General features: G+C 49.4%; 2 protein-coding genes and 1 non-coding gene across 9 annotated transcripts in view; all 3 read left to right on the forward strand.

Annotated features, from left to right (window-relative positions):
- The first annotated feature begins 42,004 nt into the window (after window positions 1-42,004).
- Window positions 42,005-54,261, forward strand: LOC147113817 (uncharacterized). Of its 7 annotated transcripts, none has more exons than XR_015079277.1 (6): window positions 42,005-42,052; window positions 50,799-50,859; window positions 51,710-51,771; window positions 52,224-53,341; window positions 53,556-53,676; window positions 54,021-54,261. XR_015079277.1 is itself a non-coding variant. In XM_085995158.1 (6 exons), the coding sequence occupies exons 2-5, from the start codon at window positions 50,847-50,849 to the stop codon at window positions 53,617-53,619; spliced, it is 345 nt and encodes a 114-aa protein (XP_085851284.1). In that variant the 5' UTR covers window positions 42,007-42,052; window positions 50,799-50,846; the 3' UTR covers window positions 53,620-53,676; window positions 54,021-54,261. The 7 variants fall into 7 exon arrangements, 2 of the variants coding, with proteins under 2 accessions (XP_085851284.1, XP_085851285.1); XR_015079281.1 differs by having other exon boundaries at window positions 52,224-52,950; XM_085995158.1 differs by having other exon boundaries at window positions 42,007-42,052; window positions 52,224-52,429.
- On the forward strand, window positions 43,161-43,366 carry LOC147113818 (small nucleolar RNA SNORA74). Its single transcript, XR_015079426.1, has one exon. It is a non-coding gene; the product is annotated as a small nucleolar RNA SNORA74 (small nucleolar RNA).
- Window positions 54,262-71,126: 16,865 nt separating the features above from the next.
- Window positions 71,127-71,337, forward strand: part of LOC147113819 (fibroblast growth factor receptor-like 1) — a 237,756-nt gene continuing 237,545 nt past the window's right edge. The window contains exon 1 of the mRNA XM_085995161.1: window positions 71,127-71,337. This exon is cut by the window's right edge and continues 275 nt beyond it. The gene's annotated coding sequence lies outside the window, so the exon portion shown is untranslated.

Consider the following 71,337-nt stretch of genomic DNA (forward strand, 5'->3'; position numbering starts at 1 on the left):
TTTAACAATATATTGCACGGGACTGCTCTGTGCAACACCCTCCAGGCCAAGTCCCCAATAGAACAAGGGAGGACTCCCGCATAGAGAGCCCTCCATTGGGGACCTCCGCCGGAAGGAAAAACGGCACGCCACGGTGTGTCCGGACGGCAGGCGAAGATGACAAAGTGGAAAGTGTGCAGGAGCAGCCCATACAGGAAACCCCTCCATGCGGAATGAAAAGGCATGGGGGGCATCTCCTCGAGACGGCTCAAGTTGTGAGGCGCCGGTTCCCGAGGGGGGTTTCGGGGCAGGGCGCCGATAAGGAATTCCGTCCGAACGGGGGAAAGCTCAGACAGGATCGCCCCACGCACTTGAGCCGCCTCGATACACCTCGTGGCGCCGGGGTGCAGCGTCGCTTTCACCGACTCGATGGCATCGACCGCGAGCCGGACGTTGTCCCAAGACATGCGCCGCGCCAACTCCTCCGGCGCCATCCAGCCCGCTCCTCCGCCATCGAGTAGGTCCTCGACTCTAGTCACCTTGCCAGGCACAGCCCTGCGTTCCGCCAGCCACCCGAACTCACGGACGTGGAGGTGCGGATTCCTGAACAGCGGCTCCCGAAGGACAGCCGCCATTCCTGACGAGGGAGAGCTCCGCCTGGAGGCGACGTAGTTCCAAACCCATAGCAGTTCCTGGTAGAAGACAGGCAGCTCCCGCAGGCTGATACGCCTGCCGCCCACTTCCAAAAACAGGAGCTGCACGTCGTAATTGAGGCCGTGCAGCTGGCGGAAAAAGTACGTCGCCAGCGCACACCATCTCGGAGGATTCTCGACGTACAGGTATCTCTGCAGCGTCCGAAGATGGAAAGTCGCAGCCTGGGTGCGGAGGCACACCAACGCCTGACCGCCCTCCCTAAGCGGGAGACTCAGAACCGCGGCAGAGACCCAGTGCATCCTTTTGTCCCAGAAGAAGTTGACGAGCTTCTTCTGTATCTTGGCGACAAACGCAGGGGGAGGGATCAAAGTGACGAACCGGTACCACAACATGGCGGCCACCAGTTGGTTTATGACCATCGCTCGACCCCTGTAGGACAACACTCGGAGCAATCCTGTCCAGCGTCCTAAGCGAGTGGTGACTTTGGCATCCAACTCTTGCCAGTTCGCCGGTCAGGCGTCCTCGGCAGGGCTGAGGTAGACTCCCAAGTAGAGGAGGTGCGTGGTGCTCCAGGCGAAGGGCCTGAACTCCTCCGGCAGGGAGTCCACCTGCCACTGACCCACCAGGAGTCCAGAACATTTCTCCCAGTTGATCTTGGCGGAGGATGCGTCTGAGTAAATCTGCTGGCATTCCCGCATCCTCCGCAAGTCAGCGGGATCCGTGACCGTGAGGAGCACATCATTGGCGTAAGCCGAGAGGACGACCTCCACGCCCGGCCCTTGCAGAGCCAGTCCCGTCAACCTCTTCCGCAAGAGGCGCAGGAAAGGCTCTACGCAAACGGCGTATAACTGGCCGGACATGGGGCATCCCTGACGCACGCCCCTCCCGAAGCAAAGGGGCGCCGTCAAGGACCCGTTAACTTTAATCAGACACTCTGCGGCAGCGTACAGAAGTCGGATCCGGACGACAAAATGCGTCCCGAACCCGAATGCGCGCAGAGTCCCGAAGAGATACTCGTGATCCACCCTGTCGAACGCCTTCTCCTGATCCAGGGAAAGGAAGGCGACCGACAGACCAGCCCTCTGGGAATGGTGGACCAGGTCCCGGACCAGATGGTTGTTATCGAGGATGGTCCGGCCCGGGACCGTGTAGGACTGGTCGGGGTGGATCATGTGGGCCAGCACGGTGCCAAGGCGAGCAGACATGGCCCTGGCAAAAATTTTATAGTCCGTGCTGAGGAGGGAGACCGGGCGCCAGTTCTTAAGGAGGCAGAGATCACCCTTCTTAGGCAGCAGGACAATAACCGCCCTGCGCCAAGAGAGGGGCATCTCCCCGGTCGCCAAACTTTCCCCCAGGACCCGCGCGTAGTCGCCCCCCAAGACGTCCCAGAACGCCCTGTGGAACTCCACGGTCAGCCCGTCCAGCCCCGGGGACTTTCCCCTGGAGAGCTGGCAGAGGGCGCAGGTCAGCTCCTCCAGACTCAGAGGAGCGTCCAATTTTTCGGCGCCCTCCAGGCCGACCTTCGGCAGGTCCTCCCACAAAACTCTGCGCGCAGCCTCGCTGGACGGATCCGGAGAGAACAGAGCCCCGTAATAGGCGCGGGCCTCCGCACTGATTCCCTCCGGATCCGAGACCAGAGATCCGTCGTCGGCCAGCAGCCCCAAGAGCTGCTTAGGGACCCCCTGTCTTTTTTCCAGCGAGTAGAAGAAGGGGGAGCCGCGGTCCAGGTCCCGCAGGAACTGGATCCGCGACCTCACGTACGCGCCTTGGGACCCGACAAGCTGCAGGTCCTTCAGCGCGCCCTTCTTCTCTTCATACACCATCCGCAGGGCCGGGTACTTTAAGACGTGACCGAGACGGGACTCCAGGTCAAGCACCTCCTTCTCCAACCGCCCGACCCGGGCCTCCCGCCTCTTGGTCGACCCCTTCGCGTACTCCTGACAGAAGAGATGGACGTGAGCCTTGCCCACGTCCCACTATAGCCTCAAGGAGGGGAAGCCCCCCCGCTTCCTTCTCCAGTCGGCCCAGAACCGGCGAAACGAATCCCGGAACCGCGCATTCTCCAGCAGCCGGTTATTAAAATGCCAGTACGCGGACCCCCCCCCCGCGCGCGCAGCGGAGCGAGCTCCGCCCACACCAGGTGGTGGTCCGTGCACGGCACAGGCTGCATGGAAGCTGCCGGAACGCAGGAGACATACGCCCGGGAAATATAAAGGCAGTCGATTCTGAACCATCCTCCTCCAGACCTCACGCTAGTGAAGGCGCTGGAGTCGGGGTGGAGATGTCGCCAGACGTCCACCAAGTCGAAGGACCCAACCTGGTCCCTCAACTTCTACATCGCCGCCGGGCATCACTGGGGGGCCGAACGGTCCCTCGCCTCGAGGGTGCAGTTAAAATCCCCCCGAGGATGACGCACTCGCCCGCGTCGATGGAGCCCAGAAGAGCGGACACTTCTTCAAAGAAGCGCACTTGCTGCGCACCAGCCCGAGGGGCATACACGTTCACTAAATGGAGCGGCACGCCCCCCAGGCGAACGGTGACCTGGAGCAAGCGGCCCGGCACCAGCTCCCTGACCCCCAAGATCTCCGGCTGAAAATGCGGGGCCAGCAAGATAGCCACGCCACTGGAAACACTGGAGAGGTGACTCATGCTGACCCCTCCTTGCCACTCCAGGAGCCATGTGGCCTCGTCTCCCGGAACGGTGTGGGTTTCTTGCAGGAAGCACACCGCATACTTCCCGTCCCGAAGGACCGAAAAGTTATTAAATCTGCGGCTAGCTTCCCTGCTGCCGTTGACGTTGAGGCTGGCTATGGTTATCTTCATTTCAGAAGCACAACCAACCGCTACTTAAACCTAACGGGGGAAGGGAGGGCGGCCGCTAGTCAACCGCCACTCCCTTAGCAGCCCGGTGAAGAATGTCCGGAACCGACGCAGCTCGGACGGGCTCACGCCCGCGTCCGCACCCATGGTCTTATAGGCGACGCGGGCCAACCCGATGAGCAGCGCCAGCCCCGACCATCTGTCGAGGGCCTGCCGGGTACTGCGGCGACCCTGGCTCATGGCCACAAATTCCCGGAGCTCCCTGATGGGAATAAGAATGAGGGGGGTCCCGGCGAGGGGTGCGAGGTCATCCATCGCCTCATCGGCGATGGATTCTAAGTCTTCATCCGCCCCCACCACCGAGTCCCCGTCCTCCTCCGGGGGGTCACCACCGGCGGCCGAACCATCCGCCATGCAGTGCGCATCGGGCGGCTCGGCCGCGACAGCCGGCCCCGCCCCCGCCCGGATCCCACCCCCAGGATCGCGAGCGGAGGATTCCCCCCCGGGCTCCTCTAGGGGGGCCAGGCCAGAAGGCGGCGGCGGTTCGGAGACCCCCTCCGCCCCAGGCGCCGGAACGACCGGAGAGACCGGAGAGACGGGAGAATATGTGCAACCGATCTCCTCCAAGTCGCCCGGCGCCGGAGACACAGACAGAGGGCCCTCCTCTGCTACGCCACCGGCCTCCGACCCAGCAGATGGGGTGATTTTCCCGCAGACCTCGACGAAGTCGAGCAGCACCTGGGAAAGGTCCGGGCCGCTCTGGGCGAGCTCATCATCGGATGACTCGCCCGGCCCGGTCCCCTGGCCGCCCGACCCGTCGATGGGTAATGCCACCATTAGAGGGTCAATCCCTGCCGCGGGTTGTTCCGCGACCCCCCCCACGGGCAGGGTCTCGTCCCCGTCCCCGGGAGGCACGAGCTGGGCAGACGCTTCTGCCTCAGCCTCACCGGGGACAGGCGACCCCCGCCATTCGCTTGCGATGGTGATAGCGGTGGGGTGGGGCACAGCGCCCGCGGCGGGCGACGACTCCCCCTGACCGGAGGGACCTTCCACCTCCCGGTCCCCCCCCTCGTCCCGGGAGTCGCGCCTTCGCTTGAGTGCGGAGGGGTAGAGGGAGGCCTCCATGTCTTCAGGGGCCTCCCCTGCTCCCTCCAGAGGAGCGAGTTCTTTGGGTCCCCCGGACCCAAGCCCGGCCGCAGGTTCCGGTGGTCCCGCCTCAGCGGTCGCGGCCACGGGCTCAGGCACGGGGTCCCCCCCAGCTCCGCACTCCACGAACAATGCCGCGATGCTCTCGGGCGTCAGGGGGTCCATATCAAAGGGTTCGCCCTCCACGGGGGGACCAACCCTACGGTGTTTGTTCTTGCCCAGCGCCTTCCTTCCAACCGGACCTCCCTCCTCCCCCCTGCCGGAGACCTGGATGACGTTGGCCTCCGACGACGACCGCGCCCCGTTAGCTTTTGTTCGGGAGGGGGCGCGGCTAGACCCGGAGGGAGGAGCGGCGGCGGCGCCAGCCTTGGTCACGCCAGTCACCCTGGCGGCTTTGGAGGTGGGGCAGTTTTTCCGAACGTGCCCCACCTCCCTACAGGCGTGGCACTGCACGCCGTCCGTGGTCCAAAAGACGTGGTATGGGGTCCCCCCGTGGAGGACCGTGAAAGCCCCGTCCGTCTCCCCCTCCCGCGCCAGCTGGACAAAGGCCTGGCGCCGGAAGGAGAAGACATGGCGAAGGCTGCTTTCCCGGAGCCCGAGCGGGATCGGGGAAATCCCCGACCTCACCTCCCCAAGTTGACGAAGGTGGGGGAGGAGGAGCTCACCGGCGATATAGGGCGGGACATTCGACAGGACAACCCTCTGCGCGGTGGCCTCCAGCGGGTCCACCGGCAGGAAAGTCCCGCCCACGGTGAGCCACTGGGCGATGGCCAAGGCCACCGCCCGCTCGGACTCCAGGAAGAAGACAGCCTTCCCGTACATTTTTGAGGCGGCGACTATGGCCGGAGGGCCGACAACCCCGGCCATAGCCTTCACGCATGCCTCAATAGTCATGTCGGGGTGGGTGTAGCTCTTCACCCCGAGCTTCATGGTCATTAGTCGGAACGGCGACGGGGCCGCAGCAGCAGCGGGAGCAGCCCCGGCCTTGGCCGCCACCGCCGCATAGGTCATTGCTGACCCCGTCACCGCCGAAGAAGTGCTCGCCATAATGGGGCGGTTTTTAAGGAAGAGCTACACACACCCCAAAAGTCACAGGCCCTAAGATGTTAATGGCCTCAGTAAGTGTGTCTTTCCCAGAGCAGAGGGAGTGTAAATTAACTGGCCCGCCTCTCCCCCTGATGGTATTAATTGGGAGGGGGGCCCTTCCTTCCCTCTGCTCAATGGGTAATTAGAAAAAATAAAAGAGGTGCCTTTTGGAGAGGCAGAGAGAGGACAAGGAGAGAGAAAGAGGGGGATGGGAAGGAGGGGGGGGCCGCAAAGGCAGGGTCCCCACTTAAGGTGTTGGTCGGTGGGTGGGCGTCGGCTGGGTGCACTCCCCCGATGGAATAAAAAAGTATTTCCCGATGGTCTTCGGGCAGGGGGAGAAGATGTCTTCACCTGGGTAGGCTGGAAAAAAACCCAGGCTCAGCCCACACCAGGTCTTCTTGGTATGGAGGAAAACAAAACTTCACCTGGGCAGGCTCCAGCCAACCCAGGCCAGGCTTTCGGCCCGTCTTCTTTCCTCCCCCCGCCTAGGATGTAAAGTCTTCAGGGGGGAATGCACATAGACACCCACCTGCAGATGTTTCGAGTTGCAGCTCCTCCCCTCCTTCCACGTGGAGCTGTTTGGTCTCCTCTCTCCCTCTCCTGGGCTGGAGGCCGACTTGGGAGGCAGTGATGAAAAAAAAGCCCCTCCTGTTGGAATGCTGGCCTCCTCCTCTGTCCTCTCCTCTGTCCTCTCCAGGCACCTCTGTAAATGATGTAGGCTGCTAGTAGTAGTGGTGCTCCCCACAGCAGCAGGAGCTCAGGAACAGCACAGCCTTCTCCTCTCACTGCTGCAACAGGATGATGTAGGCTGCTAGTAGTGGTGCTCCCCCCAGCAGCAGGAGCTCAGGAACAGCACAGCCTTCTCCTCTCACTGCTGCAACACAATGAGCTCCTCTGAGGGTGCCAGTCAGTTGCTTCACTAACCCCTAGATGGCACCTTCACTGGTGGGTTTCCCTTTGTTAATTATTACTTGTTTCTCCTCTTTTTTATAAACCAAAAAAAACATTAAACAAATAAACTATAACTAAAGGTCTAACAGCCCTTTAAATAACCCGATTTATCAAATTAAAATTTGGCCCCTTAAATCAATTACGCACTCCAGTCCCCGCGGCGCCCACCGGTCACGAAAGAGCTCGAGCTCGCCGGCGGACACCGCGTGCTCCATCTCCAGGGCCACCCGGCCGCGAACATGGCCGCGGAAGAGAGGGAGGCAATCCGGCCGGACGACCCCCTCGACCGCCCGCTGCCTGGACCAATTAATGGCTTTCTTGGCCAGGCCCAGGAGCAGGCCCACGAGGAGGTCCTCCGACCTGCCCGCTCCCCTCCGCACCGGGTGACCGTAGATCAAGAGCGTGGGACTGAAGTGCAACCAAAACTTGAGGAGCAGCCCCTTCAAATAGTGGAAGAGGGGCTGCAACCTCCCACACCCAACATAAACATGGAACACGGACTCCTCCAGACCGCAGAACAAACAGGCGGCCTGGGAGTCCGTGAACCTACTTAAAAACCTATTGCACGGGACTGCTCTGTGCAACACCCTCCAGGCCAAGTCCCCAATAGAACAAGGGAAGACTCCCGCATAGAGAGCCCCCCATTGGGGACCTCCGCCTCCGCCGGAAGGTAAAACGGCACGCCACGGCGTGTCCGGCCGGCAGGCGAAGATGGCAAAGTGGAAGGTGTGCAAGAGCAGCCCGTACAGGAAACCCCTCCGTGCAGAATGAAAAGGCACGGAGGGCATCTCCTCGAGACGGCTCAAGTTGTGAGGCGCCAAACCCCGAGGGGAGCTTTGGGGCAGGGCGCCGATAAGGAATTCCGTCCGAACAGGAGTAAGCTCGGGCGGGATCGCCCCACGCACTTGAGCCGCCTCGATACACCTCGTGGCGCCGGGGCGCAACCTCGCCTTCACCGCATCGATGGCATCGACCGCGAGCCGGACGTTGTCCCACGACATACGCCGCGCCAACTCCTCCGGCGCCATCCAGCCCGCTCCTCCGCCATCGAGTAGGTCCCCGACTCTAGTCACCCTGCCAGGCACAGCCCTCCGCTCCGCCAGCCACCCAAACTCACGGACGCGGAGGTGCGGATTCCTGAACAGCGGCTCTCGAAGGACAGCCGCCATTCCTGACAGGGGAGAGCTCCGCCTGGAGGCGACGGAGTTCCAAACCCATAGCAGTTCCTGGTAAAAGACAAGCAGCTCCTGCAGGCTGGCACGCCTACTGCCCACTTCCAGAAACAGGAGCTGCATGTCGTAATTGAGGCCGTGCAGCTGGCGGAAGAAATACGTCGCCAGCGCACACCATCTAGGAGGATCCTCAACGTACAGGTATCTCTGCAGCGTCTGAAGACGGAAAGTCACAGCCTGGGTGCGGAGGCACACCAACGCCTGACCGCCCTCCCTAAGCGGGAGACTCAGAACCGCGGCAGCAACCCAGTGTATCCTGTTGTTCCAGAAGAAGTCGACGAGCTTCTTCTGTATCTTGGCGACAAACGCAGGGGGGGGGGATCAGAGTAACCAACCGGTACCACAACATGGCGGCCACCAGTTGGTTTATGACCAACGCCCGACCCCTGTAGGACAACACTCGGAGCAATCCTGTCCAGCGTCCTAAGCGAGCGGTGACTTTGGCCTCCAGCTCGTGCCAGTTCGCCGGCCAGGCGTCCTCGGCCGGGCTGAGGTAGACTCCCAAGTAGAGGAGGTGCGTTGTACTCCAGGCGAAGGGCCTGAACTCCTTCGGCAGAGAGTCCACCTGCCACTGACCCACCAGGAGTCCAGAACATTTCCCCCAGTTGATCCTGGCGGAGGATGCGTCCGAGTAAATCTGCTGGCATTCCCGCATCCTCCGCAAGTCAACGGGATCCGTGACCATGAGGAGCACGTCATCGGCGTAAGCCGAGAGGACCACCTCCACGCCCGGCCCTTGCAGAGCCAATCCCGCCAACCTCTTCCGCAAGAGGCGCAGGAAAGGCTCCACGCAAATGGCATATAACTGGCCGGACATGGGGCATCCCTGACGCAACCCCCTCCCGAAGCGAAGGGGCGCCGCCAAGGACCCGTTAACTTTAATCAGACACTCCGCGGCAGCATACAGAAGTCGGATCCGGGTGACAAAATGCGTCCCGAACCCGAATGCGCGCAGAGTCCCAAAAAGATACTCGTGATCCACCCTGTCGAACGCCTTCTCCTGATCCAGGGAAAGGAAGGCGACCGACAGACCAGCCCTCTGGGAATGGTGGACCAGGTCCCGGACCAGGTGGATGTTATCATGAATGGTCCGGCCCGGGACCGTGTAGGACTGGTCGGGATGGATCATGTGGGCCAGCACGGTGCCGAGGCAAACAGACATGGCCCTGGCAAAGATTTTGTAATCCGTGCTGAGGAGGGAGACCGGGCGCCAGTTCTTAAGGAGGCGGAGATCACCCCTCTTAGGCAGCAGGATGATCACCGCCCTGCGCCACGAGAGGGGCATCTCCCCGGTCGCCAAACATTCCCCCATGACCCGCACGTAGTCGCCCCCCAGGACGCCCCAGAACGCCCTGTGGAACTCCACGGTCAGCCCGTCCAGCCCCGGGGACTTCCCCCTAGAGAGCTGGCGGAGGGCGCCGGACAGCTCCTCCAAACTCAGAGGAGCGTCCAATTTTTCGGCGCCCTCCAGGCCGACCTTCGGCAGGTCCTCCCACAAAACTCTGCGCGCGTCCTCGCTGGACGGATCCGGAGAGAACAGAGCCGCGTAATAGGCGCGGGTCTCCGCGCGGATTCCCTCCGGTTCCGAGACCGGAGATCCGTCGTCGGCCAGCAGCTCCAAAAGCTGCTTACGGACCCCCCGTCTTTTTTCCAGCGAGTAGAAGAAGGGGGAGCCGCGGTCCAGGTCCCGCAGGAACTGGATCCGCGACCTCACGTACGCGCCTCGGGACCCGACGAGCTGCAGGTCCTTCAGCGCGCCCTTCTTCTCTTCGTACACCAGCCGCAGGGCCGGGTCCTCGGCGACTTGACCGAGACGGGACTCCAGGTCGAGCACCTCCTTCTCCAACTGCCCGACCCGGGCCTCCCGCCTCTTGGTCGACCCCTTCGCGTACTCCTGACAGAAGAGATGGATGTGAGCCTTGCCCACATCCCACCATAGCCTCAAGGAGGGGAAGCCCCCCTGCTTCCTTCTCCAGCCGGCCCAGAACCGACCGAACGAATCCCGGAACCGCGCGTCCTCCAGCAGCAGGTTGTTAAAGTGCCAGTACGCGGAACCCCCCCCGGCGCGCAGCAGCACGAGCTCCGCCCACACCAGGTGGTGGTCCGTGCACGGCACCGGCCGCATGGAAGCCGTCGGAACGCAGGAGATGTATGCCCGGGAAATGTAGAGGCGGTCGATCCTGGACGCTCCTCCCCCAGACCTCACAAACGTGAAGGCGCTGGAGTCGGGATGGAGATTACGCCAGACGTCCACCAAGTCGAGGGACCCGACCAGGTCCCTCAACTTCCCCATCGACGCCGGGCTCGGCTGGGTACCCGTGCGGTCCCTCGCCTCGAGGGTACAATTAAAATCCCCCCCGAGGATGACGCACTCGCCCGCGTCGATGGAGCCCAAAAGAGTGGACACTTCTTCAAAGAAGCGCGCTTGCTGCGCACCAGCCTGAGGGGCGTACACACTCACTAAATGGAGTGGCACGCCCCCCAGGCGAACAGTGACCTGGAGCAAGCGGCCCGGCACCAGCTCCTTGACCCCCAAGATCTCCGGCTGAAAATGCGGGGCCAACAAGATAGCCACCCCGCTGGAAACACTGGAGAGGTGACTCATGTTGACCCCTCCTTGCCACTCCAGGAGCCACGTGGCCTCATCTCCCGGAACGGTGTGGGTTTCTTGCAGGAAGCACACCGCATACTTCCCGTCCCGAAGGACCGAAAAGTTATTAAATCTGCGGCTAGCTTCCCTGCTGCCGTTGACGTTGAGGCTGGCTATGGTTATCTTCATTTCAGAAGCACAACCAACCCCTACTTAAACCTAACGGGGGAAGGGAGGGCAGCCGCTAGTCAACCGCCACTCCCTTAGCAGCCCGGTGAAGAATGTCCGGAACCGACGCAGCTCGGACGGGCTCACGCCCGCGTCCGCACCCATGGTCTTATAGGCGACGCGGGCCGACCCGATGAGCAGCGCCAGCCCCGACCATCTGTCGAGGGCCTGCTGGGTCCTGCAGCGACCCTGGCTCGTGGCCACAAATTCCCGGAGCTCCCTGATGGGAATAAGAACGAGGGGGGTCCCGGCGAGGGGCGCGAGGTCATCCATCGCCTCATCGGCGATGGATTCTAAGTCTTCCTCCGCCCCCACCACCGAGTCCCCGTCCTCCTCCGGGGGGTCGCCACTGGCGGCCGAACCGTCCGCCACGCAGTGCGCATCAGGCGGCTCGGCCGCGACAGCCGGCCCCGCCTCCGCCCGGATCCCACCCCCAGGATCGGTAGCGGAGGATTCCCCCCCGGGCTCCTCTAGGGGGGCCGGGCCAGAAGGCGGCGGCGGTTCGGAGACCCCCTCCGCCCCAGGCGCCGGAACGCCCGGAGAGACCGGAGAATACAAAAACCCGGCCCCCTCCAAGTCGCCCGGCGCCGGAGACACAGACCGAGGGCCCTCCTCTGCGACGCCATCGGCCTCCGACCCAGCAGACGGGGTGAAATTTTTACACACCTCGACGAGGTCGAGCAGCACCTGGGAAAAATCCGGGTCGTTCTGGGCGAGCTCGTCCTCAGACGACTCGCCCGACCCGGTCCCCTGGCCGCCCGACCCATCGAGGGGGAGAGCCACCGTTAAGGGATCTATATCCGCCGCGGGTTGTTCCGCGACTCCCCCCATGGGCAGGGTCTCGTCCCCATCCCCGGGAGGCACGAGCTGGGCAGACGCTTCTGCCTCAGCCTCCCCAGGGACAGGCGACCCCTGCCGTTCGCCGATGGTGTTAGCGGTGGGGTGGGGCGCAGTGCCCGCGGCGGGCGACGACTCCCCCCGACCGGAGGGACCTTCCACCTCCCGGTCCTCCTCCTCGTCCAGGGAGTCGCGCCTTCTCTTGAGCGTGGAGGGGTAAAGGGAGGCCTCCATTTCTTCAGGGGCCTCCCCTGCTCCCTCTGGCGGAGCGAGTTCTTTGGGTCCCCCGGGCCCAAGCCCGGCCGCAGGTTCTGGCGTTACCGCCTCGGCGGTCGCGGCCACAGGCTCGGGCACGAGGTCCCCCCCACCTCCGCACTCCGCGATTATTTGAATGACGCGCTCGGGCGTCAGGGCCTCCAAATTCAGGGGTACGCCCTCCGCGGGGGGACCCACCCTACGGTTTCTGGTCTTGTCCCGCGCCCTCTTTTTGACCGGACCTCCCTCCTCCCCCGCGCCGGAGGCCTGGATGTCGTTGGCCTCCGACGACGACCGCGCCCCGGTAGCGTTTGATTGAGAGGGGGCACGGCTAGACCCGGAGGGAGGAGCGGCGGCGGCGCCAGCCTTGGCCACTCCAGATGACTTGGCGGCCTTGGAGGCGGGGCAGTTTTTCCGAACGTGCCCCACCTCCCTACAGGCGTGGCACCGCACGCCGTCTGTCGTCCAGAAGACGCGGTACGGGGTCCCCCCGTGGAGGACCGTGAAAGCCCCGTCCGTCTCCCCCTCCCGCGCCAGCTGGAGAAAGGCCTGGCGCCGGAAGGAGAAGACATGGCGAAGGCTGCTCTCCCGGAGTCCGAGCGGGATCGGGGAAATCCCCGACCTCACCTCCCCAAGTTGGTGTAGGTGGGGGAGGAGGAGCTCACTGGTGATAAAGGGCGGGACGTTCGATAAAACAACCCTCTGCGCGGTGGCCTCCAGCGGGTCCACCGGCAGGAAAGTCCCGCCCACGGTGAGCCCCTGGGCGATGGCCAGGGCCACCGCCCGCTCGGACTCCAGGAAGAAGACAGCCTTCCCGTACATTTTTGAGGCGGCGACTATGGCCGGAGGGCCGACAACCCCGGCCATAGCCTTCACGCACGCCTCAATAGTCATGTCGGGGTGGGTGTAGCTCTTCACCCCGAGCTTCATGGTCATTAGTCGGAACGGCGACGGGGCCGCAGCAGCAGCGGGAGCAGCCCCGGCCTTGGCCGCCGCCGCCGCATAGGTCATTGCTGACCCCGTCACCGCCGAAGAAGTGCTCGCCATAATGGGGCGGTTTTTAAGGAAGAGCCACACACACCCCAAAAGTCACAGGCCCTAAGATGTTAATGGCCTCGGTAAGTGTGTCTTTCCCAGAGCAGAGGGAGTGTAAATTAACTGGCCCGCCTCTCCCCTTGATGGTAATAATTGGGAGGGGGGCCCTTCCTTCCCTCTGCTCAATGGGTAATTAGAAAAAATAAGAGGTGCCTTTTGGAGAGGCAGAGAGAGGACAAGGAGAGAGAAAGAGGGGGATGGGAAGGAGGGGGGGCCGCAAAGGCAGGGTCCCCACTTAAGGTGTTGGTCAGTGGGTGGGTGTCGGCTGGGTGCACTCCCCCGATGGAATAAAAAAGTCTTTCCCGATGGTCTTCGGGCAGGGGGAGAAGATGTCTTCACCTGGGTAGGCTGGAAAAAAGCCCAGGCTCAGCCCACACCAGGTCTTCTTGGTATGGAGGAAACAAAACTTCACCTGGGCAGGCTCCAGCCAACCCAGGCCAGGCTTTCGGCCCGTCTTCTTTCCTCCCCCCGCCTAGGATGTAAAGTCTTTAGGGGGGAATGTACATAGACACCCACCTGCAGATTTTTTGAGTTGCAGCTCCTCCCCTCCTTCCACGTGGAGCTGTTTGGTCTCCTCTCTCCCTCTCCTGGGCTGGAGGCCGACTTGGGAGGCAGTGATGAAAAAAAGCCCCTCCTGTTGGAATGCTGGCCTCCTCCTCTGTCCTCTCCTCCGTCCTCTCCAGGCACCTCTGTAAATGTTTTAGGCTGCTAGTAGTAATGGTGCTCCCCACAGCAGCAGGAGCTCAGGAACAGCACAGCCTTCTCCTCTCACTGCTGCAACACAATGAGCTCCTCTGAGGGTGCCGGTCAGTTGCTTCACTAACCCCTAGATGGCACCTTCACTGGTGGGTTCCCCTTTGTTAATTGTTACTTGTTTCTCCTGTTTATTACTTAACTGCCTTCTATCTGGTTTATTGGTTTCACCTGTTTTTGCTTGTATTTAAGTTCAGTGGTTTCTTCCCTCTGGGCTCAGTCCTGACAAGGGAGTTAGTCTTGACAAGGTGCTCTGTCTTGACTAGGTGCTCAGTCTCGACAAGCCTGTTGCCCTGTGGTAGCTTGCCTTGACAAGTCGGTTGCCTTAGTGGTTGCTTGTCTTGAGCTCCTATGCCTACAACTGTTTATCTGTGTTATATTTTGCTTGTATTTAAGTTCTGTGGTTTTTCCCTTTGTTCTCGGTCTTGACAAGGTGCTGACAAGTTGCTCAGTCTTGATAAGGTGCTCAGTTTGGACAAGCTGGTTGCCCTGTGGTAGCTTGTCTTGAGCTCAGTCTTGACAAGCCGGTTGCCTCACGGTAGCTTGTCTTGAGTTCCTATCTTGACAAGCCAGTTGCCCTGTGGTAGCTTGTCTTGAGCTCCTATGTTTTGTAACTGTTTACCTGTGTGATTCTAGTCAAGTACTGTTATTTAAGACTGCATATCTGCTTCTCGCCTCGTCTGTCTGCACTTGGGTCCAGAACCAGCCTCGCCCAGACAGCACGGCCCCGTGTCTACATGGCCCCGTGACACCAACCCTGACAGGGACTGCATGAATCAACGACAAGGGCTGGTAATTATATCCATCATACGCCTCTAGAAATCCCCAGGACCGCCCGCGTGTTTGGTTGCTGAGGAACTGCAAGTGTCCAAGACCCAGGTTAACATGTGCATGTGTGTGAGGAGGCTTCCAAGTGTGGGTTCTGACCAAACCGGGAGAGGGGTTTAATTAGGAGGGTTTTTCCATTATCTAGGCTTAAATTCTGGGATGGGGTTGGTTCAGAGTAACCAACAGGGTGGGTATTTTAGTCTAAGGTTATAAGCTAGTGTCCACGGTCACCTACTCATTATGCCTCAAGCGAGAGGAGTAGGGATTGTCGTTTTGTGAGTGTAATAAAAAGGAATCGATCTTTGACCAACCTGAACCATTTCGTTTTATCTGAGTCAATTATAATCTATCCATAGTAACTCCTCGGGTCCGAACTTGGGGGTTGTGGGGCTTGTGGTTCACGGTATAATTCGGAAAACCAACCGGGTGGCATCCGGTCACGGCCGGGTTACACAGTAATCCCGCTGGGGACGCTGTGCATCATGCATAGGAGAAGACCTATTTGGCCTTGGTCTCTCTCTCTCTCTGTGGGATTACCCGCTAATCGACGGGCTAGGCAGAGACTATTGGCAAAAGCTCCTGCCGTCCAAGGGAAACAACCCAAACCGGGGAGTTTTTAATGCACGGGTCGACTCAAGGGAGAGTCATAAAAACACGGGGTACGCAAAAACACCCTACAGAAATGGCGACCGCGGCAGGACCTGAGGGCGTGAGTAGTCCAAATGACTTAGGTTGAAACGGTTCGGTCAGATTTGGAAGATAGGATTGCGTCCTATGTGTTCACCAAAATTAACGTGTCCCAGCAGTGGGTGCTGGACATGTTACACTCAGACAGTCCTCAGGATAGGGCAGTTGAGTGGACAGGGGGAAAGGACCATAAGAAGTCCAAAGAAAAGGCAATTTGGCTCATATGCTTGCAAAAACAGGTTCAGCTGTTAAGGAAGCGGGTAAACAGGCTTCAGGGGCAACTGGAGGGGTCTGAAAGGGAGTCAGACGCACTGGGTATAGTGGGTCGGCAGTTGGTGGGGGAATTAGCTCTAGGAAAACAGGGCTGTAGAAGAGTCTTCCCGGACGGCCGGGGATAATCTACAGTGCCAAGTAACAGAGGCCAAGCTCAACGAGCAAATTCTCCAGGAGGAAAACTCCCATTTAGCAGCGAAAGCTGAAGGGCTAGAGAGCCAGTATAATGATATCAAAACCGCCTTCAGGGCAGCAAGAAGTAGGGGTTTTGAGGATTGTAGTCACAATCAGTGCGAGGAAAAGATCAGGAAGCTACAAAGGGCTTTGGCTGGGGCTAGAGGCATGGTGTGCTTAATGGCGCCAGGTGGATCCCAGTTAGACTGGGAAGAGGATAGGCACTCAGCAGAAGTGCCGGTAGCAGTACAGGAGGAAGCAGCTCCACCAGTGGGCAGGGAGCAACCGGGACCCATGTGTCCATTGCGGCAGTGGAGGTATGGTCCGCCGGCACCCAACGGTGACGAGGGCCCGCTCCAAAACGAGTACATGGTCTCGTTCACGACTCCTCAGCTCCAAACGATGTTGGAGGGGCTGAAAAAACTTAGCATCAAAGGGGATCCCACAGTCCATTTTGCTAAGGTAAAACAGATAGGCGGCTTAAACGAGTGTAACGATGCGGAAACGCTTAAGTTACTTTTATTCTCCTTAGAAGGGACACTATACCAAAGCCTGTCTGCTGCCTCTAAGGCGGGACGAGGCACTATAGTGGGGCTCAAGGAGGTAATCCTACGAGCCATGGGCCATACACAGGGGAGTCCATTTTCTCTAGTTGAGAATACCCTGCAGATGCCCGGAGAAGCGCCGATTGCGTTTGCCGACAGGCTCTGGCCCACCTACGTTAAGGCCACGGTGGGAACACCGAACCAAGCGCAACTGCTAGGGGAGGTCCGTGATCACTGGCTAAGGACCCTGGTTGCGAACAGCCTCCCAGGTATTCGAGACAAGGCCGACGCCTGGTTCAATGCCGAGGACCTCGCTAACACCGAGGCCGGGGTGCTCAGAAAGCTCACCATGGCTTTCAAGTCCCTGGATGGGGAGGAGGCGAAGCAACGGGTCAGTGAGATGAAGGCCGGTAAGGGGGAAAGGAAGGAATGGCGTCAGGTAGGGCCTCACACTAGCGAGTCAAAAGCTTGTTTTCAGTGTGGACAGATGGGTCATTGGAGATGGGAGTGTCCAACCCAGAAAGGGGTACCCGGCCGAGGAGGGCCTCCCGGGAAGAAATCCTTGAACACCGACACGAGGGAGACCAGCCAGCAGTCAGGATACGAGGTCCTAGTGACTGCCCGCCGTACAGTGATGGGCAAGGACTTGATGCTGCAGTCAGCGAGGTCATACTGAGCGCTCCAGTGGGTCCCCCGTCACCCTGACTAGAGCGCGCTCAGCCTGAGTACCTGTGCCCGCTCATCTACGATGAGTGGGGCAGACCCTGTGTGCGGATGGGGGTGGAAACGGTCATATAGAAACATAGAAGATAGGAGCAGGAGTAGGCCATTCGGCCCTTCGAGCCTGCTCCACCATTCAATGCGATCATGGCCGATCATCCAAACTCAGTACCCTGTCCCTGCTTTCTCCCCATATCCCTTGATCCCTTTAGCCTTGAGAAAAATATCCAACTCCTTCTTGAATATATTTAATGAATTGGCCTCTACTGCCTTCTGTGGTAGAAAATTCCACAGGTTCACCACTCTCTGGGTGAAGAAATTCCTCCTCATTTCTGTCCTAAATGGCCTACCCCTTATCCTTAGACTGTGACCCCTGGTTCTGGACTCCCCGACCATCGGGAACATCCTTCCAGCATCTAGTCTGACTGGTCCTGTTAGAATTTTATAAGTTTCGATGAGATCCCCTCTCATTCTTCTAAACTCCAGTGAGTACAAGCCCAATCGATCCAATCTCTCCTCATACGTCATTCCTGCCATCCCAGGTATCAGCCTGGTGAATCTTCGCTGCACTCCTTCCATGGCAAGAACATCCTTCCTCAGATAAGGTGACCAAAACTGCACACAATACTCAAGGTGTGGTCTCACCAAGGCCCTGTACAACTGCAGCAAGACATCCTTGCTCATGTACTCGAACCCTCTTGCTATGAAGGCCAACATACCATTTGCCTTCTTAACCGCCTGCTGCACCTGCATGCTTACCTTCAGCGACTGATGCACAAGGACACCCAGGTCTCGTTGCACTTCCCCTTCTCCCAATCTATTGCCATTCAGATAATAATCTGCCTTCCTGTTTTTGCTACCAAAGTGGATAACCTCGCATTTATCCAGGTTATATTGCATCTGCCATACTTCTGCCCAATCACCCAACCTGTCCAAATCATCCTGGAGTTTCTCGGCATCCTCCTCACAGCACACACGCCCACCCAGCTTTGTGTCATCTGCAAACTTGGAGACAGAAACATAGAAGATAGGAGCAGGAGTAGGCCATTCGGCCCCTCGAGCCTGCTCCGCCATTCAATGAGACCATGGCCGATCATCCAAATTCAGTACCCTGTCCCTGCCTTCTCCCCATATCCCTTGATCCCTTTAGCCTTAAGAAATATATCCAACTCTTTCTTGAATATATTTAATGAACTGGCCTCCACCGCCCTCTATGGCAGAGAATTCCACAGGTTCACCACTCTCTGGGTGAAGAAATTCCTCCTCATTTCAGTCCTAAATGGCTTACCCCTTATCCTTAGACTATGACCCCTGGTTCTGGACTCCCCTGCCATCAGAAACATCCTTCCTGCATCTCGTCTTTCCAGGCCTGACAGAATTTTATAGGTTTTAATGAGATCCCCTCAATCTTCTAAACTCCAGTGAGTATAAGCCCAATCGACACAATCTCTCCTCATACGTCATTCCTGCCATCCCAGGTATCAGCCTGGTGAATCTTCGCTGCACTCCTTCCATGGCAAGAACGTCCTTCCTCAGGTAAGGCGACCAAAACTGCACACAATACTCAAGGTGTGGTCTCACCAAGGCCCTGTACAACTGCAGCAAGACATCCTTGTTCCTGTACTCGAATCCTCTCGCTACGAAGGCCAACATACCATTTGCCTTCTTAACCGCCTGCTGCACCTGCATGCTTACCTTCAGCGACTGGTGCACAAGAACACCCAGGTCTCTTTGCACTTCCCCTTCTCCCAATCTATTGCCATTCAAATAATAATCTGCCTTCCTGTTTTTGCCACCAAAGCGGATAACCTCACATTTATCCACATTATAGTGCATTTGCTATGTTTCTGCACAATCACCCAACCTGTCCAAATCGTACTGGAGTTTCACGGCATCCTCCTCACAGCACACACGCCCACCCAGCTTTGTGTCGTCTGCAAATTTGGAGATATTACATCCAATTCCCTCGTCCAGATCATTAATATATATTGTGAACAGCTGGGGTCCTAGGACCGATCCTTGCGGTACCCCACTAGTCACTGCCTGCCACTCGGAAAACGACCCGTTTATTCCAACTCTTTGCTTTCTGTCCGCCAACCAGTTCACTATCCAAGTCAATACCTTGCCCCCAATCCCATGTGCCTTAATTTTGCACGCTAATCTCTTATGTGGGACCTTATCGAAAGCCTTCTGAAAGTCCAAATACACCACATCCACTGGTTCTCCCTTATCTATTTTACCAGTTACATCCTCAAAAAAGTCCAGTAGATTAGTCAAGCATGATTTACCTTTTGTAAATCTATGTTGACTTTGTCCAACCCTGTCACTGCTTTCCAAGTGCACTGCTATTACATCTTTTATAATAGACTCTAGCATTTTCCCCACTACTGATATCAGGCTTACCGGTCTATAATTCCCCGCTTTTTCTCTACCACCTTTTTTGAATAGTGGGGTAACATTAGCTACCCTCCAATCCATGGGTGCTGTTCCAGATTCCATCAAATGTTGGAAGATGATCAGCAATGCATCTACTTTTTCTAGGGCCACTTCCTTAAGTACCCTAGGATGTAGATTTTCAGGCCCTGGGGATTTATCGGCATTCAATCCCATCAATTTCCTTAACACCATTTCCCTACAAATACTGATTTCTTTCAGTTCCACCCTTTCATCAGACCCTATGTTCTCCTTCCTGTCTTTTTCTTTTATCCTTGTTTCCCTTTCCTCTGTCCCTCTGCTCAGGTTCCCAACCCCCTGCCATTTTAGTTTAAACCCTCCCCCAGAGCACTAGCAAACACTCCCCCTAGGACATCGGTCCCGGCCCTGCCCAGGTGCAAACCGTCCGGTTTGAACTGGCCCCACCTCCCCCAGAACCGGTTCCAATGTCCCAGGAATTTGAATCCCTCCCCCTCACACCATTCCTCTAGCCATGTATTCATCTGAAATATCCTTCTATTTCTACTCTGACTAGCACGTGGCACTGGTAGCAATCCTGAGATTACTACCTTTGAGGTCCTATTTTTTAATTTACCTCCTAACTCCCTATATTCAGCTTTTAGGACCTCATCCCGTTTTTTACCTATATCGTTGATACCTATATGCACCACGACAACTGGCTGTTCACCCTCCCCTTCCAAAATGTTCTGCAGCCGCTCTGAGACATCCTTGACCCTTGCACCAGGGAGGCAACGCACCATCCTGGAGTCTCGCTTGAGGCCGCAGAAACGCCTATCTATTCCCCTTACAATAGAATCCCCTATTACTATAGCTCTACCCCTCTTTTTCCTCCCGTCCTGTGCAGCAGAACCACCCCTGCTGCCTTCCTCTGATAAGCCACCACCCCCCCAACAGTACTCAAAGTGGTGTATCTGTTTGAGAGGGGGATGTCCACAGGGGACCCCTGCACTACCTGCCTGTGCCTAGTACTCTGTCTGTTGGTCACCCATTCCCTTTCTGCCTGTCCAACCTTTGCCTGCGGTGTGACCAACTGATCAAACGTGCTATTCACGACATCCTCAGCATTGCGAATGGTCCAGTATGAATCCAATCGCAGCTCCAGCACCGCAATGCGGTCTGCCAGTAGCTGCAGCTAGACACACTTCCTGCACACATGGTTGTAAGGGACACAGGAAGTGTCCCTGAGTTCCCACATATCGCAGGAGGAGCATACCACGGCACCGGGCTGTCCTGCCATGACTTACCCTTTAGTTAATTGCAATTAAATTAAATCAAATCAATCCCACCAATTTCACTACAGTTAAATGATATATTTAAGGGTCCTGGTTTACAAACAGTCCCCGCTACACCACAGAGAGCTTAGAAACTATAAACCACAGAGTTAAAGTTTAAAAAGAGAGAAATACTCACCAACCAATCACTTACCTGCTTTCTGGTGACATCACACTTCGATTACTTTTTACTTCTCTCCCTCTCTGTGAGATTGGAGGTTAGTCGGCTCTGAGGCCTACCTGGTCTCTTGGAGCCTTTTATAGCCCCGCTGCGGCCGCTGAGTTTCCCGCCGACGCTGTGAGGTCTACCTGGTCTCTTGGAGCCTTTTATAGCCCCGCTGCTGCCGCTGAGTTTCCCGCCAACGCTGTGAGGCCTACCTGGTCTCTTGGAGCCTTTTATAGCCCCGCTGCGGCCGCTGAGTTTCCCGCCGACGCTGTGAGGTCTACCTGGTCTCTTGGAGCCTTTTATAGCCCCGCTGCTGCCGCTGAGTTTCCCACTGACGCTGTGAGACCTACCTGGTCTCATGGGGCCTTTTATAGCCCCACTGCTGCCGCTGAAATTCCCACCGACGCTGTGAGGCCTACCTGGTCTCTTGGAGCCTTTTATAGCCCCGCTGCCGCTGCTGAAATTCACATCACGGGGAAGTACCTGGTGGACACCGGAGCCTCGAGCACGGTGATCCATTCCAAGGACCCGGCCAATTCACCCTGGTCCAGTAAAGTCCCCTTCAGTTTGATGGGGTTCACCGGGGATGAGCAGGCGGGAGCAAGGTCTACTCCCCTTACCATTAAGCTAGGTTCCCTCACCACTAAATGGGAGTGCGTTCTCATGAAATGGGATTAGCCCGGGTGGGGAGTCCTTGGGTCCGACTTTATGTTGGCCCGCAGGATTATTGTAGATTTTAGGAACCATTGCTTTTGGGGAGCGGTGAGTTCCGATAGGTGGATGAGGTAGTGGTAATACCCAGAGACAAGGGGGGACGAGGGACCGTCTGCAGCATGAAGCCCCGGGGTAGTTACGACCGAGAGGTTTTGGTCAGTAACACCCCGCTCCAGTACCAGGCAGAGGTGCAGAGCAATTTAGATGTTTTCGCCACCCACAAGCACGACTGCGGACGGGTGACTGGGGTAGAGGTTAGAGTAGAAGGCGGTCCCATGTCTAGGCCCCAAAAACAGTATAGTTTTCCCAGGGAAGCAGAGGCAGACTTGGAACCGGCACTGGGTTCCCTGGTAAAGCAGGTTGTGCTGAGGCCGATTGCCACCCATGTGAACTCTCCCCTTTGGCCGGTCAAGAAACCTGATGGGTCATGGAGAGCCACGGTGGACTATCGGGTCCTCAACATTAATATCCCAGCCTGCGCGCCCACAGTCGCGGCTGTAGCGGACCTAATTGGAAATATTCCAGCCACCATGAACACGTTCTCAATGCTGGATATTTCAGATGGGTTCTGGTCGATTCCCCTTCGACGGGAAGACCAGTATAAGTTCGCCTTTACATTTAAGGGCCAGCAGTATACTTGGACGTGTCTTCCCCTGGGGTTTCAAAGCAGCCCCTCCATCTTCCACCAGAGCATGGCTAATGCGCTGAAGAATTTTAGCCAGCCCCAGCAGATCGTTCAGTATGTGGACGACATTCTCCTCTTTAGTGATAAAGAGGAGCACGGGCCACTGCTGAGCGAGCTACTGAAGTTACTCAGGGATGCGGGTTTCAAAGTCAACCCAAAGAAGGCTCAGGTCGGTCAAAAGGAAGTAAAATTTCTCGGGCTGACCGTCCAAGCAGGGGAAAGGGCGATCGATGATGCCTGACGAAAGGCAGTACAGGAGCTCCTAGCTCCCAAGACGGTGTCAGGGGTGAGGTCTTTTCTGGGGCTCACAGGGTACTGCTGGGATTTCATCGAGGGATATGCAGCCACAGCAGTCCCTTTACTTCGGCTCCTCCGTAAGGGAGTCGAATGGGAGTGGGATTCCAACTGCCAGGCCGCATTCACCCAGCAAAAAAGGACCTCCAAACGGCACTTGCTTTGGGTGCGATTAACCAGGGGGAAGAGTTCGCTCTGGAGGTAGCAGCCAGCGGGGACAGCTTGAGCTCGGTGTTGCTCCAGGAGCGACACGGCAAGCTGAGACCCGTGGTGTACTTCTCCAGGGTGCTCGCAGATGTGGAGAGAGGATACTCCAATTGCGAAAGGCACCTTTTAGCCACACATTGGGCTGTGAAGCGCTCGCAGCTCTTCATGGGATCCTCCCCACTAGTCCTCCTAACGCATCACATGCCAACCCAGGTGCTTTTGGATGGGCGGATTAAGGACGGGACAGTGAGCAGTGCCCGCATTGCTCGCTGGACCCTACTGCTCTTGCAGCTTATTCTCAGAGTGCAGGGGTTGACTGAGCCGAAACTTGCAGGAAACATGGTGTATCCCGGGACAGCGCACACATGCACAGTGGAAGGGGTATGGGACGTGAAGGAGGGACTCAGGGCTGGGATACACCTGACGAGCTGGGACATCTACGTGGATGGTTCCAGTACCGTGTCCAACGGGGAGCGGCTCACAGGTTGCGGGATTTATGACCCAACTGCTCAGGTAGAGAAGGTCATAAAACTCCCCAGCACCATGAGCGCTCAGCACGCCGAACTGGCGGCCGTGGCCTACGTGGTGACCCACCCCAAAGAGTTCCCCCCTCCATATACCATTTGCTTGGATTCAATGTTCACATGCAACTCTTGCACTGAATATTTGGCAATCTGGGCAAGATGAGGGTTTAAATCTGCTGACGGGAGACCCCTGCCCCAGCATGGTTGCTCCACAAAATCCTAGAGGCCACTAAGAATAAAGGGGATTATTACATCCACAAGGTAAAGGCCCATTCTAAGACAGAACCCTGTGGGGAGGGGAACAAGAGGGCAGACGAATTAGCAAAGAAGGGAGCTAGAGAGGGAACCCTGTGGGATCCGGGAAAAGCGGCCCCAGTAGCAGTCATCCGGGACAGGGGAGGCACACCAGGGATCGCTCTAACCCCGGACCTTAAACAGGCACAGGCACAGGACCCCATTCTCAAGGCCGTCCTACTAGGTAGGGAGAAGGGGGAGGTAATAGAAGGTCCCTTTGGTGCTGCTGACATCAGCGTTAAGGACGGAATGTTGCTTAAGGGGAACCGGTGGGTGGTCCCAGTACAGCATCGGGTGGACTTTTTCCGGCTAGCTCACGGGGGCCCCGGGGCAGGACACCCGGGACCAGAGACCACTTGGCAGCGGGTAGAAGAGGCAGGGTGGTGGCTGCAGCTAAGGGAGGATGTAAGGGGTTTCTGCACACATTGTTTAGTGTGCGCAGCTAACAATCCCGACCCTCAGCGCAGAAAGGCTCCTTTAGGACACACCAGGAGGGTAGAGGGACCATGGCGATCGGTGCAGATCGATTTTATTGGGCCCCTACCCACCACAAAATCCGGGAATAAGTATTGCTTAGTCCTGGTGGATGTGTTCTCCAAGTGGGTGGAAGCTTTTCCTCGCCGGGCAGCTACAAACCTGGCCACTGCTCGCATACTGGTCAAGGAAGTGTTCTCAAGGTGGGGGCTGCCCCAGGTAGTGGAATCCGACCAGGGGAGCCATTTTATGGGGCAGGTCATGCAGATGACTTTCAAGCTCTTGGGGTTAGAAGGGAAGTGGCATGTGGCTCACAACCACCCCCCCCCCCATGAACCGGACCCTAAAGGAATGGTTGAGGAAGGAGGTGGGCCAGTTCTAAAAGTCATGGGACGAGGTCCTGCCTCTGATCCTCATGGGGGTCCGGGCCAGCCCTTCCAGGAGCACAGGGGTAATCCCCATATGAGGTAATGACCGGGAGGACCATGCGTACCCCAACACACGTGTTGGCGCCGGTCCTCACTGAGTCTCAGCTCCAGGAAGTCGACCGGGATAGGTTCATTCAGAACTTGTACACGACCTTAAAATAGGTCTATGGGCGGGCAGCCCACAACGTGGGGATACAACATCGCCAGAACAAATTGTTGTTCGAGCCTCAGCACACACGCAAATGGGAGGTAGGGGATCAGGTAACCATGCCTGGGTAGGGGTGTTTGAGCCTTTATATGTGAGACCATACGCGATTGTGTACAAAACCAATCCTATGCTCAATGCCATAAAACTCCCTAGGCACATGAAGTGGTTCCACATCAATCAGCGCAAGCTGTTTAAGCCGAGGAGGGAACCACGCGGGCCGTGCGCCACAAGGGTACAATTATGAGCATGATTGAGACAAGTCTCCCTCCTTGGATGTGAGACGAGGGTGACCTGCTATCGGACGGGGCAGTCGAGTCCTGCGGCCGAGGGCGCCACCTTACTCACCCCCAGTCAGCTGCAAGAGGCCCCAGATGTAGGTCGTGGGGCTCTCTCGGGCTGGGGCCAGCAGGCCCAGCTGTGTACATTTTCCATTCTTTAAGCGATAGCAAAATACTGCAGATGTTGGAAATCCGAAATAACAACAGAAAATGCTGGAAAAACTCAGCAGGTCAGGCAACATCCGTGGAGAGAAATTTGAGTTGACGTTTCGGGTTTGAGAAGGGTCAAACCCGAAACGTCAACTCAAATTTCTCTCCACGGATGTTGCCTGACCTGCTGAGTTTTTCCAGCATTTTCTGTTGTTATTTTCATTCTTTAAGGTTGCGTTTGCGGGTGTTTGTTTGTTGTATGTTTTGTTTTGTGATCTGCAGGCTGTTGTGTATGTAACCTGTTCCACCTTAAGAGAGCTTAAGCCTGTTCCACCTTAAGAGATGTACTACTTTCTCAGGCTGCTGTAGACGTAATACCGGGGGTGAACACACCGGTATATAAGCACTGTGCAGTAATCTTGTATTCAGTGTAGTCCCTACCTCCAACCAGTAAAGACCTGTTTTTATTGTTACTCATTAGTCTGTGTCTTAATTAACTAAATAACTCACAGACTTAACACTGGCGACGAGGATGGGATTGTTACTGTCCTGAAAGATCATCTAAACCCCACGCCGCTGATGCTAGCGGAACGATTTAAATTTTATGACAGAAGGCAGCTACAGCATGAAAGCAATGCTGAATATTTGCTGGAATTGCGTAAATTAGCGAAATATTGCCAGTTTGGAACGGGACTGACAGATGCACTACGAGACAAATTTGTGTGTGGTTTATTTAAACAGGATACACAAAAGCGACTGCTCGAGGAGAATGAGCTGACGCTTGAGAAGGCGGTCACTATGGCAGCAGCACACGAAGCCGCAGCGAGAGGCACGGCAGTAATGCAGCTACGGTCACCGGAGCTCAGTGCACACAAATTGGGTGTGAGTTCTGGCAAATGTTATCGTTGTGGAAAGACAACGCATGATCAGAACCAGTGTTGGTTTAAAAACCAAGAATGTAGAACTTGTGGTAGGCTTGGACACATAGCTAGAGTATGCAGGTCAGGGAAGAAGACCAGCAACAAGAAGTCACCGCAAGGAAAATACGCAAAAGTACACAAGGTGGCCGAACAGGAGTCCGATTCAGACGCTAGCAGTATTGAACTGGCTAGCTTAAGGGTACTCAACGTTGGTAAGGGTGCAGACCTCCAGACAATTTGGGTTACTCTTCAGATAGAAGGAGTCCAAGTAAAAATGGAATTGGACACTGGATCGGCATTGTCGGTCATGAATAAGAAAGATTACAGAAGGTTATTCCAACATATTCCCCTACAGGATACGGAGATTATATTGACAACCTACACGGGGCAGAGAGTGTACCCCATCGGGACAATAAAGGTTGCAGTGGCCAACAAGGGCGAAGGAAGTCAAATAATGGACTTATATGTGCTACCGGAGGGAGGTCCACCACTACTAGGCCGGGAGTGGTTTAGAAACATAAATATGGACTGGCATTCGCTAAAAGCCATAAAGAGTGAGAACTCGGTGCAGATAATCAGCCCAGACTCTAGAACTGATGATGGTAAGACCAACCCATGTGCAAAAGACAAAGTTTCAGCACAGAATTCCACTGAGCAACAACAACATAGTTTAACAGAGAATTCTGAGTCTGTCAAGTCTACTGATATGCACATTTTTGAGGGACACTGGGCTCGAACTCAACTCCATTTCAAACTACAACAGCAATTAGAACAAATGATTTGCCGTTTTGAGCAAGAGATGAATGAAATAAAAAAGTTCTTTGTTACAGAGTGGGAGAATCTGGAAAGTCAACAGAAGCAACTGATGGAGAAAATGGAGCAGGAGCACACCAACCATCTGCGCGAGGAGGCCGAACGAATCAAAGCTGATTCAGGTTCTGAAGGTGCGTGCCATAATCTGGTGTCAGAAGAGTTAACGGTCAGCCAACTCCTTCATATGCTGAGGGACAAGACTCTGAAATGGGAAAAACTTGAACACGAGCTGCGATCTTCAAAGGAAAAGGGTTCGGAGCTCTCAAAAGTAATTGAGATGGCTGATGTGACGACACAGACTGAAACGACTGCAACAGAGCAGCCATTGGATGCCAAAAGTACGCTGACTCACGTCAATGTAGAACAACAGACCGCTGAAACAGCTGCTCCGGTAGAGGGATTGCACAGTTCGATCAATCAATCTCCAAAGGAAGTTGAAGTATTAAAATCACAAATGAGGTCACTAGTAAACGACTTGCTGAAAGCCCAGAAAAAGCTGGATGCAGAGGTACACATGAAGAAGTCTCTTCAGGAAAGATGTCTGGATTTGGAACAAGAGCTGGCTAACGTCCAGCTGGGTAGGGAGGAAATAGACGACCCTCTCACTGGTCTAGCTCAGGACGACACCGAATATTACCATGACCTGGTGGACGACACCGAATATTACGATGTCCTGTCCTGCCCAGCTTGTAACTTCGACTCCCAAAGTGCAGAAATCATGGAGGAGCACCAAAAGTCTACGGAACATCGGGAGAAGCTGGCTCTACGACGGAAACAGGAGGAAGAGAAGGAGGAACTGCGCATGCAGCTGGCAGCTGTGGCAGCTGACAATGGAGCCCAGAGAGTCTCCAAGAAGCAGAAAAGGAAAAGGAAAAACAGAAGATGACCCATCTGAACCATTATCACCTCTACCAGATCACACACGTGGTCCCTCCGAACGGAGCCAAATCAGTTCGGAAGTTCAAGCTGTTAAATCCATGAAAGGACTATTGAATGAATAACGTGAACCGACTACACCACAGAGATTGAATCTGTGAACTGTTTTCCGCAGAGACTGAATCTGTGATATGTTACGTTAAACATGAAGTTATATATGTATATATGTTATTACGTTATGTTAAATGGGGGGGATGACTATAAAGCTAAGAAGGGAGGAGTGTTGTGTATGTAACCTGTTCCACCTTAAGAGAGCTTAAGCCTGTTCCACCTTAAGAGATGTACTACTTTCTCAGGCTGCTGTAGACGTAATACCGGGGGTGAACACACCGGTATATAAGCACTGTGCAGTAATCTTGTATTCAGTATAGTCCCTACCTCCAACCAGTAAAGACCTGTTTTTATTGTTACTCATTAGTCTGTGTCTTAATTAACTAAATAACTCACAGACTTAACACAGGCAACGAGGGAAAACAGTTCGAGATCGGTGGCTGAGACTGCTGCATTTTCGGCCCCGGACACCACAAGCTGTTTCACCGTTGCTATAAATGAGTTGTGCAATGTACTGTCAGATGTATGCGTTCTCGGGTGGACTGGCGGGGCCGACCCATTCTGTTGTATCTGTTGCGCGGGTTTTAATGCGTTTACGGGAATGTACAAGGGTACCCGGAGCCTGGTCGTCTAGTGTAATTAAAATTGGCGGCCGTGGGAGAGGGTACCCGCTTTAAGTTCATTTCTGAGAAATGCTGTGGGGAGAAACGACTTACCTTTTCCCTTGTATTATGAATGCGGTCACAAATTACTCGGAGACAGGTTTTTCTGTCTCCACCTTGTAACGTGTTTTAAAGATTTGGGGACATTGTACCTTCAGGGAACTGTTTCGTTGTCCACGTTTTGGGAACAGTTTGTTTTAGTTTAGGAAACTCCCGGGAAGGTAGGTTTGGTTTCGTCCGATAGCGGGTCACCCTCGTCTCACATCCAGGGAGGGAGACTCGTCTCAATCATGCTCATAATTGTACCCTTGTGGCGCACAGCCCGCGTGGTTCCCTCCTCAGGCTTAAACCACTTGCGCTGATTGATGTGGAACCACTTCATGCGCCTAGGGAGTTTTATGGCATTGAGCATAGGACTGGCTTTGTCCACAATCGCGTATGGTCTCGCATATAAAGGCTCAAACACCTATCTTCTATGTTTCTATGTCTGAAGACATACCAGGGCCTCCATACACACACCAGTTGCGTGATAATTCTGCCGTAGGTTTGATGGTGTTATTATCACAGGGGGGTGTAGGATTTGGCCGGTGCCAACATCAGTGGGTGCATGTGCCTGAAGGATTTTTGGACTTTTAAAATGGATATGTACCCTTTTAAAATGGAGATGCACTTGGGCTGCATTTCAAAATGGAGTTTGGACTTTTGGACTTTAAAAAAAAGGACTGTTTTTGGTTTCTGTTAGATCCGTGATTCTGAGGGTTTGCTGTTTTTCAATAACCACACCGATGCTGTAACTTAACAATTAAACAGGTATTTACTGGAGGAGGGTAGTCTCAAGACTGGGGGTACAGAGGCATGCACAAAGCTTATATACAGGTGTGGTCACTGCCGGTACTACAGTATACAGGAGCTGTAAAAGTAGTTCTGTCTTAAAGGCACATACACTACAATTCCACCCCTTTTAGATTAGTAGTACCCCTAATATTCAAATAACAATTAACACTTTAACATGTACATTAAACAACAATAGTCCATTTATAGATTCAGTCTTTGGGGCGGCTTCCTGACCCTTTCGGGATAGCGCCTTTCCTGAGGTTCTTGTTCTTGGTACAGAGGCGATTCTGACCCCTTTTCATCGGGTAGTTCACTGGGTTCCACTGCTACTGGTTCTGAGGTAGATGCTACCGGTATGTCGGGTTCATTCCCAGGTACTCGAGACATGGGGTTGACGCGTTCCTGTGACGCTAAGATCTGATCGACGTGGCGTCTCACAATGTTCTCCCCGACATCCACGGTGTACATTAATGGCTCCTGCCTTGTGCATATCGTTCCGGGTTGCCATTTCTCTGTTCGATAGTCACGGGCCAAGACTGGTTGTCCTACATGGAAGCTCCTTGTTGGCTTCTCATGGATGTGCTGGAATTGCTTGTCCTCAACATTTCTTCACACATTTGGTCTGAGCAAGTCCAGACGAGATCTCAACCTTCGGTTAAAGAACATCATGGCCGGGGTCTGGTTGGTAACTGCATGTGTCGCGTTTCGGTAGGCTAATAAGAAATTGTCCATCTTATGCTGTAGTGGAATTTCATCGTAGCACATGGCCTTTATCGCCTTCTTAAAGGTTTGTACGAACCTCTCAGCCAATCCATTTGTGGCTGGATGATACGGGGCGGATGTGTAATGCCTTACCCCATTCCTTCTCATAAATTTTTGAAACTCTTCGGACACAAACTGTGGTCCATTATCAGAGCAAATCTGCTCTGGCAAACCGTTTCTGGCAAATATGGTCCGTAGGACTGCAATCGTTTTCTCTGTAGTGGTTGAAGACATTTTTATCACCTCAGGCCACTTTGAATGAGCATCCACTGCTACAGGTAGACTACCCTTTATCCGGACTTCCGAAAACCGAAACCCTCTAAAAACCGAAGGTTTTTTCGTTCAGCGTAAGTCGTGCGTACGAACGAAAAAACCTTCGGTTTTTAGAGGGTTCCGGTTTCGGAAGTTCGGATAAAGGGTAAGTCGTGCGCACGACCCCCCGCCGACGCCTCCCCCGCGGACCCCGCCGGCCCCGACAACCGCCGACCCCGCCAGCCTCGACAACCGCCGACCCCCCCCGCGGACCCCGCCGGCCCCGACAACCGCCGACCCCCCCGCGGACCCCGCCGGCTCCGACAACCGCCGACACCGCCAGCCCCGACAACCGCCGACCCCCCCGCGGACCCCGCCGGCCCCGACAACCGCCGACCCCGCCAGCCCCGACAACAGCCGACCCCCCCGCGGACCCCGCCGGCCCCGACAACCGCCGACCCCCCCGCCGGCCCCGACAACCGCCGACCCCGCCAGCCCCGACAACCGCCGACCCCCCCGCGGACCCCGCCGGCCCCGACAACCGCCGATCCCCCCCGCCGACCCCCCCGCGGGCCCCGACAACCGCCGACCCCGCCAGCCCCGACAACCGCCGACCCCCCCGCGGACCCCGCCGGCCCCGACAACCGCCGACCACGCCAGCCCCGACAACCGCCAACCCCCCCGCGGACCCCGCCGGCCCCGACCCCCGCCGACCCCGACTGACTTACGCTGAGCGTCAGCGTAAGTCGTGCGCACGACCCCCCGCCGACCCCCCCGCGGACCCCCGCCGACCCACCTTCCGAAATCCGAAATTCTCCTTTATCCGAAACTCGGCTGGTCCCGAGGTTTTCGGATAAAGGATAGTCTACCTGTATTAAGAACATTGAGTCCATGAATGGACCAGCAAAATCAATATGCACCCGTTGCCATGGAGAGGAGGGCCACTCCCATGGGTGTAGAGGGGCATGTGGTGGTGCATTTTGGACCTTCTGGCATCCTAAGCAGCTCTTAGTTAGGTCTTCAATTTGTTGATCGATTCCCGGCCACCACACATAAGCCCTAGCAAGGCTTTTCATTTTCACTCCCCCCAGATGACCTTCATGTAGCTCATTTAGCACTCTCTCCCTTAACTTGGGTGGAATCACCACTCTGGATCCACACATCACTGTCCCCTGGCACACTGACAGCTGTTCTCTTCTGGATGAGAATGCTGGCAACAGTGAGTCGCCATGTGTTGGCCATCCCCTCACCGTCAACTCATATACCCGAGACAGCGTCGGATCATTGCAGGTCTCCTTCTCTATATCCGCGTTCGTTACTGGCAATCGTTCAATTATTGACGAATAAAATATCTCGATAGGGTCCACTGCTGGTGCTTCCTCCACAGTAGGCAGTGGCAGGCGCGATAGCCCATCAGCGTTCCCATGCTGTTTCGTGCCTTTATATTCTATTTCATATTGATTCGCCCCTAGAAACAGGGACCATCTTTGTAACCGTTGTGCAGTCATCACTGGAACGCCCTTCATAGGATTAAAGATGGAGACAAGTGGTTGGTGGTCAGTCAGCAAGGTGAACTTCTGCCCATGCAGATAGTGGTTGAATTTTTTTACTCCCCATACTAGGCTGAGGGCCTCCCTGTCAATCTGGGCGTAGTTGCGCTTGGCTGAGGTTAGTGACCGAGACACAAAGGCTACTGGCCTCTCCAACCCATCTGGGAATTTGTGCGACAGCACCGCTCCAATACCATAGGGTGATGCATCACATGCCAAACGAATTGGTAGTGCTGGGTTGAAATGGGCCAACACCTCTTTTGATGTGATCAATTCTTTACACTTCTGGAAAGCTCATCTACATTCGTCATCCCACTTCCATGGTACCCCTGTTTGCAGTAGGGTGTTCAGTGGGTGTAATACCGTGGACAAATTCGGTAAGAACTTGTGGTAGTAGTTTACCAGCCCAAGGAACGACCTCAGTTGTGACACATTTTCCGGTGCTGGAGCCTTGACTACTGCCTCAATCTTTTCAGGGGACTTATGTAACCCCTCTTCATTGATGACGTGGCCACAATACGAGATCTGTTTCTGGAAAAACTCGCACTTGTGGCGATTAGCTCGTAGTCCATACTCCTTTAATCTGGTGAGCACCTTCTCCAAGTTGGCAAGGTGCTCACTGTCATTTTCGCCCGTGACCAAGATGTCGTCCAAATAACACTGGGTCCCTGGAATCCTTTGCAGGACCTGATCCAGTGCCCTTTGCCAGATAGCCGGAGCCGAGGCTACTCCGAACACCAGCCGGTTGTATTGATAGAGACCTTTATGAGTGTTAATCGTAAGGTATTGTTTCGAAGCTTCTTCTACCTCCATTTGCAAGTACGCCTGGGCTAGTTCAATTTTGGTGAAGCGTTTACCTCCAGATAGCGAGGTGAAAATATCCTCAATTTGTGGAAGTGGATATTGTACCGTGTGAAGGACTGGGTTCACTGTCACCTTAAAATCCCCACAGATGCGGACCTTCTTCGTTTCCCCAGGCGTATTACTCAACGACCTCTTCATTACAGGAACGATGGGTGTGGCCCACTCGCTCCAGTCCACTTTGGTCAGTACTCCTGAACGTTCCAACCCTTCCAGCTCTGCTTCAACAGCTGGTCGGATCGCATAAGGCACTGGTCTGGCCTTAAGAAATTTTGGGCTTGCATTTTCCTCTATTTTAATCGTTGCTGTTATGCCTTTTAGTGTTCCTAGTCCCTCCTGGAACACTTCTTTTGCATCAGTTAGCATTTTTGACAGTCGTCCAGGTGTGACGTCGTCATCCTTTTTGGCCTCAACCTTCAGTGCCTGTATGGAATGCCAATCTAATTGTATCTTCCGGATCCATTCACATCCTAGCAGTGGTGGTCCTCCATCTGGCAATACATATATATCCATTTTAGGTATTTCCTGGCCTTTATATATCACTTTCACCCTTATTTTTCCTTTGGGGTAGACTTTTTGCCCCGTATACGTCTTCAAGACAATCTCTGTAGCTTTCAAGGGTATATGTGAAAATAGCCGCTTGTAGTCCCTTTGGTTTATGACTGTTAGGGCTGATCCTGTGTCCAATTCCATTTTCACTTGGACTCCATCTATCTTGAGTGTAACCCAGATAGTCTGGTGATCCTCCATTTCGGTTACCTTATGTAGTTTCAGACACCCCAGCTCCTTGCTTCCGGAGTCTGTGTCACTTTTCTGTTCGTCTGAACCACTGTCCATCACCTGATGTACCTTTTTGTACTTCTCCTGTGGAGATTTCTTACTGTTGGTTTTCTTCCCAGACCTGCAGACTCTTGCTATGTGTCCTGTTTTTCCACACTGTCTGCACACTTGGTCCTTGAACCAACAATCCTTCTGGTCATGTGTTGTTCTGCCACAGCGATAGCACTTCCCTGTTCCATAGGACATTTCATTGGTGCCATATTCTTGCGGTCTCCGTTGTATCTCTGCAGCGCCCCTTGCGGCTGCTTCGTGTGATACTGCCATACTGAAAGCCTTGTCCAGCGTAAGATCCTTTCCTGATAGAAGCCGTTTCTGGGTTCCTTCACTTTGTGGCCCACACACAAACTTGTTCCTTAACGTATCTGCTAGTCCCGCTCCAAACTGGCAGTGTTTCGATAGCTTGCGCAGTTCCGTTAGGTACTCAGCATTGCTTTCGTCTTTGTGTTGGTTCCTTTTATGGAACTTAAATCGTTCTGCTATCAGCAGCGGTGTGGGGTTTAAGTGGTCCTGTAGGATTTCTACTATGCTTTCGAAATTCTTGATCACCGGCTTCTCTGGGGTTATTAGATTTCGCAGTAACCCATAAGTTTTTGCACCCATGGAATTTAACAAAACCAGTGCTTTACTAGCATCTGGCACTTCATTCGCCCTGCAGTACACCTCAATACGTTCCACATATGTCGCCCAATCTTCGACATCATTGTCGAACGTAGAGATACTGCCACTCTTCGGCATCCCTGGGTGTGATTTAACTGTCAAAAATGGCGTCTCCCGCGCTTCCCCTTCTTCTCCGCTGGCACAAAATGGCATCTCCCGCGCTTTCCTTCCTTCCCGCGCTCACCCTTCTTCACCGCTGCGGCTTCTACAAATGGCGTCTCCCACGCTCTTCCTTCTTCTCCGCAGCTCAATGGCGTCTCCCGCGCTCTCCCTTCTTTTCCCCGTGGACACTGTTCAGCCTGTGAGCCCTGGCTGTGCTCTGCGCGTTCTTCTTTTTATTTTTATTTTTTTTCAACGCCGCTCGGTCTTGAACCCGGCTGTTGCTTTACCCGCTCTCTCCGGTTTGTTTTATTTTTAATTTTTTTTTCTCGACGCCGCTCGGTTTTCAACCCCCGGCTGCACCCTGTGCGCTTCACCCTCTGTCTTACCCCGTCGACGCTGCTCGGCTTTCTCTCCGCCGTCGGTCGGCTTCAGCCGCCGCTGCCCGGGAAGGGTCTGCGCTGGACCTGTCATCAGTCTCTTGCTGATCGTCGTGGCTGGGGAACCAAGCCCGGCTCTCCACAGCCTCCCCTGCGATGTTCACTCTCTGCCTGACAACTGGGCGGTTGCTCGTGGTCGACGCCCGTGTTCCTGGCCTCGACTTTTTTTTTAGTTGCAGGTAGATTCGAATCGACACTCGTCGCCACTATTAGATCTGTGATTCTGAGGGTATGCTGTTTTTCAATAACCACACGGATGCTGTAACTTAACAATTAAACAGGTATTTACTGGAGGAGGGTAGTCTCAAGACTGGGGGTACAGAGGCATGCGCAAAGCTTATATACAGGTGTGGTCACTGCCAGTACTACAGTATACAGGAGCTGTAAAAGTAGTTCTGTCTTAAAGGCGCATACACTACAGTTTCTGTGAAGATAGCAGGAACTGTCTGTCTTTTGGGTTGCCATGGGACCAGTCTCAACGCTGACGTCATGAAAGGCAGGGGCCTTTCCATTTCAAACTTGTGTGATTTGTGGATAAACACCTTTTGTCCATGGAGCCGGGATGTCTGGATGGACAATGAGGTTTGCAGGCCAAAAGTAACACCTCTGGACTCTTTCAATGAAGGAGCAGTCAAGAACTTAACAAACAGTTAGCACTTCAAGAACTGCTCATCTACAGTAATAGCCTACCATTATTTTCATCAAGATGACCAATCCAGGAAGACCAACGAGCATCTCTGCAATCATGGTAACCAGGAATCGCCCAGCCAGTTTTGTGTAATATACATGAGGTATAAATATGCTGAATTCGGGGATTCAGGGCTTGCTTTTCTCTACCATCTGTAACGCAGTTCTCCGCGTAGCTACGCGTCCATCAACTCTCCAGGAACGCCCAAATTGAGTGCCTCGCCGTACCGCCTGAACGTAACTCTCTAGGCCTCATCGCATGCCTCTGTTAGTCACGGTTTTGTCTCTGGAGTCGAACGTAGCCGGGACCGCATGAATCAACGACAAGGGCTGGTAATTATATCCAGCATACACCACTAGAAATCCCCAGGACCGCCTGCGTGTTTGGCTGCTGAGGAACTGCAAGTGTCCAAGACCCAGGCTAACATGTGCATGTGTGTGAGGAGGCTTCCAAGTGTGGGTTCTGACCAAACCGGGAGAGGGGTTTAGTTAGAAGGGTTTTTCCATTATCTAGGCTTAGATTCTGGGAAGAGGTTGGTTTGGCGTAACCAACAGGGTGGGTATTTTAGTCTAAGGTTATAAGCTAGTGTCCACGGTCACCTACTCATTATGCTGTAAGCGAGAGGAATAGGGATTGTCGTTTTGTGAGCGTAATATAAAGGAATCGATCTTTGACCAACCTGAACCATTTAGTTTTGTCCGAGTCAATTATAATCTATCCATAGTGACTCCTTGGGTCCGAACTTGGGGGTTGTGGGGCTTGTGGTTCGCGGTATGATTTGGAAGACCAACCGGGTGGAATCTGGTCACGGCCGGGTTACACAGTAATCCCGCTGGGGACACTGCGCATCGGGCATAGGAGAAGACCTATTTGGCCTTGGTCTCTCTCTCTGTGGGATTACCCACTAATCGATGGGCTGGGCAGGGACTATTGGCAAAAGCTCCTGCCGTCCAAAGAAAACAACCCAAACCGGGGAGTTTTTAATGCACGGGTCGACTCAAGGGAGAGTCATAAAAACACGGGGCACGCAAAAATACCCTACACCTCCTTGTTAACTCCTCAAAAGTTTCATTCAATTTGTCAGACACGACCTTCCCTTAACAAATCAGTGCTGACTATCCTTGATTAATCCGTGTCTTTCTAAATGAAGGTTTATCCTTGTTATGTTCATAAATAAATAGACGTTTTCATTATGAACAGCTAGCTTGAGCTAGTCATTTATTCAGCCATGTGGACTAGTGTACAGGCTTCCATCTTGACTGCTGCCTTGTGGGTAGCCCACTACTAAACATACAGCTCCACCTAGTGTACCATTCTAGAATGACATGTTACTGATCATTACATCCCCCTTCCTTAGAGGTTAAACAAAATCAATATCAATCAATCATAATGACATAAACATCTTCACAACAGTCAACACATTTTCAAAGCTTTACTTTATGAACTCTAAGCTTTTCATTCTTTTATTATAGTTTTCTTTGTACTCAAAGATTAAGTCTATCAGGCTTTTTTACTTCACGTGTGGATCTTCTCAGCACAGGTAAGTGATGTGTTTTCATGAGAGCCTGTGTGTGTGTTTGTGCTAGATTGTTCTGGTGGTGAGTGACAAGATTCAGTTGCGGCATTGTCATCGATTTGCTCTTGGATAGTTTCTTGTGTTTTCAGGAGGGAACGGCGGTTCCTCCTGAGAATCTGTCCTTCCTCAGTTCTAACAGTGTATGACCTTGGTCCTACTTCCTCAAGAACTGTAGCTTTCCTGTTCCATGCATCTGGATCCTCAATCCTGACAACATCATCCCTTGTCAATGGTTTCAGAGTTTTGGATGACTTGTCATAGTGTGATTTCTGTTTCAGCTTTAACAGTTGAAGTCTCTGTCTCAGTTCCTTACTCTGCTTCTCTTTTGCACAGCAGGGTAGCGTGGTGCGCAACTTGCGACCCATTAGGAGTTCAGCAGGTGACGAACCAGAGTCCAAAGGGGAGGCTCGGTAGCTCAGCAGGGCGAGATAAGGATCAGACTTGCTTTCTGTTGCTTTCTTCAGTAGCTGTTTGAGAACTTGAACACCTTTCTCTGCCTTACCATTCGACTGAGCATACAGAGGACTGGATGTGATGTGCTGAAAGTCATACTGTGCTGCAAACGGTTGCCACTCCTTACAGTTGAAGCACGGACCATTGTTGCTAACGGCAATCCTGGGAATTCCATGTCTGGCGAAGATGGATTTAACATGCATTATGACACTGCTTGCTGATGTGCTTGACAGCAGCGCCATCTCAGGATAGTTAGAATAGTAGTCAATCACTATTAGATAGTCTTTACCATTCAAATGAAAGAGGTCCATACCAACCTTTTGCCATGGTGCTGTTGGTAAGTCAGCTACTATCATTGGTTCCATTGCTTGTTTGTTTTGGTGTTTCTGACATGTCTCACATTTGCCTATCATGTTCTCAATGTCCTTACCTATACCAGGCCAATAAACAGTGTCTCTTGCTCTCCTTTTGCATTTTTCAATTCCGAGGTGTCCCTCATGAATCCTTTCGAGCATGTCTCAACGTAGAGCCTGTGGAATGACTATTCTGTTCTGTTTTAGTAATAGTCCACTTGCGACACTTAACTCTGACCTGATGTGATAGTACTTTGGACAGGAACCTTTTGGCCAACCATGATGAATGTTCTCTATTACTGTTTGTAACACTGTATCTTTTACTGTTTCTTCTGCTATTTGCTTTGATTTTGTGTCTGACACGGGCAGTGCAGCAGTGACCATACTCACATGAACATCCACGTCTTCCTCAGTAGAGCTCACATGACTCATTGTGGGTGCTCGGGATAGTGCATCTGCTAACACTATGTGTTTGCCTGGTGTGTAGATCAGTTCAAAGTCATATCTTTGCAGCTTCATCATGAGTCGTTGAATCCTTGGAGACATCTCATTCAGATTTTTTTTTATGATGGCAACCAGTGGGCAGTGGTCTGTCTCAACTGTGAAGATGGGAAGTCCATATATGTAGCCATGGAACTTTTCTAGTCCAACTACCAAGCCTAGACATTCCTTTTCAATCTGGGCGTATTGACACTCAGAATCAGTCATAGGCCTGGAGGCATAGGCAACAGGCTTCCAATCTTCACCCTCTGCTTGTAGCAAGACCACGCCTAGGCCATCTTTTGATGCATCCGTTGACACTTTGATTCTCTTTGTTGGGTCAAAGAAGGTGAGTACAGGTGTGGTTGTCAGCACTGTTTTGAGGTTCATCCACTCTTGTTCATGTCTTTCTGTCCATGCGAACTCATTCGTTTTATGTAGCAGGTCTCGCAGACAGACAAGTTAGGAATGAACTTTCCAATGAAGTTTATCATCCCCATGATGCGTAGCACTCCTTTTTTGTCAGTGGGTCAGGGCATGTTGAGTATGGCATTTACTTTTTCCATATCTGGCTCTATTCCTTTACCAGATAGATTATCTCCTAGGAAAGTGACTTCCTGGACGCCAAACTGACACTTGGCTTTGTTGAGCTTCAGTCCATTCCGGCGTATGCTCTGTAGCACTTTAGTCAGTCTCTCATTGTGTTCTTTCAGTGTGGAGCCCCAGATGATGATGTCATCAACATAGACCCGAACTCCTTCCAGACCTTCAATTATGTGTTCCATCGCTCTATGAAAGATGCAGATATTATCCCGAAAGGCATTCTGAGGAAACAATACCTGCCAAATGGTGTGTTGAAGGTACAGTATTTGGTGCTCTCTTCATCCAATTTTAGTTGCCAAAATCCTTGTGAGGCATCGAGCTTTGTGAAGTATCTGGCACCTGACATTTCACTGGTGATTTCTTCTCGCTTGGAAATCTGGTAGTGTTCACGTTTTATGTTTGCATTTAAGTCCTTTGGATCCATGCATACTCTTAGATCATTGTTCTTTTTCTTTACACATACCATGGAGTTAACCCAGTCTGTTGGCTCTTCGACTTTCCTGATGACTCCTAGTGTGGTCATTCTGTCCAGTTCTTTCTTGAGCCGGTCACGCAGGGGTGCTGGAACTCTCCGTGGAGCATGTACCACTGGCTGAGCATCCTCCTTTAGCTGGATCTTGTAAGTGAATGGTAGAACTCCAAATCCTTTGAACACATCCTGGAAATTATTCACTACAGAATCCAGTGAGTCATCTGGTCTGCTTATGGCACAGTTTATACGGTAGACTCTCTTGACCAGTTCTAAGTCCTCACAAGCTTTGTCACCTAATAGTGAATCAAGTCCTTCAGCCACAACAGAAAACATGAGATGATGCACTTTGTCTTTGACTGTCACTTTAAGTCTGCATACACCTAAGCTATCTATTTTCTGTCCATTATAGTTCTTCAGTAGTACTGACTTTTTCTGTATTTTGGACTTTTCTTTCATATTTTTAATGTCACTCATACTGATTAAGTTTGCTTTTGCCCCAGTGTCTAGTTTCAATGTAACTAATGCTCCATTTACTTGCAGTGGCATTATCCATTTGTCCTCTTTTACTACATTAACTTTATGTTCAGCATTGTCCATTCCTGAGGGCTGCAAATTTTCTGTATCCTTTTCGATATTGTCACATGACACCATTCCTACAAAAAATGTCTCACTTAAATCAGTGTCCTCAATCACATTGACTTGTTGCCCTTTCTTTGTTTTTACCTTTGAAAAGCATTGTTTGGCAAAGTGATTCTTTCCATTACATTTTGTGCACATTTTCCCAAACGCTGGACATTGTCTTGACTGGTGCTGGTAACCACAGCATTTACAATTAAAAGTTCCATCCTCCGATTGCTTTGCATTTCTGTTCTGCCCACGTTTCTTCCCCTTGTAGGACACAGCACCGACAGCAGCACAGTCATTCACTACAGTCGCATTATTATTAATTTCACTGAAAGTCTTTGCGTGCTGTTGAGCTAGCTCACTGGCATGGCATATTTTCACAGCATCCTCCAATGTTAGTTCGGTTTCTCTCAACAAACGTTCCCTGACTTTTTTATCATGAATACCAAACACAATCTGGTCACGAATCATGGATGATTTCATTTCAGAGAAATTACATGTCTGTGCTTTCAGTTTCAGATCGGTCACAAAGCTATCAAAAGTCTCATTTTGCTGCTGTGTCCGTGAACGGAACAAGTACCTCTCATAGGTCTCGTTCTTTTTTGGAGAACAATGTGTATCAAACTTCTTTAGCACATCGTCCATTTTTTCTCTGTCCTCCTCTTGATCAAATACAATTGTATTAAATACCTCTATCGCCTGCGGGCCTGCAACCATGAGCAGTAACACTATTTTCCTTGCGTCTGGCATCGTACCGAACCCGATGGCAGCAATATAGAGTTCGAATTGTTTGCAAGTCCGCCAATTGCAGTCGACATTCCCCGTGAGTTTCAAACCCTCCGGTGGCTTCAAATTCTCCATGTCGTGTTTCACAATATTCAGCAGATATTACCACTTCTGGTACCATGTTATGTTCATAAATAAATAGACGTTTTCATTATGAACAGCTAGCTTGAGCTAGTCATTTATTCAGCCATGTGGACTAGTGTACAGGCATCCATCTTGACTGCTGCCTTGTGGGTAGCCCACTATTAAACATACAGCTCCACCTAGTGTACCATTCTAGAATGACATGTTACTGATCATTACAATCCTGTCCTTCAGAATTCTTTCCAATAATTTTCCCACCACCGAGGTTAGGCTAACTGGCCTGTAATTACTCAGTTTATCCTTTTCTCCCTTTTTAAACAAGGGTACCACATTAGCAGTCCTCCGGCACCATACCTGAAGCACTGATGGAAAGGGAGCTGGAGCTTAATCCTGTTTATTAGTGCCAGAGCTGGAGCAGCACTGAGGGGAGAGGGCTTGGTCCAGCCCATTAATGGCACTGAGGGGGGAGGGCTTGGTCCAGTCCACTAGTGGCCCTGAGGGGAGAGGATCATCAGCAATAGGACAGCAGCCTTAAATCAAAGCACAATGAGGCCATCAGCTGCAATCTGTATGAGGGACACAGCTTTCTGTTTTAGACATGAAGCAACACCTCAGGTATGCTGCAGATCAAAAATGAACGCCTAACACCTTGGATTTACCTAGTACTGATAGCTCTGGACATAAAAAAGGGAGTTGGAGATATGGGACCTGGATGGCTGGATGAGTTCCTTTAAGACCCTCCTTAAAACTTACGACTTAGTCACCTGTCCTAATATCGCCCTCATTGGCTCGGTGCCAGTTTTTGTCTTTTTACTCTCCTGTGAAGCACCTTGGGACGTTTTCCTCCGTTAAAATTGCCATATAAATGCAAGTTGTTGTTGGGAGAGAAGCCATAGGAAAGAAGCAGTAACAGGAATTGGGGCTTGGAGCATGATCATAGGGCAGGCATAGGGAGAAAAAAGAGATCAGACATAGAGGCAGACTTGTCCTATTACACTAAACCTCTTGCAGGAAGACTGAAAACAATTTCAGACTGAAATGAAATGTAGTTCAATAGGTTTTTTTATTGGCGTTTCCTGCAGCTTACATCCTGGCGCTTGCCTGTTGCCTTGAGTAAAGATGGCGATGCCGCGCACGAATCGTCACAGTTAGATCACGCATGCGTGCACATTGGTTCAAATGTCGCGATAACAATGAAGTGTATTTAGGCGGAGGGTTGTGGGTTGAGAGTCCATTTTTCAGTCGCGATTTCTGAGGTGAGTGAGAGGTAATCTGGTGTAATCCTGCAATAGCGAGGCCCCAGTGGTTGCACGGTTACTGCGGGGAGATCGTGTAGAGCGTGAGGAGGCGTAGTGTACCGGTATGGCGGGAGGGATAGATACATTTTATTTTATTTCCTATCCGATGTATTTAACAGTTGGGGGTGACTGGGCCTCGTGATTGTGGGGGAGGGGCGGGACAGGACAATCCAAATGGGCTTTTTAAAAGTTCTTTAGATGTGTAACTGGTTCTGATTTGCGAGGATCACTTTTTAAAGTGCAGCAAATAAATGAATATATTTAGTTTTAAATTTAGTGGGGGGGGGGGTGTCTAACAATTTTATTGTCTTATATGGGTGTATAGTGCTGTATTCAATCCTGCATGATGCATGTTGGCAGCTCAATTGTTAGGGCTTCATTTAAAAAAACATTTCTACCTGAAAACTGAAATTGACGAATGAGCAATTTGACTTGCAAATTTTCCTGTTTGTGTAGTTAATGGCTGTCAACGGTTTTTATAATTACTTTTTTTAATGTAGTGAAACATGCCCCAACGTGTACCATAGGACCATTTATTGGACAAAATTTGGCACTGAGCTGCATGGTGCTATCGGGACAGATGACCGAAAGGTTGGTCAAAGGTAGATTAGAAGTGACTTAAGGGAGAGGTTTAGGGAGGGCATTCCAGAATTTGGGGCCTAGGCAGCTGAAGGCATAGCTGTTAATGGTGGAGTGGAGACAATCTAGGCTCAAGAGGCCATAATTGGAGAAGTGCAGAGATCTTGGAGGAGGTGGTTACAGAAATGGGGAAGGGTGAGGCCAAGGACAGATTTGGAAATGACAGAATTTTCAAATGGAGGCATTGCCAGACTTGGATCTATTGTAGGTCAGTGAGCACAGGGGTGATGGATGAATGTGACAGAGTTAAGGATCCTGGCAGCAGAGTTCTGGATGAGTTCAGAACAGTAACTGCATGGAGGAATTAATTTTGAATTCCTTTTAAGTGTGCAGTGTTTGTTCTGATCTAGTTTAGTTTTTCCCAAACCCCTGTTGCCCATGACCAAAGAAATTGCTGATCCGGTAGGCAGTGTTTTATAATGTTCTCCCCAGTGGTAAGTCAGCTGTCCAGTGCTATGCAGTGCCTGAGCCAGTGTTACACTGCTGGGAGATGAATGGGGCTGCCCTCTTACCCTGGCTGTTAACTATTACTGTTCTAGTGATGGCTAATACCAGGCCTGGGCAGTGCTGTGCATCCTTGAGAGTGGGCCACTGTTCACTAGTATGGGTGGTCCTAGTTTGGTTGCATACATGGTTTTTCACAATGAATGCTTGAGTTGTGTGAATTATCACTGATGAACCGTCTGAGGGAAGTCACTTGTGCTATAATGAATTGTGTGCTGGCTGGTAGAACTTGTGGATATAAAATAGTTTGCCTTGCACTAATTATAGCTGATGCAGTCAGTGATGAAACTTTCCTGCTCTTGAGTGGTTCTGTATCAAGATGCAACTAAGCTTATTGCTCTAGCTGTCACTGGCTTATAAAATTCTAACAGGGCTAGACCGACTTGATGCAGGAAGGATGTTCCTGATGGCGGGAGTCCAGAACCAGGGGTCACAGTCTAAGGATAAGGGGTAAGCCATTTAGGACAGAAGTGAGGAGGAATTTCTTCACCGAGAGTGGTGAACCTGTGGAATTCTCTACCACAGAAGGCAGCTGAGGCCAATTCATTAAATATATTCAAGAATTAGATATATTTCTTGAGGCTAAAGGGATATGGGGAGAAGGCAGGGACGGTACTGAATTTGGATGATCAGCCATGATGTCATTGAATGGTGGAGCAGGCTTGTGGGGCCGAATGGCCTACTCCTGCTCCTATCTTCTATGTTTCTTACCTACTTTGCAGCAATGCACCATGAGCAGTATAACTGCCTTGTCTGGTCTCTTGATGTCCAACCTGCTGTAGAATCCAGTATTGGGATGTCCAGTGACAGTAGATTTTTCTGTAGTTTTGATTTGTGATGATGCAATTAATGTGGTTATATGGAGATTTTCATAACATAGGAGTAGGCCATTCAAGAAGATCGTGGCTGGTCTTCTATCTCAACTCCACTTTCCTGCACTATCCCCTGATTCCCATAATATCCAAAAATCTATATCTGTTTTGAATATACTCAACGACTGAGCCTCTGGGGCAGAGATTTCCAAAGATTCACCACCCTCCTTAGTGAAGAAATTTCTCCTAATTTCAGTCCTAAATGGCAGACTCCTTATTCTGAGACTGGCCCCTGGTTCTAGACTGCAGGAGAAACTGTTTCCTAGCATTAACCCTGTCAAGCCCCTTAAGAATTTTATGTTTCAATGAGATAACCCCTCATTCTTCTAAACTCTAGAATATAGGCCTAGTCTACTCAATCCCTCCTCAGGAAAATCCCCAGGAATCAGTCTGGTGAACCTTCATTGCACTCCCTCTGGCAAGTAGATCCTTCCTTGGGTATGGAGACCAGAACTGTTCACAGTACTCCAGGTGTGGTCTCACCAGGGCCCTATATAACTGCAGTAAGACTCTTGTACTCAAATCCTCTTGTAATAAGAAATAGGAGCAGGAGTAGGCCAATCGGCCCCTTGAGCCTGCTCTGCCATTCAATAAGATCATGGCTGATCTGATCCTAACTGCCAATCTACTGTCACAGAACCATCTCCTGAATCTAACAGAATTAAACACATGAAATAGCAACAGGATCAGGCTACACGGCCCCTGGGCCCGCTCCACTACCCACGGGGCCATGACCGATCCGAACCTAGACTCGTCCAAATTCCTGCCTGCTCCCCGTAACCCTTAATTCCCTTTTACTTCTAGGAAACTGTCTCTGTTTTAAATTTATGTAATGATGTAGCTTCTACAGCTTTTTGGGGCAGCATATTCCATGGACCTACCACCCTCAGTGAAGTAGTTCCTCCTCATCTCAGTTTTGAAAGAGCAGCCCCTTATTCTAAGACTATGCCCCCCTAGTTCTAGTTTCACCCATCATCGGGAACATCCTCCCCGCATCCACCCGATCCAACCCCTTCACAATCTTATGTTTCAATAAGATCGCCTCTCATTCTTCTGAATTCCAATGAGTAGAGTCCCAATCTACTCAACCTCTCCTCATATGTCCATCCCCTCATCCCTGGGATTAACTGAGTGAACCACCTTTGTACTGATTCGAGAGCAAATATGTCTTTTCTTAAGTATGGACACCAAAACTGTATGCAGTATTCCAGGTGCGGTCTCACCAATACCTTGTACAACTGAAGCAATACCTCCCTATTATATTCTATCCCCCTAGCAATGAAAACCAACATTCCATTGGCCTTCTTAATCACTTGCTGCACCTGCATACTAACCTTTTGAGTTTTGTGCACCAGGACCCCCAGATCCCTCTGTACTTCAGTACTTTCCAGTTTCTTGCCATTAAGATAATAACTTGCTCTATGATTTTTCCTGCCAAAGTGCATAACCTCACACTTTCCAGTATTGTATTCCATCTGCCAAATCTCTGCCCACTTACTCAGCCTGTCTATGTCCCCTTGCAGGTTTTTTATGTCCTCCTCACTCACTACTTTACTTTCCCTCCCATCTTAGTATCATCTGCAAACTTTGATATGTTACACTCGGTCCCCTCCTCCAAATCGTTAATATAGATTGTAAAGAGTTGGGGACCCAGCACTGACCCCTGTGGAACACCACTAGTTACTGATTGCCAGTCTGAGAATGAACCATTTATCCCAACTCTGCCTTCTGTTAGCTAGCCAATCCTCTATAAATATTACCCCCAATCCTGTGATTTTTTTTTATCTTAAACAATAATCTTGTGTGGCACCTTGTCAAATGCCTTTTGGAAGTCTAAATACACTATGTACACTGGTTCCCCTTTATCCACCCTGTATGTTACTTCCTCAAAGAACTCCAGCAAATTTTGTCAAACATGACTTCCCCTTCATAAAACCATGCTGACTTTGTCCTATTAAATTATGATTATCCAAATGTCCTGTTACTGTCATTAATAATAGACTCCAAAATTTTACCTACCACAGATGTTAGGCTAACTGGTCTATAGTTTCCAGCCTTCTGTCTCCTGCCCTTTTTAAATAAGGGTGTTACATTAGCAGTTTTCCAGTCTGCCAGGACCTTTGCTGAGTCCAGGGAGTTTTGGAAAATTATTACCAATGCATCCACAATTCCTACCGCCACTTCCCTCAAGACCCTAGGATGTAAGCCATCAGGTCCAGGTGATTTATCCGCCTTGAGTCCCATTATTTTACCGAGTACCACTTCCTTAGTGATTTTGATCGTGTTTAGCGCCCCCCCCCCCCCCCCCCCCCCATAGCCCCCTGTTTGTCCAGTGTTGGGATATTCTTTGTGTCCTCTACTGTAAAGACTGATAGAAAATATTCATTCAGTGTTTTTGCCATCTCCATATTTCCCACCATTAAATTCCTGGTCTCATCCTCTAAGGGACCAACATTTACTTTAGCCACCCTTTTTCTTTTGATATAACTATAAAAACTCTTACTATCTGTTTTTATATTTTTTGCTAATTTACTTTCATAATCTATCTTCCCTTAATCAATCTTTTTTTGTTGTTTTTTGTTTTTTAAAGTTTTCCCAATCCCCTCTCCTCCCACTAGATTTGGCTACCTTATATGCCCTTGTTTTTAGTCGAATACTATCCTTCATTTCTTTACTTAGCCACGGATGGCTGTCTTTTCTTTTACACCCTTTTCTTAGTGGAATATATATTTTTTGGAAGTTGTAAAATAACTCCTTAAATGTACACCATTGATCATGTATTGTCTTACCCTTTAATCTATTTTCCCAATCCACTCTACTCAATTCTGCGCTCATACCTTCATAGTCTCCTTTATTCAAGCTTAGCACACTTGTTTGAGATCCAACCTTCTCACCCTCTAATTATATGGAATTCAACCATGTTATGGTCACTCATTCCAAGGGGACCCTTTACTAGGACATTTTTAATTAATCCTGTCTCGTTACACAGGACCAGATCTAAGGTTGCTTGCCCCCCTGGTCGGTTCAGTTACATACTGCTCAAGAAACCCATCCCTAATACACTCAATGAACTCATCCTCAAGGCAGCCCTGCCCAATTTGATTTGTCCAATTAATATGATAGTTAAAATCCCCCATAATTATAGATGTTCCCTTATTACAAGCCTCAACTATTTCCTGATTGATACTCCGTCCAACAGCATTGCAACTGTTCGGAGGCCTATAGACTAAGCCCACTAGTGTTTTTCTCCCCTTATTATTCCTTACCTCCACCCAAACTCTTTCATTATCCTGATCTTTTGACCCAATATCATTTCTCTGTATTAGTGATTCCTTCCTTTATTAACATAGCCACCCCACCTCCCCTTCTTTCCTGTCTGTCCTTCCTGATTGTTAAATAACCTGGTATGTTTAATTCCCAGGCATTGTCACCCTGCAGCCATGTTTCTGTAATGGCCACAAGATCATACCCATATATAGTTATTTGTGCCATTAACTCGTCTATTTTGTTACGAATGCTACATGCATTCAGATAGAGAACTTTCAAATATGTTTTGTGACACTTAGTTCCTGCTTTTGCCCTTTTTATTACTTTACCTTTTACTCCATACCTTCTGCCCCTTCCTGACACGCTCTGGTTTTAAATTTCCCCACTGCTACCTAAGTCTATGACCTTCTCTGTTGTCATTTTTATTATTTGCTCTCTAGGAACCCCCCCCACCCCCACCCCACTAGTTAGTTTAAAGCCCTCTCTACAGCCCTAGTTATATGATCTGCCAGGGCTCTAGTCCCAGCACTGGCCAAGTGAAGCCCGTCCCAACAGAACAGCTCCCTCCTGCCCCAGTACTGGTACCAGTGTCCCAGGAAGCAAAACCCATTTCTCCCACACCAGTCTTTGGGCCATGCATTTAACACTAATTTTATTTGTCCTAGCCAAATTTGCACGTGGCTCAGGTAATAATCCAGAGATTATTACCCTTGAGGTTCTGTTTTTTAATTTGACCCCTAGCTGCTCATACTCCTTTAACAGAACCGGCTTCCTAGTCCTATCTATGTCGTTTGTATAACATGGACCACGACAACTGGATCCACCCCCTCCCACTGCAAGTTTCTTTCCAGCCCAGAGGAGATGTCCTTAACCCTGGCACCAGGTAGGCAACACAGCCTTTGGGACTCTTGCTCTCGGCTGCAGAGAACTCTATCTATCCCCCTAATAATACTATCCCCTACCACTACAACATTTCTATTTACTCCCCACTCTTGAATGGCCCCCCGTTCCACAGTGCTGTGGCCAGGTTGCTCATCCTCCCTGCTCCTGTCCCCACTGAGTAAGAACCTCGAACCTGTTGGACAAGGGCTGCGGCAGCTCCAGCTCTACCTCCTGGATCCCCGTACCTGCCTCGCTCGTAGTCACACCGTCCTGTCCCTGACCATGGGCTACATCTGAATTAATTAACTTCATAGGTGTGACCACCTCCTGATACAGTCCAGGTACTTCTCCCCCCTCCCTGATGTGTCGCAGTGTCTGAAGCTCAGACTCCAGCTCATCAACACGGAGCTGGAGTTCCTGTAGCAGCAGACACTTGTCACAAACGTAATCACCGTGAGCCTCAATGGGGTTCACCGGCTCCCACATCTCGCAACAGTAACACATCACCTGCTCCATTCTATGTAATTAATTAAATTTTTTATTGTTAGTTATGGACACCCTCTGCCTGATTTTTAGATGCTAGTATCCCCTTTAATTAGATTTAAATTAAATCACTCCCTCTAGTTACACCAGTTAAATGGTTTACCAACAGTCGCTCTGCACCAGAAAGGCCTTATTAACTGCAACCCACAGAGTTAAAGTTTGAAAAGAGCACCTAACACCCCACTTACCCTAACTCACACTTCCCCAAACTCACAGCATGCTTTGATGACTCGCACTCAGTGCTTGCTTGCACTAGGACTGGTCTTTTTATACTGTTTGCTTGTTTACAGCCAAATGAGTCACCCCTGCTGATTGGTTAGAAAACTGGTTTCCACTGCCTGCTGTGCCAATTTACTCCTCCTGCAGTGTAACCTTGTTTTACTCTTAAACCAACAGAATCCCAAATATTTAACTTTTCCCCTTTACTTAAACTGCTTAAGCAATCTTCTCAAGAATGATTTAGAGAAATAACAATTTAAGCACTCATAAATAAAAGCCAACATACCATTTGCTTTCCTAATTGCTTGCTGTACCTGCATGTTAACTTTCTGTGATTCATGTACAAGTGCACCCAAGTCCTGCTGAACACCAACATTTCCCAATCTCTTTCCATTTTAAAAAAAATATTCTGCTTTTCTATTTTTCCTACCAAAGTGGATAATTTCACATTTCTCCACACTATATTCCATTTGCTGTGTTCTTGCCCACTCACTTAGCCTGTCTATATCCCCTTAAAGCCTCTTTGCATCCTCTTCACAACTTGCATTCCCACCTAGCTTTGTATCATCAGCAAACTTGGATATGTTGTATTTTGGTCCCCTCATCCACATCATTGATATAGACTGAATAGCTGAGGCCCAAGCACTGACCCTTGCAGTACCCTAATTACAGCTTGCCAACCTGAAAATGACCTGTTTATTCCTACTGTTTTCTAACCAATCCTCAATCCATGCTAGTATGTTATCCCTAATCCCATGAGCCCTAATATTGTTTAGTAACCTCTTGCGTAGCACCTTTTATTGAATGCCTTCTGAAAATCCAAATACACCACATCCACTGGTTTCCCCCTTCTCTATTCTGCTAGTTACAACCCAAAAAAAATTCTATCAGATTTGTCAAACATGATTTCCCTTTCATAAATCATGTTGACTCTGCTCAATCCTATTGTTTTCTAAGTGTCCAGTTGCCATGTCCTTAATCATTTTCCCTACTACTGATGTCAGGCAAACTTATCTGTAGTTCCCTTTTTTCCTCTCCCTCCTTTCTTAAATAGTGGGGTTACATTTGCAACCAATGCATCCACTATCTCTCTATAGCCACCTAAAAATCCTCTGATGTCAGCCATCAGGTCATGTGGATTTATCAGTTTTCAGTCCCATTAATTTCTCCAGTAGTTTTTCACTTTCTTTCAGTTCATCACTTTTGCTAGATCCTTGGTTCTCCACTATTTCTGGGAGGTTTTTTGTCTTCTGTGAAGACAGTGTTTGCTTAATTTCTCTGCCATTATAATTTCTCTTGTCTCGGCCTCTAAGTTTACTTTTGCTAATCTTTTCCTTTTTACATACCTATAGAAGCTTTTACAGCCTGTTTTTATGTCTCTTGCTAGTTTACTCATTCTATCTTCCTTTTTATCAATTTCTTGGTCCTCCTTTGAATTCTAAAATCCTCCCAATCCTCAGGCTTGCTACTCTTTTTGGCAACATTATAAGCCTCTTCCTTTTAATCTAATGCTATCTTTAATTTCTCTTGTTAGCCATGATTGAACCATCTTTCCCATGGTGGTTTTTATTCCTTATTAAGGGCATGTATATTTGTAGTGAATTATTTCTTTAAATGTTTGCAATTGCTTTTCTACTGTCCTGGAGTTGAAGAGGAAGACTCCTACCTTTTTTTGAGCAAAATTGAAACCCACTAATCTACTGGGATTTAACAACAAATTATGTGGCAGGCTGGGTTCCTTGCATGTATTAAGTGCTTGTGGTATTTTTCCTTTGCAGCTGGACTTGTTTTGTGCAGCAGTAACTTTTCAAGAACCATGAAACCCCATGATCAGCCCAGGTGAGTTGTACTCATTTTCCCCTCATGATTTGGCTGTTTTCACTGCCATTTGTTGCAGTTTGGATCTGTGGATGTACCTGTTGATGGCTGATGGGCAGATTGACTACAAATTGCAGTATTGTAATCCACACCTACAGGCTGATTTTTTAAAAAGGCTATTAGGCAGTTGCATTTTGGGTACTCTCCACCCCTTGGAATGCAGCTCTTGTGTTCCTCCAGCATATTGGAAGAGGCCTGCAACCTGGTTGCACATGAGCTATGTGGGTCAGAGGCTTCAATATAGTTATCTCTTAATTCCATGTATTTAGGTTGTCTTACTGTGTACATCCTGATTGAATGTTTTGGCTAAAGTTTTCGACCAGTGTCCTGATTACAGACAGGTGAAAAAAGCATTTGAGCATTTTCCTGGCTCTAGTTTCAGACTGCTGCCATCTTGGTTCTACACAGCCCAGCAGTGGATCCTACTTCTTGGCAGCAGTTCTAGTGAATCCTGCACTTCACGCCCTAGTTTGCTGTGGGGCCTCGTTGCCACACTGAGCAATTTTGGAGGTCTGCTAGTGTTTTTTTTTCCCCCCCAAGTGAAGAAAAATTGTTTATATCCAGAGGTTGGTGCTGGCTTCCTGCACTTGTGTACAGAGGTCAGTCAGGTAATTGTTGGTTGTTGTGCCCCACTTAAAAACCATCACTGTCTCCATGTCATTGTTGCAAATTAGGCACAAATCTGGGGTGGGTTATCCATTGGAAATCCTGTTCTGCAAGTGGCACTTAATTTTCAGTCCATGCAATGATTTTTGTTTGGCTTGTCCTGCTTGTAAATTGGACCTTGTAATAAATTGTTTCTAATCTGTAGGGTGGAACTGCATGAATGGAAAGGTTATGCTGATGCTGTTTCTCCAGAAGATGTGGGCTAAGGTAATTTGATGTAAAACAGTTCTGCATCTGAAAAGGTGATGGTATCCTGTTCAGCATAAATGGTTGGCTACTATTGTGCTGAATTATCTACATGTATTTAAAAACTTGCATCTGATTTGACTTTCTGTCTGCCACTTTATTTCCTGTTTTTTGTCAGCACTCTGGTTTTTCCCCCATTGTAAATTTCTGTCACTTTTTGCCTATGTAAACTCATCCGTGCTCAATCTGGCCACTGAGTTCCCACAATTCTGCTTTCTGGAAATGTGCCCTTTTGTAAATATTCAGTTGGAAAATCACCTGGTGGTTTTTATTATGTTAAACTTGGAAACTGTTGCAACTAATTGAGTGCCTTGAGGTCCTTTTTTGGGTAGTTGGAAATGGGTTAAAAAGGGGCCAGCAGCAGTTTGAAGAAGGGTTTGACCTGAAACATCAACTCAAATTTCTCTCCACAGATGTTGCCTGACCTGAGTTTTTCCAGCATTTTCTGTTATTTTGGATTTCCAACATCTGCAGTATTTTGCTATCGTACTACAGTTTGGGTTGCATCTGTTGGGCTGTTTTGCCCCCTACTGGCTTCTGAGAAATGCTGCATGAGATGTGCTAGTATATTAAATGCTTGCATGCATTTCTGGAAGAATTATTTGAGAAAGCAGTTTAGGTAAAGCAATGGAAATAATGTGCTAGTTTACATTGTGGGTGTATCTTAATTTGTTCAACAGTGAATAGGGTATATTATGATGGATGAAACAGCTCCTCTTTCCTGTGTAGCTTACAGCACACTTGTCTAGTTATCTGTAACAGGAGCTTGTGTGGTAGGTGAAAACACCAAGTACGTACAATCATGGCATAGGCCTGCCCTAGCTATGATACTCACAACTTGGGAGATTATAAACAGGACTTTGGCACAGGCTAAAGTGGCTTTTTCCCCACAATTGCCTGACTAAAAGACCTGTAACACATCCTTAATTCAGATTCAGTGCTTTGTAGATTTTAAAAACACTTTTTTTACATCCTCCAACTCCCTTTTTGTCTCCTGATCGTTTTGGCATCTGTTCTATTATTGTGATTTCTGAAGCCACTTGGGACATTTGTCTACATTAAAAGGTGTTGCATAAATGCAAGCTGTAGTAGATTGAGGGCTATTCCAGGGATGGTGCATTCAGTTGAATTTAGCTTAAGGTGAGCATTGTTTGCACAGAATCTGAGTCTTTTGAGAACTGCTAATTTTCACCCCTTTCCTACCCATGTATTTGCATTCTGGGTGGGGATGTTCTGCTGTAACTGATTCCACAGTGCTGGGTGCAATTTGACAGGTGCAGTTGTTAACACTTAAAGCATTTTGAGTCTTGAGTGACATCTGTGTGCTGGCTCCAATAATTACAATGTGTATCTGTGGTTTTAGCAGCATACATGTGAAGTCTAGGCATGGATCCACTCTCCCACTATCAGAACTACAGAAATGCTCGGTGTGAAGCATCGTGGCTTTGTTATCTGGCTGCTACACCTCTTCCACTAACTGGCATGTATGGACCTTTCCCAGCCAGTGTACAGAAACAGCAGCACTGTATGGGTAGGTGTCGTCTGCCCCTAACTTAGTGAAATAAAGTTAGCTGTCAGATTTGGTGAAATAACGTTAGCTCAGACTTGCTTATTAATTCTTTTGCAAGCCTGTTTTTTGTGCTGTTATGCCAGTGAAATATCACTTGTAGCTGCTTTAAAAATGTTGGTTCTCATACAGGGGCCATGTGCAGTGATAACATGTCCAATGTGAATTGGTTTTTCAGGGAACATCACTCCAATAGGATTGCTTCAGTAATGTTGATTCCTGGTGGATTATGTCATCCCTGATGTTCTAAACCAGCTGTTGCAGAGTCTGGATTCTTCAGTATTCTGCTCATTTGACAGGTGAGCTTTTTGGTGCCTTTTCTGTTTAATGGGAATTATGTAGATACAAAAGTGTTTAAGCTCCTTTTCACTGAGTTAATGGTACAAACAGGTATGATGTAGAAGCTAGAATATTCTCATGTATTTAGGGGCAAGGGAAAAAGGAGCTGCACATGTTTCTTCCCTTCTGCTTTCCAATGTTAACTTTAAATTTAGTGGCCAGTCCTAATTAAGTCTTTGGTAAACTGCCTAGTATTTGCTGATTGCTTAATTGTTGCAGTGGTATAAATCATTGGCCTGTTTTGAATGGATTCCTATGTATTAGTGTTCACAGCAAGAATTCTAAATGTTTCTCCTTTTCACAGTGCGTTGGGTATTTGGAGGCGGCAGCGTATATTTGGGAGATGGTGATGCAACTGCTGTATAGAGCTTCCCAAGAGCACTGCTAAATGAAGAACTCTGCTGTTCACTCATTTATTGACACTTGTAGAGATGCAGAGTATACAGTGATTAGAAAATGTGATGGATCTCTAGTTAAGTCACTAGCAGTTGAGGCCTGCACTGTTTGTATATTACATATAAATAAACATAATTTTGAATAATGTGGTACAGTTCCATTCTTTGTATGCTGTTGAACTAATGTAGACATTTGAGCTTTGAATAGTTAAATTTGGGATTGCAGCTTTGAGGAGGATATTCAATGTTTAACTATGGTCTCTTGGTGAAGCCTTGCACTGACAACAAAAAACCTTGTTTTCTTGAAGTCATGCTAAGTTGATGGCATTCTTTAATATAGCCTACAAGTTGACGCCACTTGCAAAATTCTGTGGTCAGCCAGATGAAGTTTGGGAGGTGGGAAACAATAGTCACAACGTTTTGAGCCAAGGTGTGTGGTTACAGAGTCAAAGAACGAATTGTGCTTTGAGCACTCGAGTGCCAACTCTTTTGGGGATTAGTAACCAAACCTGTTAGAATTGTAGTAATTATATTCTTGGTAACATCTATACCCAGGCTGGTGCTTCCTTTTACAGTATTACTGCTGACAGTTGCCTGATTTGGGCAGTGCTGTACTTTAAATGAAATGGGTGCTGGCAGCATGGCATATTGCCTGGAAGTGGGTTTTCAGTGACACTGGCAGCAGCCAATTTTTTTGGTTTGGTCCTCAGCCAGCTTAAACTATAGTTTGGTGTAAGGTACCTACTACCAGAGAAACCTCCAACAAACTGAAAATTGCACTGAGAATGGACAATGCCCATTTAAAATGCAATCATTGCAATGATTTGAGGATTGTAACCCAAGCTGTCTTGGATCAAGTATAATGTCATGAGTCACCTGGTTAAAAGCTGCATATTGGTGGCTATGTTCTGATGATTCTTTAATGCGAGTTGGGGTAATTGATAAACTGCAGAGTTTTGTTACCCCATTCAACTTTGTTGCCTTAGTGCAGGCAGTGTGAAAGAGCTTGCTGCATAAGCTACTGCTGGAATCAGCACCTTGTGCAAGCACAGGAGATGCAACACCTGCCCTTTTAACTTCTCCCCAAACAGTGATTGATTTGCACCTTTGATTTGGTATACTGCATTCACTGTGCACTGTGGTCTCGATATTGGGAGACCCAATGCAGATGGGGTGAAAGCTTCGCTGGACTGCTCTGTTCACTGCACAAGTGTGACCTGGAGCTTCTTGTCACCTGTCATTTAAATTCTCTGTCCTCTGCCTCCTAAAATGTTCCAATGAAGCTTGTGGAACAACACCTTTCAATTAGGCACTTTACAGCCTTCAAGACTTTACATTGAGTTCAATAATTTAATAACCACTGTTCCCATTTTTTTTGGACAACAGCTGTTGGTAATGATTCTGCTGTTTCCATTTACAGCTCCTCTAGACCCACCCTTTGTTTCTTCTTGTCCCATTGCCACTGCCTTTGCCTTGCACCATCATCCCTTTGTCATTTTAACTTCTCCTGCCTTCCACCCTTTTGTTCTTTCTTTCCCTGCCTCATACTTGCTTAAAACCTGTTGTATCTTCCAGTTCTAATGAAAGGCCAGTGACCTGAACTGTTAACTTTCTCTCTCCAGTTGCTGCCTGAACTACTTATTTCCAGCATTTTCTGTTCACAGCAGCTGCATTGTTTTGCTTTTGTTACTGTGCTGGAATCCTCTAGGCCAAAGTCCTGTTCCCAAAGGCCCAGGCTGCTGAGTGACACTTGCCATATATGGTATAGATACTGGTTTTGGGTGGGTTGACAGCATACAGGCCAGCAGTATATTTTTAGATTCCTAGAAACTTGCAGCACAGAAAGCTGCTGTTTGACCTGTCTTGCCTGTGCTGGCTCTTTGAAAGAACAGTTCCCCACTTTTTGTCCATAACCCTTTAAGTTGCTCATCCTCAGTATCTGTCTAACACTCCTGTAAATTATGTATGGAATCTGCTTCCACTGACTTTTTCAGGTAGTGTTCCAGATCCTGACAAGTGAGAATTTCTCCATCTCTCTCTCCTAGATCTTTGTCCAATGATTTTGAATCTATGACCTCTACCCCACTTGCCAGAGGGAGTATTTTCCCCCCATTTACTGTCAAAACCTCTATTGGGTCACCTTTTAACTAACCTCTCCTAAGGAGAACAGTCCTAACTTTTCCAGCCTCATAACTGAAGTCCCTCATCCTGGTAAACTTTCTGTACCCTTTCTACTGGCTACATCTTTCCTGAAATGTGCCTAGAATTGTCCACAATACTCCAGCTGAGGCCTGACCAGTGATTTTATAAAGTTTAGCATGATTTCTTTGCTTTTATATTCTATTCCTCTATTTAAAACCAAGTAACCCATGTGCTTTCTTAACCACCTTTATCAATTTGCCCTCTCACCTTTAAGGATTTGTGTATATGGACACCAAGGTCTGCTCATCTACACTTTTCAAGTGCCATTTATAGTATACTGTCTTTCCATATTAGTCTTCCCAAAGTACATTTCTCCACATTGAGTGCCATTTGCCCTGCTTCTGCCTATTTCACCATTGTCAGCCTGAAGCCTATAACTAGCCTTATGACTTACTACTTTGCCAAGTTCCATGTCATCTGTAAACTTTATAATGCTGCTCACTACACTCGTGTCAGTCGTTTGCAATTCATATAGAGTAATGGATCCAAAACTGGCCCTTGGGGAACACCACTCCAAACCACTTCACAGTCTGACAAAATCCATCCACCAGCACCCTTTGCTTTCTGCCACTGAGCCAATTTTGTATCCATGCTGCCAATTCCCTGGGCTTCCATCTTAAGCCTGTGTGGTACTTTGTCAAATGCCTTCTGAAAGTCCATATACGTGTACTGCACTAGCTTGATTGAATTCTTTGACGCGCTAACAGAAGTAACAGAACACCACTTGCCTTTAACAAACCCATGCTAGTTCTCCTTGATAACTCCTGCCTTTCCAAATGAGTTTTTTTTGTCCAATAACTTCCCCACCACTGATGTTAGGCTGACTGGCCTGTAGTTTCTTGGCTTATCCCTCCCCTTTCTTGAATAGTGGTATAACATTAGTAATCCTTTAGTCCTCTGGCACTACTGTATCCAATGAGGATTGAAAGATCGTGACCAATGCCTCTGCTATTTCTACCTTTGCTTCTTTCAACAACCAGGTGACTTACCAACTTTCAGTAATGCTAATCTTTTTAGTATGTTTTTTATCAATTACTATCCTGTCCATAACATCCCTCAGTGTAACCTTCACATCTGCTTCCATTGTGAAGACTGATGCAAAGCACTCTTAATACTTTTGCCATGTCCTCTGCCTCCACATGAAGATTTCCCTTTGGGTCCTGTATAGGCCCAACTTTTTCCCTTGCAAACAGCTTACACTTCATATGTTTATAAAGTTTTAGGGTTCAATTTAATGTTGCCTGCTAATCTTTTCTCGTAACCTTCTTTGACTCCCATTAACTTTCAATTCCCTCCTGAACTTACCGTACCCTCCTGAACTTACCATAATCTTTCTTAACTTATTAACAATCTTGCTCCTGACATTTGTCATAAGCCTCCTTTTTCTGTTTTATTTTAACTCATCTCTTTCGTCATCCAGGGCGCATTAGCTTTCAATGATCTACCTTTTCCATTCAAAGGAATATGCCCAGTTTCTTCGCTGAATGCTCTGTTACTGCTCAAAACTCCGAACTAGAGCTCCAACAACTGGCAGCACTTCCTGCACATGTGGTTATCCAGGGCACGTGAAGTATTCTGGAGTTCCTACATAGAACAGGATGTGCATGCAACGGGTCCCAGCTAGCCTGCCATGGTAGTCAATCCACTGACCTCTAAATCACTGACACCCTGACTACTGTAACACTGAACTCTTAAAAATCTAAAAAACTAACCACTGAAAGACTGTTACTAAAAAGGTAAAAAGTTTACTAAAGGCACTAGTAACTATATCAATCTAAAACGCAATGGAAACTACAATTAAGTGAATTTCAACAGTGATAAACTAACACTTGCCTGTTACCCAGCAATCTGTTCACTCCACAGCAATGATGTCACTTAGGAATTTCTTTCTCTGTTCTGCTTTCAGTTAGTGCCCTGACTTGGCACTCTCACTATCTCTGCTGCAGATTCTCCTGCTTTTATCTGTTGTCCCCTCTCACTTTCCCCTCAAGCTAGTGCTCTCCCCTCATTTTTGAATGGACCCACTCAATGTCAGCAGGCAAACGGTTGGTCATGAATTTAATTTTGCACTCTGTTACCAGATCGGATTCTGGTTTAAAATGGGTCAATCTGCGATTAAGAGATGTTACTGGTTCTATTAATATGTTGTATCCTTTCCATTCTGCTCTTTCTCCCTTTGCATTCTAAATGTTTTCTAAAGTTAATCTGTTCACAATTGTTCCATAACCTCCAGTACACCTACATCATCTGTAAGAGCAGCTGGAACATACTTAATGTCAGTTATACCTTCATCCTCGAGAGATTCTCTTCAGTCCTGACTAGTTCTACCTTTTTTTATACATAACCCCTCCATTGCCTTTCAGTCCTTCTGATCTCTCCACTGCAATTTATATACTTGGTTGTTTGAATCTCTTATTTGGAACTTTTACCATGACGGAATATAGTTATTTTGTACTTTATCCATCTTTCAAGATTTCCCACTGCTGATTCCTGAATTGTGCACTAACTTTTCTGCCCAGTGAATTTGGGCCAGATCCTTCATCTCTCTGAACTTTGCTTTGTCTATTTTCTAACATTTGTGTCACTGGCTACGTTTTCATTAATTCTTTATTCCTTCACAAGTCCTAAATGAGTCTTCAAAATGTAAATATCTTCACCGAATAACCAATCATTTACTGCCTTCAGTAGTTTACCAGATTTGTGAAGTGCAAGCTATTTCTTGCCAAACAGTTTGGCTCCCCCCTCATCCTCTATGTTCCTTCAAAGAATATTCATTACACTGTGTAAAATGCTCTTCAGCATTTTCCTGCTGTTCAACTGACCAGTCTAGAATTCCTTCCTTCATAACTCCTTTTTGAATATCTCCCCAGTGCTCGGGGACACCTAGTTCTCTTGTACCGCGTGTCTGTATTGATAGTGTTACTTCGTTCCAGGAGGAGTGTGTTTCATCTTTTCCAGAGGCTGTATTAAAGAACAAACTGGCATTTATATAGTGCCTTTTGTAACCTCTGTCCCAATTGAGACTTGTGTGGAGCTGGAGGAGCTCCAGCATTTGACAGTAAGCATTTCAGTCAAGCCAACTTGTATACTTCAAAAAACTTTCATATACCCATTTCCACCAGAGGATAGTGGTTTGAGTTTTTTTTCTCCCTAGCTGGGAGAGATTGCAGCAAGAATCACAGCCCTAGCTGACTCAGCACAGGCCATGGATTGTGTACTTTGTAAAAAAAAAAATAGTGCAACTACAGTGGAATGCAGCAGGAAATTCTTCAGGAGCCACTCCGCCAGCTCCCTGCCATTGTTGGGATTTTCAACCAGTCATGATGGGACATATATTGCATCTACCCAAATGTGAGCAGCAGTATTGTAATGACATGCAAATACATCATTTATACCCTAGCTCTGCTGGGAACCAATGTTGCTACGGCAACAATGGGGTTTTTAAAAATTGAACGATGGCCTTCACCAGTACAATCAATTCTGAGTCTGGCATCAGCCATTGCTTGCTCTTGGGCAGGCTTCCTAACCGGTGAGCCTGCCTAAAATAGAAAGACTTGTTTTTATATAATTGCTTTTCAGGATGTCCCAAAGCACTTTCGTCACGGGTGCAGGAAATGGGGCAGCCAATTTGCGCACAGCCGGGTCCCACAAACAGCAATGAGATAATGACCAGATCACCTGCGGGATAAATATTGGCCAGAACTCCCCTGCTCTTTGAACTAGTGCCATGGGATGATGAATTCTGCTCTTTCATCGATCTACGTGTGGGCTACCCTATTGTCCAGACTCGACTTCCAATGCTTTCCTCTCCGGTCTTCCATTCTCCATAAGCTTCAGCTCATCCAAAACTCTGCTGATCATATCCTATCCCACACCCGCTACCCATCACCACTGTGCTCCCTGACATGCATTGGCTCCCGGTTTCCCCAACCCCTCAAATTTAAAATTCTTATCCTTGTGCTGCGATCCCTCCGTCACCTTGCTCCTCCCTATCTCTAACCTACAACCCGTTCCTCTGACTCTGGCAGCTTGTGCATTTTCCCCTTCGACTTGCCATTGGCTGTGCCTTCAACCGGCCCCATGCTCTGGAATTCCCTCCCTATACATTTCCGCTCCTTCTCTGTTTCCTCCTTTAAGACCTTCAAACAACAACGACTTGTATTTATATAGTGCCTTTAACATAGTAAAACGTCCCAAGGCGCTTCACAGGAGAATTAAAAGACAAAAAAATTGACACCGAGTCACATAAGGAGAAATTAGGGCAGGTGACCAAAAGCTTGGTCAAAGATGTAGATTTTAAGGAGCATCTTAAAGGAGATAGCGAGGTGGAGAGGTTTAGGCAGGGTATTCCAGGGCTGAGGGCCTAGGCAACAGAAAGCACGGCCGCCAACGGTTGAGCAATTATAATCAGGGATGCTCAGGAGGGCAGAATTAGAGGAGCGCAGATATCTCGTGGGGGGGTGGGGTGTTTGTGGGGCTGAAGGAGATTACAGAGATAGGGAGGGGCACAACCATGGAGGGATTTGAAAACAAGGATGAGAATTTTGAAATCAACACGTTGCTTAACCGGGAGCCAATGTAGGTCAGCGAGCACAGGGGTGATGGGCGAACAGGACTTGGTGTGAGTTAGGATACGGGCAGAGTTTTGGATGACCTCAAGTTTACATAGGGTAGAATGTGGAAGGCCAGCCAGGAGTGCATTGGAATAGTCAAGTCTAGAGGTAACAAAGGCATGGATGAGGGTTTCAGCAGCGGATGAGCTGAGGCAAGGGCGGAGATGGGCGATGTTAAGCAGGTGGAAATAGGCAGTCTTAGTTATGCTGCGGATATGTGGTCGGAAGCTCATTTCAGGGCCAAATATGACACCAAGGTTGCGAACAGTGTGGTTCAGCCTCAGACAGATGTTAGGGAGGGGAATGGAGTCAGTGGCTAGGGAATGGAGTTTGTGGCAGGGACCGAAAACAATGGCTTCGGTCTTCCCAATATTTAATTGGAGAAAATTTCTACTCATCCAGAACTGGATGTCAGAGTCTGACAATTTAGAGACCATGAAGGGGTCGAGAGAAGTGGTAGTGAGGTAGAGCTGGGTGTTGTCAGCGTACAGTTGGAAACTGACACTGTTTTCGGATGATGTCGCCAAGGGGCAACATGTAGATGAGAAAAAGGAGGGGGGCCAAGGATAGATCCTTGGGGGACACCAGAGATAACGGTGCGGGAGCGGGAAGAGAAGCCATTGCAGGTGATTTTCTGGCTACAATTAGATAGATAAGAATGGAATCAGGTGAGTGCAGTCCCACCCGCCTGGACGACGGTGGAGAGGTGTTGGAGTGGTCAACCATGTCAAAGGCTGCAGACAAGTCAAAAAGGACGAGGAGGGATAGTTTACCTTTGTCACAGTCACAAAGGATGTCATTTGTGGCTTTGATGAGAGCTGTTTCGGTACTGTGGCAAGGGCGGAAACCTGATTGGAGGGATTCAAACATGGAATTGCGGGAAAGATGGGCAAGGATTTGGGAGGCGACAACATGTTCGAGAACTTTGGAGAGGAAAGGGAGGTATAATATCACCATTCCCTCTCCAACCCCCCATTCCCACTCGCCAATATCACCATTCCCTCTCTCCAATACACCATTCCTTCTCTCCAACAGCATAAGTCCCACTCTCCAATATTCACTGTGACAGATAGGGGTTCTTCACATTTCAAATCATAAAATCGTCTATGACCCTGAAAATCCATAGGGAGTTGTTTTGCGGTCAAAGTGCCAGGATGTGCCCACCTGCAGCCGATGTTACCAATGAGTCTGCCAAAGTTTGTGGGCTTAGTGGGGTGGGGGGGTGGGGTGAACAGGAAAAGCAGGCCTTTGATACTTGGGTGGGTGGAGGGGGAATCTGGGGCATCTCCCAGGAGAAAAGACCATGTGCAACGGCTGGATGGGGGCTGCTACACCAACCCTAGAAATGATAAAGGTTGCCCCTCCTGGTCTTGTTAGTAAGGGGGACACTTGTAAATATTAAAAGATTTGATCTTTGCAGTCGTGACCTTGACCCCGGTCTGGACCTCCACATTGGCCCCATTATCACCAGGGTTCATGAAATATGCCTGGTGAGACCACGCATACTTCTGCTGACGTTACGCCAGACTTATAGCGGGTGTCTGCCAGAACGGCCATAGATTTTTCCGGGCCTACTTTTTTAATCTATTTAGGAATGTGGCTGGTCTGTGGGTTGGAGTAGAGTCCACATTCTTTATGCGTGGTTAGACGATTTTCAACACCCCACCATTTGCCTTCAGCTGCCAAGGCCCTAAGCCCTGGAATTCCCTCCCTAAACCTCTCCGCCTCTCTACCGCTCTCTCCTCCTTTAAGACGCTACTTAAAACCTACCTCTTTGGCCAAGCTTTTGGTTACCTGTACTAATATCTCCTTATGTGGCTCGGTGTCAAATTTCATTTGATAACGCTCCTGTGAAGCGCCTTGGGATGTTTATACTACATTAAAGATGCTATATAAATACAACTTCTTGTTGTTGTTAGACAATATGGCGACAAATTGCTGCAGTGGGACTACTTGCTTTGTCCTGAAATTAGCCGATATCAGGTAAAGAGCTTGGTCACATGTGCAAATATGTTTGGCCCGTACCCTACATTGGATGGAGTTCAGGAATCCATCACTTTAATTTTATAAGCTTTCTTCAACTACCAAAGACACATATTGAAGCCCAATTTTGAATTTCAAAGGGCATGAGAGGTTTGACTCAAGGAGTGTGTTCCCCAGCTCTTTTGAGCCCATTGTGATAGAGGCTGGACACTCCGTACTGGTAGACACTACCTCATATACAGTTTATGTTATGGCAGTGGTCGAGTTTTTATATTATTAAGAACAGCAACAACTTGTATTTATATAGTGCCTTTAATGTAGTAAAACATCCCAAGGCGCTTCACAGGAGTGTTAAAAGACAAGAAATTTGGCACCGAGCCACATAAGGAGAAATTAGGGCAGGTGACCAAAAGCTTGGTCAAAAATGTAGGTTTTAAGGAGCATCTTAAAGGGGGAAAGAGGCAGACAGGTTTAGGCAGGGAATTCCAGAACTTAGGGCCTAGGCAACAGAAGGCACGGCCACCAAAGGTTGAGCGATTATAATCAGGGATCCTCAAGAGGGCAGAATTAGAGGAGTGCAGATATCTTGGCCGATTGTGGGGCTGAAGGAGATTACAGAGATAGGAAGGGGTGAGGCCATGGAGGGATTTGAAAACAAGGATGAGAATTTTGAAATCGAGACGTTGCTTAACCGGGAGCCAGTGTAGGTCAGCGAGCACAGGGGTGATGGATGAACGGGACTTGGTGCAAGTTAGGACACGGGCAGCCGAGTTTTGGATCACCTCAAGTTTACGTAGAGTAGAATATGGGAGGCCAGCCAGGAGTGCGTTGCAATAGTCAAGTCTAGAGGTAAAAAAGGCATGGATGAGGGTTTCAGCAGCGGATGAGCTAAGGTAAGGGCGGAGACGGGCGATGTTATGGAGGTAGAAATAGGCAGTCTTAGTTATGCTGCGGATATATGATCGGAAGCTCATTTCAGGGTCAAATATGACACCAAGGTTGCGAACAGTGTGGTTCAGCCTCAGACAGATGTTAGAGAGGGTGATGGAGTCAGTGGCTTGGGAACGGAGTTTGTGGCGGGGACTGAAAACAATGGCTTCGGTCTTCCCAATATTTAATTGAGAAAATTTCTGCTCATCCAGAACTGGATGTCGAACGAGCCGTCTGACAATTTAGAGACCATGAAGAGGTCGAGAGAAGTGGTGGTGAGGTAGAGCTGGGTGTCGTTAGCGTACATGTGGAAACTGACGCTGTGTTTTTGGGTGATGTCGCCAAGGGGCAGCATGTGGATGAGAAATAGGAGGGGGCCAAGCATAGATCCTTGGGGGACACCAGAAGTAACGTTGTGGGAGTGGGAAGAGAAGCCGTTGCAGGTGATTCTCTGGCTACAATTAGATAGATAAGAATGGAACCAGGCGAGTGCAGTCCCACCCAGCTGGACGATGGTGGAGCGGCGTTGGAGAAGGATGGAGTGGTCAACCGTGTCAAAGGCTGCAGACAAGTCAAAAAGGACGAGGAGGGATAGTTTATCTTTGTCACAGTCACAAGAGCGTTAAATAATGTTACAGCTTGTATTTTGTATCTCTGAGGAGGTGTAAGTTAAACATTCTGTAATCCAGTGAAACCTGACGTATTGACTTTCCACTACTGTCTACTTTTTACTTTTAATAAACTTGATTCATAGTTTGTAGTTAAGTCGCACAGTCTGGTGAAGTGTTTATTCTTCCACTATCTGAAGACTAGGAGAACACAAGAGTGCTTGTGTCAATTCATAAGCTAACTACAGTAACAAGGGTTATGTTTGACCACTGGTTGATGGTATATTACCATGTTACCAGTTATTGTGCATATAAAGTCAACCCTAGTCTGTAGGGAGCAAAGGCTGACTTACAGGAGTGGTGTTTTCCACTAAGCATGAGAGAAATATCTCCAACACCACCACTTCCACTCTGCAGTAACAACAACTTAGATTTATATTGCGCCTTTAACGTAGAAAAATGTCCCAAGGCGCTTCACAGGCATAATGAGACTCTGAGATAAAGGAGGAGATTTTACGATGACCAAAAACTTAGTCAAAGAGGTGGTTTTAAGGAGCACCTTAAAGGAGGCGAGGGAGGTGGAGAAGCAGAAAGGGTTTAGGGAGGGAATTCCAGAGTGTGAGGCCTAGGCCGTCTTTCGGATGAGACGTTAAACCGAGGCCCCGTCTGCTCTCAGGTGGATGTAAAAGATCCCATGGCACTATTTCGAAGAAGAGCAGAGGAGCTCTCCCCGGTGTCCTGGCCAATATTTATCCCTCAACCAACATAACAAAAACAGATTATCCGGTCATTATTACATTGCTGTTTGTGGGACCTTGCTGTGCGCAATGTGGCTGCCGTGTTTCACACATTACAAAAGTGACTCTACTTCAAAAGTACTTCATTGGCTGTAAAGTGCTTTGAGATGTCCGGTGGTCGTGAAAGGCGCTATATAAATGTAAGTCTTTCTTCTTTCTTTCTAGGCATCTGAAGGCACGGCCACCAATGTTGGGGTGAAGAGAGGAAGGTTTGCACAAGAGGGTAGAGTCAGAAGAACAGAGTGTTTGGGGAAGCTCTTCTATTTGCTAATGTCTTCTCTTCCATCTCCAACACCAACATTCCCACATTTTTAAAAAATATATATTTTTCCCCCTTTTCTCCCCTCATCTCCTGAAGGCATTGACCCTTGCTGGTGTACAATTCCACAGCTGTCAGTAGGGCTTCGAGTGCCTCAACTAAGTAGACATTTTTCATGTGTGAGCCTAAACAGTGAACACTCAATGGGCTATTTGATCCAGTGTGCCAGTGCAGCCTTCGGTCGCCTGAGGAAGAGAGTGTTTGAAGACCAGGACCTCAAACCCGGCACCAAGCTCATGATCTACAGAGCAGTAGTAATACCTGCCCTCCTGTATGCCTCAGAGACATGAACCATGTACAGCAGGCACCTCAAAGCACTGGAGAGGTACCACCAACGCTGCCTCCGCAAGATCCTGCAAATCCATTGGCAGGATAGGTGCACCAACGTCAGTGTTCTCGCTCATGCCAACATCCCCAGCATCGAAGCTTTGACCACGCTCGATCAGCTCCGATGGACGGGTCACATCATTCGCATGCCCGATACCAGACTCCCAAAACAAGTGCTCTACTCGGAGCTCCATAGCGGCAAGAGAGCCCCAGGTGGGCAGAGGAAACGCTTCAAGGACACCCTCAAAGCCTCCTTGAAAAAGTGCAACATCCCCACCGACACCTGGGAATCCCTAGCCCAAGACCGTACAAAGTGGAGGAGAAGCATCCGGGAAGGCGCCGATACCTCGAGTCTCTTCGCCGGGAGCAAGCGGAAGCCAAGCACAAACAGCGGAAGGAGCACACGTCAACCCAAGCACCCCACCCACCCGCCCCTTCAACCACCGTCTGCCCCACCTGTGACAGAGACTGTAGGTCCCGCATTGGACTCATCAGCCACCTGAGAACTCATTTTTAATGTGGAAGCAAGTCATCCTCGGTTCCGAGGGACTGCCTAAGAAGAAGATTTGATTCTGGACAGCATCACAGCAAGTCCTATCCAGTCCTCACCTTACATGCAGGTACTTTTCAGCAGGGTCACTGGATAAGAATGAGGAGTGGGAATTCAAGCTAATTTCCCCCCTCCCTAGCCCAGAGATGCTGAAATCAATTGCAGCACCCTCTTCTACTCCAACTGAGATCAGCTAACTTACCATAAACCAAGGAGGTGATTCCCATTTTCTAATACCATCCCTTCCTTCACCAACGCTGCCTTTCCCACTGTCCACTACCATCTCTCATCATTCAACATTGGCATTCCCACTTACCATCTCCACCACTGTGTCTCCCTCTGACTCAGTGCTGAACAGTCAATTATTTTATTAAATTACATCAATATTGTCAATGCCTGTGAAATTAACTAGCAAAATAATACCGATGTATCAATAACATTTCCAATGTATACAGTTCAATTCAGCTTCCACATCCCGGAGGTGCATCTACACGCTCGGTACCAAAGGGAAGGGGATGGCTGTAATAAAGCTTAAATAAAGGAGACTATGAAGGTATGAGAGCAGAGTTGACTAAAGTGGACTGGGAAAATAGATTAAGGTGTAAGACGGTACATGAGCAGTGGTGTACATTCAAGGAGATATTTCACAACTTTCAAGAAAAATATATTCCACTGAGGAAAAAGGGGCGTAAAAGAAAAGACAGCCATCCGTGGCTAAGTAAATAAAGGATAGTATCCGACTGAAAACAAGGGCATATAAAGTAGCCAAATCTAGTGGGAGGATAGAAGATTGGGAAGCATTTAAAAGCCAGCAAAGAATAACTAAAAGATTAATTAAGAAAGGGAAGCTAGATTATGAAAGTAAACTAGCAAAAAATATAAAAACAGATAGCAAGGGTTTCTACAGTTATATAAAAAGAAAAAGAGTGGCTAAAGTGAATGTTGGTCCCTTAGAGGACGAGACCGGGAAATTAGTGGTGGGGAACATGGAGATGGCAGAAACGCTGAACAAATATTTTGTATCAGTCTTTACAGTAGAGGACACTAAAAATATCCCAACACTGGACAAACAGGGGGCTATAGGGGGGGAGGAGCTAAACACGATTAAAATCACTAAGGAGATGGTACTCGGTAAGATAATGGGACTTAAGGCGGATAAATCCCCTGGACCTGATGGCTTACATCCTAGGGTCTTGAGAGAAGTAGCGGTAGGGATTGCGGATGCATTGGTGGTAATTTTCCAAAACTCCCTGGATTCAGGAAAGGTCCCAGCAGATTGGAAAACTGCTAATGTAATGCCCCTATTTAAAAAGGGAGGTAGACAAAAGGCTGGAAACTATAGACCAGTTAGCCTAACATCTGTGGTTGGTAAAATGTTGGAGTCCATTATTAAGGAAGCAGTAACAGGACATTTGGATAAGCATAATTTAATCGGACAGAGTCAGCATGGTTTTATGAAGGGGAAGTCATGTTTGACAAATGTGCTTGAATTCTTTGAGGATGTAACAAACAGGGTGGATAAAGGGGAACCAGTGGATGTGGTGTATTTGGACTTCCAAAAGGCATTTGACAAGGTGCCACACAAAAGATTACTGCACAAGATTTAAAAAATCACGGGATTGGGGGCAATATACTGGCATGGGTGGAAGATTGGCTATCTAACAGAAAACAGAGAGTTGGGATAAATGGTGCGTTCTCGGGCTGGCAATCAATAACTAGTGGTGTTCCGCAGGGGTCAGTTCTGGGACCCTAACTCTTTACAATGTATATTAACGATTTGGAGGAGGGGACCAAGTGCAACATATCCAAGTTTGCCGACGATACAAAGATGGGAGGGAAAGCAGTGAGTGAGGAGGACATAAAAAACCTGCAAAAGGACATAGATAGGCTAAGTGAGTGGGCAGAAATTTGGCAGATGGAATATAATGTTGGAAAGTGTGAGGTTATGCACTTTGGCAGAAAAAATCAAAGAGCAAGTTATTATCTAAATGGAGAGAAACTGCAAAGTGCTACAGTACAAAGGGATCTGGGGGTCCTGGTGCATGAAACACAGAAGGTTAGTATGCAGGTACAGCAGCTGATCAGGAAGGCCAATGGAATCTTGGCTTTTATTGCAAGGGGGATGGAGTATAAAAGCAGGGAAGTCTTGCTTCAGTTATACAGGGTACCGGTGAGGCCACACCTGGAATGTTGCGTACAGTTTTGGTTTCCATATTTAAGAAAAGATATACTTGCTCTCGAGGCAGTTCAGAGAAGGTTCACTCGGTTGATTCCGGAGATGAGGGGGTTGACTTATGAGGAAAGGTTGAGTAGGTTGGGCCTCGACTCATTGGAGTTCAGAAGAATGAGAGGCGATCTTATCGAAACATATAAGATTGTGAGGGGGCTTGATCGGGTGGATGCGGGGAGGATGTTTCCACTGATGGGTGAGACTAGAACTAGGGGGCATAATCTTAGAATAAGGGGCTGCTGTTTCAAAACTGAAATGAGGAGAAACTTCTTCACTCAGAGGGTAGTAAATCTATGGAATTTGCTACCCCAGAGAGCTGTGGAAGCTGCAACATTAAATAAATTTAAAACGGAGATAGACAGTTTCCTAGCTGATAAGGGAATTAGAGGTTACGGGGAGAGGGCAGGGAAGTGGATGTGAGTCTAGGTTCGGATCAGCCATTTTTTTTAAATTCATTGATGGGATGTGGGCGTCGCTGGCTAGGCCTGCATTTAGTGCCCATCCCTAATTGCCCTTGAGAAGATGGTGGTGAGCCGCCTTCTTGAACCGCTGCAGTCCATATGATGTAGGTACACCCACAATGCTGTTAGGAAGGGAGTTCCAGGATTTTGGCCCAACGACAGTGAAGGAACGGCGATACAGGTCCAAGGATGGTGTGTGGCTTGGAGGGGAACTTGTAGGTGATGATGTTCCCATGCGTCTGCTGCCCTTGTCCTTCTAAGTGGTAGAGGTCGCGGGTTTGGAAGGTGCTGTTAAAGGAGCTTTGGTGAGTTGCTGCAGTGCATCTTGTAGATGGTACACACTGCAGCCACAGTGCGCCGGTGGTGGAGGGAGTGAATGTTGAAGGTGGTGGATGGAGTGCCAATCAAGCGGGCTGCTTTATCCTGAATGGTGTCGAGCTTCTTGAGTGTTGTTGGAGCTGCACTCATCCAGGCAAGTGGAGAGTATTCCATCACACTCCTGACTTGTGCCTTGTAGATGGTGGAAAGGCTTTGGGGAGTCAGGAGGTGAGACACTCGCCACAGAATTCCCAGCCTCTGGCCTGCTCTTGTAGTCACAGTATTTATATGGCTGGTCCAGTTCAGTTTCTGATCAATGGTAACCCCCCAGGATGTTGATAGTGGGTGGATTCAGCGATGGTAATGCCATTGAATGTCATGGGGAGATGGTTAGAGTCTCGCTTGTTGGAGATGGTCATTGCCTGGCACTTGTGTGGTGCGAATGTTACTTGCCACTTGTCAGCCCAAGTCTGAATGTTGTCCATGATCCTATTGAATGGCGGAGCAGACCCGAGGGGCCGTATGGCCTACTCCTGCTCCTACTTCTTATGTTCTTATGTCCTTGCATCGGTATGTCAATGCTCATTATATTTCAGTTTGCCCCTCCCGGCACCAAACGTTATGAGGAGGGTCAGGAAATGACAGACCCATTTATTCAGTGGCAGGGGTTCTGGGTTCCAATTGACTGAAGTCAGACTTTCATTTCCCCCCTCTATTTTGCCCCCTATTCTCTTTTCCTCACTGAAGGTCCTAATCCATGGTGGGCTATAATAGTTCCGTGCACCCCATCAGCTTCCTCAGTACTTCCAGTAACTCCACCCATCTTAATTTCACAGCCAGTGAGTATAAGCGAGCCATTCAACCATGGTGAGCACACCGCAACCGAACCCATCCTCATCCTTACCCACCCAGGTGCACTTTCCAGAAGCAGGGACCCAGCTGATGTTACCCCTCTTGTCCAAGGGACATTCATTGCAATTGTAGTAACCCTGCACAGAACAGACCAGGGACAGAACCTGAGACCTTCTTTATCAATCTAGTTCAGCATCACAACTTGCAATGCGTTTAGTTGAACAGAATTATAAGGGAATCAAGAGCATAATATGTATCATCATACAGCTTTCTAAATCCAGAAATTTCAGTAAAAACGAGAATACCTTAGGTCAATCTCTCTGTAAAAGGATTTTTTTTTTTAATGAATCGTATCAGTAAGAAGGTCCCAAGATCAATTCTCAGTCAGTGCTGAGGTAATTGATTATAGCCAAAGCAGTAATTGGACACTAGATTTAGCCTCAGCGTACCTAAGCTAGGGAGGTGAGTGAATTATCCAGGCCTTTCGCTCCTGACTTCTACTCACAGATGCCTTGTGGAAAGGGCCCCTGTGTAAACACTGGGTGAAAACAGGGTTGGCATCAGCTGTGATGCTATCTCTGGTAGAATAGCCAGCTGACAGTCATTGCCATAAAGAATGAATGGCCAGTTTGACAAAGTATTACAAAGCTGCTAGTGCCTATGGAATCAAAGCAACGGTCGGCATCTTCAAAAAATGGGACGTTGAAAGCTTATTGATTTACTCGTTCCCTGTCCAGCGTGTTATTCACCTTTTTTCCAGTGCATTGACAATGGCGCAATGCTTCCAGCAGAGGGCGCTGGCCAGCGGAGCTCGCAATCTGATTGGTGAAAAGTTTAGAGCCGCTATGAAAGTTCTGTGAAAGTTTGAGCTGAGCGGGTTGAAGCTCGTCTAACAGTGTGTCCGGCACCGTCAACCTGACGGGGTGAATCGTACCGGTTTGCAATCTCAGGGACAGAACCCCATGTATATATAGAAAATAAAATCAGCCATGACTGGTGCCAAGTGAATCTTTTAAATTTGGGACACTTTATGGGA

The sequence above is a fragment of the Somniosus microcephalus genome, chromosome 8, assembly GCF_052327205.1.
Source record: "Somniosus microcephalus isolate GS21.2 chromosome 8, FLI_Smic_1.0, whole genome shotgun sequence".
NCBI lineage: Eukaryota > Metazoa > Chordata > Chondrichthyes > Squaliformes > Somniosidae > Somniosus > Somniosus microcephalus.

Coding starts and splice junctions, on each gene's coding strand:
- LOC147113817 (XM_085995158.1), top strand. Junction 51,772..52,223: donor TCCAGAAGATGTGGGCTAAG/GTAATTTGATGT, acceptor TTCTCTCCACAG/ATGTTGCCTGACCTGAGTTT. Junction 52,430..53,555: donor TATTTGAGAAAGCAGTTTAG/GTAAAGCAATGG, acceptor TTGGTTTTTCAG/GGAACATCACTCCAATAGGA.